The sequence below is a fragment of the Caretta caretta genome, chromosome 2, assembly GCF_965140235.1.
Source record: "Caretta caretta isolate rCarCar2 chromosome 2, rCarCar1.hap1, whole genome shotgun sequence".
NCBI lineage: Eukaryota > Metazoa > Chordata > Testudines > Cheloniidae > Caretta > Caretta caretta.
This window is the reverse complement of record NC_134207.1, coordinates 20,790,598-20,862,686: the sequence shown is the minus strand read 5'-3', so window position 1 is coordinate 20,862,686 and position 72,089 is coordinate 20,790,598. Positions and strand designations below refer to the sequence as shown.

Genomic DNA, 72,089 nt, shown 5'->3' with positions numbered 1-72,089 from the left:
AGATCCAAGGGTTTGGGTCTGTGGTCACCTATGCAAATTGGTGAGGATTTTTACCAAACCTTTCCCAGGAAGTGGGGTGCAAGGGTTGGGAGGATTTTGGGGGGAAAGACGTGTCCAAACTACATTTCCCAGTAAACCCAGTTAGAGTTTGGTGGTGGCAGTGGATATTCCAAGGACAAAGGATAAAATTAATTTGTACCTTGGGAAAGTTTTAACCTAAGCTGGTAAAAGTAAGCTTAGGAGGTTTTCATGCAGGTCCCCACATCTGTACCCTAGCGTTCAGAGTGGGGGAGGAACCTTGACAGATTATAATCTAAATAGACAAAGGTTGGAGAAGGAAAGTATTGTTATCCCTAACGTAAAGACGGGGAACTGAAGTACAGACAGGTTAAATGACTTGCCTAAGATGTCAGAGGAAAACACTGGCACAGTCAGGATTTGAATCTAGATCTCCTGAGTCCCAGTCCAGTGCCATAATCACAAGATCAACCTTCCTCTCTAGAACTAGCAAAAATAAGGTGACCCCCATGCTCTGGCCCTGAAAAAGAGCCCAATCCTGAAGGATGCTGAGGTCTCTTGGAAGGCTCCCAGCACCGTACAGGATCAGTCCTGAGGGCAGGCAGAAGAGGCAGAATGAGACATCAAAGACCAAATTGCTTTACTTTTCTCTAACAGGAAGATAATACAATTACTTTTGATCCTGAAACTTAGTGACTGTTGTGAAACTTTAAAAGGAGAATCCAAGATGATGGCTGCTCTATCACTTCATTTTTTTTAAGGGAGTATGCTCATTAATTCACAACCCTCTCTGATCATTCCTCCAGACTTTCCATAAGAGACGTAGCGTAATGATCTTATTTTTTCCTTCTCTTCTCCAAGTGTTTTCTTATCTAATATAGATGCTACAGTATTTTAAGAGCTTAATGAGAAGAATGACCCCTTTCAGAATAAAGAAAAGGAGTACTTGTGGCACCTTAGAGACTAACAATCTCTAAGGTGCCACAAGTACTCCTTTTCTTTTTGTGGCTACAGACTAACACGGCTGCTACTCTGAACTCTTTCAGAATGACTGCATGTTAGGGGCTTATTCCTTCACCCACTCACTTCCCTGGTCCTTCTCGCATGAACAGAGAGCAACAATACCCGAAGTCCAAAGGTGCAAACAATTCAGTGTTTATTGGGGTGAACTTCCAGCAAGCATGATTCCAGTTTCCTTCCTTAGTGTCCCCCTTCCCAGCTCTGACACCACAGAGCCTTACCTGTGTCCCTGTTCCCATTCCTGCCCTTAGCTAAACATGATCCCAATTTCCCCACCTCCATTCTCTATTCCCATTCCCCCTTACTTCCTGATTGACTGCAGACTATATAGTAAAACTTGAGTTCTGCTTAGCTATACCTTTACCAATCATTTTACTGAAATTTAACTAACCAGTCCTAACATATTGTAACATGATTATTTAACCAATTATATCCCACCACCTTAATTCATTTACACCCAGCAAAATTAATTATACAGCAGACAGAAACAATCACAGAACCAGACAGAGATTATACAGATAAACAATAGGGAAATGGGGACTACAATGATAGAACAACAAAGAAATAAGGATTTTACATCCCAGCTATTGATAAGTGAGTTCTTGCCAGACAGGATGCTATCAGACTAAGTTTCCTTTTACATCTTCTAGGCACTTCCCTTTCTTTGGAGGTGATAGGCATTATCAGGACAGGATTGTATTCCTAACAGCCCAATAACACCTTATTTCAATAAAAAGAAAAGGAGTACTTGTGGCACCCCAGAGACCAACAAATTCACCGGAGCACAAGCCCTCGTAAGCAGTAGCTCACGAAAGCTTATGCTCAAACAAACCCGTCAGTCTCCAAGGTGCCACAAGTACTCCCCTTCTTTTTGCAGATACAGACTAAAACGGCTGCTACTCTGGGGGAAACCTTATTTCAATGTGACTAGTTTGGAATGTGAGGAGGTGACCATTCACTTCCCAGCTTATGGCTGCCTCTGCTGTTTAGCCAAAGGCCTTAGCCTAAGAACAGGGCCTCAGACTGTCACAGTAAGAGCAGGCCCTTACACCGGCAGACAGAGATTTTGATTCTTTCTTTTATACCTTATAACTAGCTAAGTGATAAGAATACACCTAAGTTCTTTGAGTATAGGTGTGTGTGTGGGGGGGGGGCGGAGGGTGAGAAAACCTGGATTTGTGCTGGAAATGGCCCAACTTGATTATCATACACATTGTAAAGAGAGTGATCACTTTAGATAAGCTATTACCAGCAGGAGAGTGGGGTGGGAGGAGGTATTGTTTCATGGTCTCTGTGTATATAATGTCTTCTGCAGTTTCCACAGTATGCATCGGATGAAGTGAGCTGTAGCTCACGAAAGCTTATGCTCAAATAAATTGGTTAGTCTCTAAGGTGCCACAAGTACTCCTTTTCTTTTTACAATGTAGAAGGTGTGTTTGGGGGAGGGGAGGAAGAGTAGAACAAATAGGGACACACAGGCAAGTTAAGATTCCTTCTCTATATAATGAGAAATAGCGTAACATTCCTTTGTGTGTTATATAGAACATATACAGACAAAAATATTTTGTCTAATCCATTAATATACCCTGACATAACTCCATTGGCTTTTTTGGTGTGATTCCTGCTTGACCCCAGTGGAAACGAGAACAGAATCAAGCTCAATATAGATTCCAAGGCCAGAAGGGACCATTGTGATCATTTAGTCTCACCTCCTATATAACACAACCCACAGAATGTCCCCAAAATAATTCCTAGAGCAGATCTTTTGGAAACATATCAAATCTTGATTTTAAAATGGTCAGTGATGGAGAATCCACCACAACCCTGGGTAAACTGTTCCAATGGTCAGTTACCCTCCCCATTAAACATTTACACCTTATTTCCAGTCTCGGGTTGTCCAGCTTCAACTGAAGAGCCCATTATTAAATATTTGTTCCCCATGTTGGTATTTATCGGCCGTAATCAACTCATCCCTTAACCTTCTATTTGTTAAACTAACTAGATTGAGTTCTTTGAGTCTGTCACTATAAGCATGTTTTCTAATCCTTTAATCATTCTCGTGGCTCTTCTCTGAACCCTCTCTGATTTATCAACATCCTCCTTGAATTGTGGAGGACATTAAAGTGTGGCATAGGATTCCAACAGTGTTCACATCAGTGTCCAATGCAGAGGTAAAATAACCTCTCTACTCGTACTCAAGATTCCCCTGTTTATGCATCCCAGGATTGCATTAACTCTTTTGGTCACAGCGTCGTGCTGGAAGCTCATTTTCCACTAAGTATTCACCATGATCCCCAAATCTCTTTTGGAGATTCTGCATCCCAGGATAGAGTCCCCCAGTGGACTAGCCTCACTTGTTAGTCACTGTTAAGCTCCTGTACGCTCCCTGCTTAATTTTACTTCTGGTGCATGATAGAAAGGGTTCCTTTCTTTTAACCTCATTATGATGTATGTAGTGCAAAATTGAGGCAATGCAGTACTTATTGTGCCCCTGGTTTTCAGCTGCCTTTCTCTCAATTAATAAATATGATTAGTTTTAAACCTTGCTCTCTCTTTTTTTCAGTCCCTCTATGCTGTACACATTTGGTGCCTGATGTGGGCCCCTCCAAAAATGACTCACTAAGTGCAAATGATGGCTGAGGTGGTGTTGATACAGAAGAAGAGAAAATAAAGATCCTCTCCCCACTCCACCATGCAGGAAGCAGCTATAATCTAGCTGCAAAGTACTTAAGTGGGAGAGCTGGAGCCCGTAAGGTTCCATGCTGTAGAATCCTGGGCTGTCCCCATCTCCTGCTCCCTGTACAGAGAGGAGCCCTGACAGGGTTAGGCTGGGTGTGCTGGTACAGCTTGCTAAAAGGGTAAGGAAGGGCCAATGTATAGCATGCTCCCCTCAGTGCCCATTATCCATGCTGTCAAGGTTCCTTCCCCACTCTGAACTCTAGGGTACAGATGTGGAGACCTGCATGAAAGACCCCCTAAGCTTATTCTTACCAGCTTAGGTTAAAAACTTCCTCAAAGTACAAACTTTGCCTTGTCCTTGAACCCTATGCTGCCACCACCAAGCATGTTAAACAAAGAACAGGGAAAGAGCCCACTTGGAGATGTCTTCCCCCCAAAAATATCCCCCCAAGCCCTACACCCACTTTCCTGGGGAAGACTTGATAAAAATCCTCACCAATTTGTACAGGTGAACACAGACCCAAACCCTTGGATCTTAAGAACAATGAAAAAGCAATCACATTCTTAAAAGAAGACTTTTAATTAAAGAAAAGGTAAAAGAATCACCTCTGTAAAATCAGGATGGTAAATACCTTACAGGGTAATCAGATTCAAAACACAGAGAATCCCTCTAGGCAAAACTTTAAGTTACAAAAAGAGGAATATACATTCCATTCAGCACAGCCTATTTTACCAGCCATTGAACAAAAGGAAATCTAACGCATTTCTAGCTAGATTACTTACTAACTTTTTACAGAAGTTCTGAGCTGCATTCCTGATCTGTTCCCGGCAAAAGCATCACACAGACGGACAGACTTTTTGTTTTGCCCCCCCTCCCCCATCCAGCTTTGAAAGTATCTTATCTCCTCATGGGTCATTTTGGTCAGGTGTCAGCAAGGTTACCTTAGCTTCTTAACCCTTTACAGGTGAAAGGGTTTTTCCTCTGGCCACAGGGATTTAAAGGTGGTTACCCTTGCCTTTATATTTATGACACATGCATAATATCTTCCAGCACAGAACTTGCTCCTTGTGTTCTCTTGTTCTAGAACTATAATTCAGCCCAAACAGTATGGGCCAAATTTCAATAGGAAATCCAGAATTCTAGTCCCTGTGTGGAGTGGTCGGGGGCCATGTTAGGATGCTTCTATCAAGAATTCTTTCTGCGTGTTACTTGCTAGATATGTGATAATATAGTTCCTTTGGCCAGAGCAGTGTCCAAGCTGTCCAAATGAATGCTCTAACCTTGACCTGCTACATGATTCTTGCTTACTCTCTCGTGTCTCTGATGCTCACACCTTGGTGTAATATCTAATATAGAAAAAGTTGTTATCTGGGAGGAGATGGCTTGAAAACCCAATTTGAGACAAGAGAATTCATGTAATCATAGGATATCAGGGTTGGAAGGGAGGTCATCTAGTCCAACCCCCTGCTCAAAGCAGGACCAATCCCCAATTTTTGCCCCAGATCCCTAAATGGCCCCCTCAGGGATTGAGCTCACAACCCTGGGTTTAGCAGGCCAATGCTCAAACCACTGATCTCTCTCTCAAAGTAGAGTGAAGGGTAATTTCTCACAGTTACTTCTATAACTAAAGCATAATGTGATGCCCCAGGAAACCTGCAGGGCTAGATTCTATCATCCCAAGATATTTTTTCACAGAGGGCTCCCTTATTGCAAACCCAAATACAAAGTAATAAATAGTTGTTTAGAGCAAAGTCAGGATCAGAACTTAACTCTCTGGAGAGATGTGTAATTTTTGTGCTAACTAAGAAAGACTCTCCTCTCAATTCTGCTAGTTGTGGTATTGATGCGTTTGTACACTGAACACCTGACCTATGCTGATAGGTAATTTAGCCTTACTTCAGCATGGTACTTTGGTGTGTCTAGCATACAAATAGTCCTTAGATTTCAATAACTGTACACTATTGATTTCAATGGAACTACTCAAGTACTTAAGGGTAGCCATATGCTAAAGTACCTTGCTTAATTGGGGTATATATTACCAGGATGGGGACATTGTAAAGGTATCTTTTGGTTTTTAGAGAATTATTTTTTGCTCATTCCATAAACTCTAGAACTAATATTTTTGGCTTTGAGGATAGGCAACCCCTGAAGTTAGATTCTATTATGGCTGTAATAATTATTTGCCGTCCAAGACCTCCAAAGTGCTTCATGAAGGCGGGTATGGCTGGGTCACTGGCAGTCAGGATTGACCCCTGGGATCTAAAAGCAATAGCCTCTACTTCCTGAAGTAAGTACCCACCCCTGAAAGCTTGAATCCAGTCATAAATCTTTATGCTTTCCGGCACTAGAGAGAGACACAGAGCCACACCATTAGTTTGGGTTACTCATGGATAACTGAGGCACTGGGAGATGAGAGTCAGACTCTTCCCTGTTTTAACCAGGTTTCCACTCTCTGCCCACCCTGTATGGGTTCAAATAAGTGGCAGAGGTTTGCACTCATAATAATATGAAGACACAGATAATGTCACTTGCCCATCTGATTACACCAACAACCATAGGCACTGAGTTTTTCTTTTCCCCGGGGTTGCTCCACCCCCCCCTCTGCTCCCTCCCCAAGGCCTCCACCTGCTCCCTCCTCCCCCAAACGACTGCCCCAGCCTCCAATCAGCTGGTTGGTGGTACCCTGGTCAGCTAATGGGGGCGCCGCCAAACAGCTGTGGCTGGTGCGTGCTGAGCACCCTCTATTTTTTTCTGCATGTGCTCCAGCCCCAGAGCACCCAGAGTCAGCACCTATACCCACAACTCAGATACTTCAGGCACACGCACAAAAAAGAGGCCAATGCTTTGAAAATATGTCCCTAACTGATTTGCCAAGGTCACACAACAAGGCAATGGCGGAGTCACCCAGGTCTCCAGATGCTCAGCCTTCTAAGCATTAGCATATACCGCCTACAAGTAGGTTGGCACTAAGTAAGGATCCAGTCTTGCAAAAGTATCTATTTGGACAGAGTCCCGTGAATGCGGACATCAAAATCAAACACAGGATTGGGGCCAATTTTTTTGCCAGGCATTTCTGAACTGTACTTGTATTCACTCTCTGAAATATGGAGTGGCCTGGTAGCATACAGGCACGTTGTCTTTCATTGTTAGGCTTAAATATGCTTGATTACATTAATTACATTGAAAATATACTTCTTGATTATTAAATAGATTACATTGCTTAATACATTGGATGCACCTTGCCCCAGATCAGCATATACTTTGAGTGTGCCAAGCACAGGGACAATTAACCTGAATATATATATGCATAGGCAAAATGACATAGTGGGTCAGATTCTCTGCCTGTGTAAATCTTTGTAGCTCCATTGACATCAGAGCCAATTTGGATCAGAGCTGAGGATCTGGCCAAGTAACTTGTGTAGCTCGGAGCAGCATACGTAGGTTTGTCCCTGATAGAGCCCATACTGTTTAAGTGCCTCTGTGGCAGGTCCAATGAGAGCTTCTATTGACGACAAAAATAAGTTATTTAAGGAAGTTAATGAAGGATTATGCACCACTTCCAGGCCAATATCCTCCTGGAGAAGCAGGGGTGTGAACTGTGTGCAGAGGGACAGAGAACCTGGTAGAGGTGGCTAACGTTCCTGTCCTTTTGGGGACAGTTTAACTTTTTAGTTTTAAGAGATTGGGATACAAAAGGGGATCAAGTAGGAAACTCAGTGGGTGTGATCTAGTGGTCAGAGGCAGTGACTAGGGCTCCCGGGTTCTAGACCATGGTTTTCCATTGATGAGCTGTGTGAGCTTGAGCAAGTCACCGTTGGAACAGCTGTGGCTGTGTAAGAACATGGGTGCAGATGCCAAAGCTCATCCTCTATCTTGGAAGGGAGGGTCCTGGACTTCAGGGGCCTGCAAGGAACAGCAGGCTCTGGTTTATGATGTGTTAGAGTAATCTTTAAATCAAAATAATTTAGTTAAGCACAATCTCTCTGTGCCTTAACAATAATGCAGCCACAGGGGGCCAAACTCTCAGAATGGTGATGTGTCCATCTTTGGACACCTGTCTATGACACTGACATGGTCCCCATTACCATAGAATCTGAGCGCCTCACAATCTTTAATGTATTTATCCTCACAACAGCCATATGAAATAGGGAAATACTATTAATCACTATTTACAGTAGGGTTGCCAACTGTCTAATCACAGAAACCCAAACACCCTTTCTCTGAGGCCGCCCCCCCCCTTCACTCTATCCCCCTCTCCCATCACTCGATCTCCCCCCACACACTCATTTTCACCAGGCTGGAGGGGTTGGGGTGCTGGAAGGGGTGCAGGCTCTGGGCTGGGTCCAAGGGTTTAGGAGTATGGGAGGGGGCTCCAGGCTGAGCCTGGGGTAGGGGGTTGCGGTGCAGGAGGGGGTGCAGACTCTGGGAGGCAGTTGGGTGTGGGAGGAGGATTAGGGCTGGGGCAGGGGGTTGGGGTGGAGGAGGGTGTTCAGGGTATGGGCTCTGGGAGGGAGTTTGGGTGCAGGAGGGGGGCAGGGCTGGGGTGGGGGTGAAAGGTGCAGGCTCCTGCCAAACAGCGCTTAGCTCAGGTGGTTCCCGGTCAGTGGCGCAGTGGGGCTAAGGCAGACTTCCTGCCTGCCCTGGTTCCGTGCCGCTCCCAGAAGCAGCTGGCACATCCCTATGACCCCTGGGGGTGGAGACAGGAGGTACCTCACGCTTCCCGTGCCTGCAAGCACCATCTCTGCAGCTCCCGTTGGCCACAGTTCCTGGCCAATTGGATCTGCAGAGTTAGGGCAGGGGCAGTGTGCAGAGACCCCCCTCCTCTCCCCTCGAGGCTGCCGGGACGTGCCGGCCGCTTCTGGGAGCAGCGCGGGGCCGGGGCAGGTAGGGAGCCTGCCTTAGCCCCACTGTGGCACTGGACTTTTAACAGCCTGAAATCTCCCAGATTTGATAGACTTCTTATCTCAGACCATGCCTAACTGTACAGTTAAATCCTAAATCTGCAATTCACTTGTTGAGAAGTTCCACTCTAAAACCTCTGGAAGCAGTAATGATTTCCATTTTATAGTACCCTGTTATACAATTACAGTGACCTTGCCTTTTCTGCCCTGTTCCCTATGTGCTAAAGGGTGATTAGCAAGCAACTGAAAACATAGTCAAAGAGGCTGGCATAAAAACTTTATTTAATGCTGTTGTGAAACAGCAGGGTACAGAACTGCATCTGCAAATGAACCTGTTCTTTGCAGTAGCTAAAGTTCTGGCACAAAGACAGATACAGCAAGAACAAGAGTGAGTTGCACAGTTATGCTAGTATAATACAGAAAGATTAATGCAATTACTATTGTTTGAAATTGGGATTTGGAGCTCCGCTTTCACATGTGGACTTCTTAAAACGATGCCCAAAGCCCAGTTGGATACTCCAGTTGGAATTTTAGAAGCATAAAATGGGCATTTATGTCTAACTATTGATTTAAGTGTGGGGTAAGAACATTTCATTAAGAGCTGCTTGAAGACTAGACTCCTTAAGTAATTACTATTAGGACTAACTAATGTTTTATATTGTGTGTGTGTACATGCAATGAATAAATGGCACCATGTTTTTGTTTACATAAGTGCAGAATTTTCACTTTTGTTAGCCATATGCAAGAGTCATCCCCCAATGTGGTGTCAATACAGAAAGAACAGAAGTATAATTAATGCTAGTCAACATGGTTTTATGAAAAATAGGTCTTGTCAAACAAACCTGATTTCATTCTTTGAGATTAGAAAAGTTTTGGTTGATGAAAACTGTGTAGTTGGAGTATTTTTTGGCTTTTGGAAGGCATTTGACTTAGTATTGCATGACACTATGATTTAAAAACTAACATGATACAGAATCAATAAAGCGGATGTTAATGGATTAAGAACTAGCTAACTGACAGATCCCAAAGTCGTCAATGGGGAATCATCACTGGATGAGGTCGTTTCTGTGGGGTTCTGCAGGGAATGGTACTAGGCCTGATGCTATTCAAGTTTCATTATTTGGAAGTAAATATAAAACCATGGCTGATAAAATTTGCAGATGACATGCAGACTGGTAGAAAGGTAAATAATGATGAGGACCAGCAGCTATACAAAGTGATCAGGATCACTTGTCAAGCTGGGCCCGTTCAAATCAAATGTGTTTTAATATAGTCAAATCCAAAGTTATACATCTAGTGTCAAAGAGAGCAAGCCTCACCTATAGAGCAGAGAACTCTATCCTGAAAAGCCGTGACTTAGTAGTTTGTTCCAGTGGTAAAACAACCTCACTTTAAAAAGTTTGTGCCTCATTTCTAATATGAATTTGTACGTGTTCAGCTTCTAGCCATTGTTATGACTGTCTCTGCTAGATTAAAGAGCCCTTTAATGCCTGGTATTTTCTCCCTGTGAAGGTACTTATACACTAATCACATCACCTCAACAGATTGAACTCTACGTGTCTCAAAGAGTGGCTCTTTTCTGTACCCTCTCTGGTTTTTCAATGTCCTTTTAAAAATGCAGACACCAGAACTGCAGGGCCACATAGAGGTTTTTAGGGACCCGGGGCAAAATCTGAAACTGAGGCCTCTCACCCTTCCAAAAAAACCCCCAAAAACCAAAAAACAAAAAACCCTGGAGACAAAGTTTAAGAGGAAGGGAAGGGACTGGGGGTCAGAAAAGGCCCAGGCCTGTGGGGTCTTAGCTATTCCCATTGGGACAGGGGGGCTCTGTTCTGCATGAGCCATGGGGACATGCCATCAGTATAACAATATCTATAGGTTTGCCATTAGCACCATTTTATATTCAGTATCCCACACAGCCTAGAGCACTGTGGAATTCTGCATTCATGTGAATTAGTGCCTAAATTATGACACTGTCATTTGTTACTGCTTATGTTACATGTCCGTAGGGTTTAAATGTTTCACTCACCTTTTCCTGTATTAATAATGACACTTAGAATCAAAAGTATTCCACTAAACTGTAGTCACCGTCACCATCAAATGGCTTAAGAAACACTAGAATATACTATCATTAGCCTTTCGAGCTGGAGATGGGGTTAACTAAGGTTACTAGGCAGGGTATAATGCTCAGTGGGCCCTTAGGCAGATTAGAACACAAAGGTGATGCCAGTGACAGGTCTGAGGATTCTGACAATGAATTCAGAGTTCCTGTCAGGGAGTGTGAGGATCATGTCTTAAAATGAGAAGAATAGGAATCAGTGAGTTTGGAAAATCCATGAATGCCAAGGATTTAGGGCCTATGTGCACATTTCAAATGGAGTTGTTTGCATGTTTGTTTTTTCCCTCATCCTAGAGAATCTAAGATTTAATTTTAATGAAACTGTTAGCTCTTCTGCCAACCATGAGAGCCTCCAAAAGACAAAATGTTGTCCTGAAGAACCTTCAGAGACACTAAAATAATTCTAAGAAGTGTGAAGTCCCCCACCCTGCCCCCTTCATGCTAATGGGAAGTTGGAAAGTTCAGTTATGTCTACTTATGTCCATCTCTGTAATCACTTCACTCCTGATTGTCCTATTAGAACACGTTCAGTTAACACCTGGCTATATATCATGTCCTGGTGTTCCACTGAGAAGAAAGTAGTTTGCAGAGCAATAAGGCTGCAACTTTGGAACGTGCAAGCAGTTGAATACTAAAAAAAATCCAGCAGATAGAAAAGATGTATTATATGTACTTATGTGGCTCCCTAAGGCTGAGGACCTAAATCTTTAATGCACTTGTCCTCACAACACCCCTGTGAAGTAGGGAAGAGTCATTATTCCCATTTTACAGATGGGGGAACCCAGACACCAAGAGACTAAGGGTTTGTCTATATGGCACCACAGACCGTCCCTCCAGGGGGTGTGAATTATGGAGTGCTCTAGCATGTAGGATTCTAACTGCCCTGTTTGGACTGCTAGTGGAAACTAAAAAGTACCTAGTGCATGGTAACATAGCCCTGTTTGAAACAGGACTACATCGACACAAACTAGATACCTTTTCATTTTTTCCAGCAGAGTCTACACAGAGCAGTTAGAGTAGTACATGCGGGAGCATGCTGTAATTCACCTCCTACCCCCGCCCCCCAGTGCCATGTAGACAAGTCCTAAGTGCCTGTAACAGAACAGGGAACTGAACTTGAGTCTCTCAAGTCCCAGGCTAGAACCTTAACCAGTAGATCATCGGGCCTCTATTCTGTCTTGAAATAATGCTATTTAGTATTGGATATCTTCAAAATGCTTTGCAACTATAACCTGGACTGCATAGTATCCTTGCAAAATAGAGATGTGTAATTTGTTGTTCACATTTTATAGGCGAGTAAACTGAGAATGGAGGAATTGAAATTTACCTAAAGCTACATGTCAAGATTAGAACTCAGGATTTCCAGGTCCCTTGATATCACTACTAGACACACTGGCTCTGATTATACTGCCTGTAGTTTATCACCCTGCCAGTGCAGTATAAGTCCTAAAGGCTATCATCTAATGGGCGTTAACTTGGATTGAAAGTTGTTTGAGTTTTTGGGGTGTGTGAGAATAGCCTAATTCACAGGCCCACGAGCGCTGGGTGAGAAGAGGGTTGGCCAGAAATTGTTAAGATTAACCTTCTACAGATTTCCTGAAACTAAGGCCAAACTTGTAAAATGTAGATGCCTAAAGATAGGCACCTTTAGACACCTAATTTAAAGGAGGCCTCGCTTTCAGAGTTGCTGAGCACAACACCAGCATAGACAATAAAAATCTGTTTGCCATGAGAAAAGGCGGAATTTGCATTTTTACAGAGAATCTTGAGTTTTTATATTTTGAAAAAAATAAAACCATATATTAACAATTAACTAAATTTTACTGGAAGTACCAGTGTCACTTAATCAATGTGTGCAAACTCCCCCTGTTATTGTTGATTTTTGAATGCTCTTTGAATTTACGTAGCTAGACATACTTCAGTAAACTGCTTCCGGCGTATAGAGGGTACTCAACAGCATATAGAATCATAGAATATCAGGGTTGGAAATATAAGGGGTTGTGTTTTAATGCATCTCAAATTTCACTTCAGCCTCCAGATGTGAGTAATTAAAGTTATAAAAATATACCAAAAACTTTTAAAAAATCACCCCTAACGACTGTGTCACTGAGTTTGGCAAGAACAAATTTCATGTTGATGGTAATGTGATGTTCCGTACTGTATGCAGAAGGCTGTAGATTATGTTAGAAGGAAGACAATTATAGAACACATGGGAAGTGCTAAACACAAGAGAAATGAAAACAAGAGGCTGTAACAGCAGGGCCATCAACAACAGTAAAGAAACAACACACTGTGACTGGATCATTCCAGCGTTTTACAACCAGCATTTCTGAATTTCAAGGCAATTTTATTTAACTGTCTAACTTATTTAGGTGTCTAACTTAGGTGCCCATCTATGGATGGGTACCTACATTAGAAAATTTATGTCCTAACTTTAAGTATTGAAACTGATTATCAGGAGAGAAAATTATTATCCATTAAGTGAATTTTAGTGCAGGGCTCACAGACTAAAAAACAAACCAAACAACAATAATACAGGTTTCCAAGAACTATTAGCAGCCCAGCACAGAAATCACTTAGCTTATGTAAATGATAAAGATTCAAACCGTCTTCTGCAGGAAGTTTTAGGCAAATGGCATATGCATAAAACTCATGAAATAAGGGTAAAATGTGACTTGCAGTTTGATTTACTTTATTCCTGGACTTGGCAGGTAGTAAAAGGAGCTATTCCTGTGAGAACAAGTATATTGAACTGGATTATTCTAGAGGTAACAAGGCCATTTGCCTAAGACTTCCTGCAGAAGACTGTTTGAGTCTTTATCATTTACGAAAGCTAAGTGATTTCTGTGCTGGGCTGCTAGCACTTCTTGTCTTAAGGGAAAAGCAATTCAGAAGAAGGAATTCAAAATGTAGATATAAAGATGAGAGTTGAAGTAAATAGTTGTGCTTAAGTGGGACAGAAATGGTACATAGACCCTTCTGCTGGCCCTCTGTACTGGGATGAATACCATCCATTGTGAACTTGACTGTGCTGGAGACACCTGCCTGTCTGTGTCCCCAAAGACGGGATTCTTCTTGGAAGCAGAGTGAAGTATGAGTGACAACTGTGCATACTGATCTGAACTTGCCAGTCTGATTTCAGTGGTGACAAAATGAGAGACTGTCCAGGCCAATGACCATCTTCGATACAAACTTTGTCAGAGTTTCATTATAATACACAAAAGAGACATGCCTGCAGAGCATATAGCATAAAATGCTGGTGTTTGAAATGACTTGCTGGTGCTTTGATATATCTATAGCCAGTCTTACATAGATCATGATCTGTTCCTCCCCTCTGGAGCAAGAGGTATGTGGATTCTTAATTTTTGTTATAAAGTTTCCTTCCCCCGCCCCCCCCCCCCCAAGTCATGTGACTGTTCAGTCCTTTGGACACACCATTGCATGAGATACATCTTTCACTATCATGGAAGTGTTTGAATGCTCAACCAAGAGCAATCTAATTAGCTGAATGTCCATAGGTTTATATTAGGCTTTTAAGAATCATCTCCAATGGGATTTACCTATCTAGCACTTACCTCCATTTGCCCAGTAATCTTTCCTAATATGGTCCATTGATATGCACTAGAGCTGCGGAAATAGCTCCCTTTATCGCCCATCCTGCCCCCACAAAAGGCAATGATTATTCATTCAGTATGTAAATGATTTCACTTCCCCATTGGGTTTACTCACTGCGGACATTCCGTAGAAGGAGTTTACAGGCAAGAATATTAGTAATAACACCAAATGTTAAGTGATTATTGCAGAATATTCAAGGTAAACAAAAATCAAACTAATAATTGTGGGTTTTCACATTGGAGACCTGACTGAATCTAAGAGTTCTGCTTACCCAGTTGAGCATCAGAAACAAAACTTTGATTTTTGTCCTATCAAAACCTATTGGGCCACATCTGCAGCTGGTGTAAGTCAGCATAGCTCCATCAAAGTCATAGAGGCATTCCCACTATCCTTTTGAATCCTGAGAATTTGGCCGGTTGCATTCTGTATAGTAAGGATTTGAAACAAACTGATATACTCTCTGAAGATGAAGATGCACAAAGCACGTATGATTGGCACAACTTTTATAAATTGGCAGACCAGGCCTAAGTTCTTCCTTTTAAATTTAAGTCCCTTCTTCTAGCTGGACTGCCTATAATGCCTAACCAGCCCCATCTGTCCAGAGCAATCTGGCTATAAGGTGCCAGATACCCACCTTTTACACCCCCACTTTCAGTTAAGAACATCTCTGACATGAGAAGGCAAGTGCTAGTTGTTTAGCTGTCAGAAGCTATGTACTACCCCAGCCACAAGAGGCATTCTCTAAGGAGTGAAAGCTTATCCTCAAATACACATTGACCATGACAACTCTTTTTAGGACGGAAAACGAGGTATAGTATGAAAATCTGTGCAACAATTTAAATTCCTTGTTTCAGTGCTGAGCCATGATGGGGATGTGGATGATGATGTTAAGAGCTGCAGGAAGAGCGTTTGGTGTAAATGTAGGGCATTGGCGGGAATTCTCTGTGTTAAGAATATGCCAGGTAAACTAAGAGCAAAATGTTTAGGATTTTGATTAGGCTAGCCATGACGTAGGGGTTGGAATGCTGTCCAGCGAGGAAGAGAGAAGAACAACTTCACACTGCCAAAATAAGAGCGCTCATGTGGACGCTGATAGTAAGAAGAGAACTGATAGTTTATGCACTCACATGGTAAGAGCCATGGTGCACACAGACTGAAAAGCTGAGGAAGTATTGATTGAGATGGCTGGATCATGTGAGCCAACGAGATGTGGGATATGTTGGCGAGAGAGTAAAAGAGCTAGTATTCATGGGACAAAGACCACAAGGAAGACTTAGGAAAATGTGGCTTGACATACCGAAGAAGGAGATGAAGAAGGAGAGGAAGGACAGGCAGGGCAGAAAAGGTGGGGGAGTAGCACTGTATGTAAGGGAGCAGTATGACTGCTCAGAGCTCCGGTACGAAACTGCAGAAAAACCTGAGTGTCTCTGGATTAAGTTTAGAAGTGTGTGCAACAAGAGTGATGTAGTGGTGGGAGTCTGCTATAGACCACCGGACCAGGGGGATGAGGTAGATGAGGCTTTCTTCCGGCAGCTCACGGAAGCTACTGGATCGCATGCCCTGATTCTCATGGGTGACTTTAATTTTCCTGATATCTGCTGGGAGAGCAATACAGCGGTGCATAGACAATCCAGGAAGTTTTTGGAAAGCGTAGGGGACAATTTCCTGGCGCAAGTGCTAGAGGAGCCAACTAGGGGGGGCGCTTTTCTTGACCTGCTGCTCACAAACCGGGTAGAATTAGTGGGGGAAGCAAAAGTGGATGGGAATCTGGGAGGCAGTGACCATGAGTTGGTTGAGTTCAGGATCCTGACACAGGGAAGAAAGGTAAGCAGCACGATACGGACCCTGGACTTCAGGAAAGCAGACTTCGACTCCCTCAGGGAACGGATGGCCAGGATCCCCTGGGGGACTAACTTGAAGGGGAAAGGAGTCCAGGAGAGCTGGCTGTATTTCAAGGAATCCCTGTTGAGGTTACAGGGACAAACCATCCCGATGAGTCGAAAGAATAGTAAATATGGCAGGCGACCAGCTTGGCTTAATAGTGAAATCTTAGCGGATCTTAAACATAAAAAAGAAGCTTACAAGAAGTGGAAGGTTGGACATATGACCAGGGAAGAGTATAAAAATATTGCTCGGGCATGTAGGAATGTTATCAGGAGGGCCAAATCGCACCTGGAGCTGCAGCTAGCCAGAGATGTCAAGAGTAACAAGAAGGGTTTCTTCAGGTATGTTGGCAACAAGAAGAAAGCCAAGGAATGTGTGGGCCCCTTACTGAATGAGGGAGGCAAACTAGTGACAGAGGATGTGGAAAAAGCTAATGTACTCAATGCTTTTTTTGCCTCTGTTTTCACTAACAAGGTTAGCTCCCAGACTGCTACGCTGGGCATCACAAAATGGGGAAGAGATGGACAGCCCTCTGTGGAGATAGAGGTGGTTAGGGACTATTTAGAAAAGCTGGACGTGCACAAGTCCATGGGGCCGGACGAGTTGCATCCGAGAGTGCTGAAGGAACTGGCGGCTGTGATTGCAGAGCCATTGGCCATTATCTTTGAAAACTCGTGGCGAACCGGGGAAGTCCCGGATGACTGGAAAAAGGCTAATGTAGTGCCAATCTTTAAAAAAGGGAAGAAGGAGGATCCTGGGAACTACAGGCCAGTCAGCCTCACTTCAGTCCCTGGAAAAATCATGGAGCAGGTCCTCAAAGAATCAATCCTGAAGCACTTGCATGAGAGGAAAGTGATCAGGAACAGCCAGCATGGATTCACCAAGGGAAGGTCATGCCTGACTAATCTAATCGCCTTCTATGATGAGATTACTGGTTCTGTGGATGAAGGGAAAGCAGTGGATGTATTGTTTCTTGACTTTAGCAAAGCTTTTGACACGGTCTCCCACAGTATTCTTGTCAGCAAGTTAAGGAAGTATGGGCTGGATGAATGCACTACAAGGTGGGTAGAAAGCTGGCTAGATTGTCGGGCTCAACGGGTAGTTATCAATGGCTCCATGTCTAGTTGGCAGCCGGTATCAAGTGGAGTGCCCCAAGGGTCGGTCCTGGGGCCGGTTTTGTTCAATATCTTCATAAATGATCTGGAGTATGGTGTGGATTGCACTCTCAGTAAATTTGCGGATGATACTAAACTGGGAGGAGTGGTAGATACGCTGGAGGGGAGGGATAGGATACAGAAGGACCTAGACAAATTGGAGGATTGGGCCAAAAGAAATCTGATGAGGTTCAATAAGGATAAGTGCAGGGTCCTGCACTTAGGACGGAAGAACCCAATGCACAGCTACAGACTAGGGACCGAATGGCTAGGCAGCAGTTCTGTGGAAAAGGACCTAGGGGTGACAGTGGACGAGAAGCTGGATATGAGTCAGCAGTGTGCCCTTGTTGCCAAGAAGGCCAATGGCATTTTGGGATGTATAAGTAGGGGCATAGCGAGCAGATCGAGGGACGTGATCGTTCCCCTCTATTCGACATTGGTGAGGCCTCATCTGGAGTACTGTGTCCAGTTTTGGGCCCCACACTTCAGGAAGGATGTGGATAAATTGGAGAGAGTCCAGCGAAGGGCAACAAAAATGATTAGGGGTCTGGAACACATGAGTTATGAGGAGAGGCTGAGGGAGCTGGGATTGTTTAGCCTGCAGAAGAGAAGAATGAGGGGGGATTTGATAGCTGCTTTCAACTACCTGAAAGGGGGTTCCAAAGAGGATGGCTCTAGACTGTTCTCAATGGTAGCAGATGACAGAACGAGGAGTAATGGTCTCAAGCTGCAGTGGGGGAGGTTTAGACTGGATATTAGGAAAAACTTTTTCACTAAGAGGGTGGTGAAACACTGGAATGCGTTACCTAGGGAGGTGGTAGAATCTCCTTCCTTAGAGGTTTTTAAGGTCAGGCTTGACAAAGCCCTGGCTGGGATGATTTAACTGGGAATTGGTCCTGCTTCGAGCAGGGGGTTGGACTAGATGACCTTCTGGGGTCCCTTCCAACCCTTATATTCTATGATTCTATGATAAGAAGGCTGGTGTCCATTGGGAAGATAACACTTGATCGATTGACAGGACAAAGTGAAGAAGATGAAGAATGATTCACATGTGCTTAGAAATGAGCTACTGACCAAGGATTATTCACAGAAATTATCTGACAAATAGGTTCAAACATGAAATGAATCTGCTAAAATAGAAAACTGTCTACACACTGTTAGTGGAGACACAGAAGGAATGTATCACAAATAGGGCCGTACCAAATTTACAGCCATGGAAAACATGTCACGGACCTGAAATCTGGTCTCTCCTGTGACATCTGGCTATTGTAGGGGGGTTGTTGTATTGCCACTCTTACTTCTGTTAGGTTTCAGAGTAGCAGCCGTGTTAGTCTGTATTCGCAAAAAGAAAAGGAGTACTTGTGGCACCTTAGAGACTAACCAATTTATTTGAGCATACGCTTCTGTGAGCTACAGCTCACTTCATCGGATGCATACTGTGGAAAGTGTAGAAGATCTTTTTATACACACAAAACATGAAAAAATACCTCCCCCCATCCCACTCTCCTGCTGGTAATAGCTTATCTAAAGTGACCACTCTCCTTACAATGTGTATGATAATCAAGGTGGGCCATTTCCAGCACAAATCTAGGGTTTAACAAGAATGTCTGGGCGGGGGAGGTAGGAAAAAACAAGGGGAAATAGGTTACCTTGCATAATGACTTAGCCACTCCCAGTCTCTATTCAAGCCTAAGTTAATTGTATCCAATTTGCAAATGAATTCCAATTCAACAGTCTTTCGCTGGAGTCTGGATTTGAAGTTTTTTTGTTGTAATATCACAACTTTCATGTCTGTAATCGCGTGACCAGAGAGATTGAAGTGTTCTCCGACTGGTTTATGAATGTTATAATTCTTGACATCTGATTTGTGTCCATTTATTCTTTTACGTAGAGACTGTCCGGTCTGGCCAATGTACATGGCAGAGGGGCATTGCTGGCACATGATGGCATATATCACATTGGTGGATGTGCAGGTGAACGAGCCTCTGATAGTGTGGCTGATGTTATTAGGCCCTGTGATGGTGTCCCCTGAATAGATATGTGGGCACAGTTGGCAACGGGCTTTGTTGCAAGGATAGGTTCCTGGGTTAGTGGTTCTGTTGTGTGGTATGTGGTTGCTGGTGAGTATTTGCTTCAGGTTGGGGGGCTGTCTGTAGGCAAGGACTGGCCTGTCTCCCAAGATTTGTGAGAGTGTTGGGTCATCCTTCAGGATAGGTTGTAGATTCTTAATAATGCGTTGGAGGGGTTTTAGTTGGGGGCTGAAGGTGACAGCTAGTGGTGTTCTGTGTGGGTTTGTGTGTGTGTGTGGGACGGGGGAGGAGAAAACCTGGATTTGTGCTGGAAATGGCCCAACTTGATGATAACTTTAGATAAGCTATTACCAGCAGGACAGTGGGGTGGGAGGGGGTATTGTTTCATGGTCTCTGTGTGTATATAATGTCTTCTGCAGTTTCCACGGTATGCATCCGATGAAGTGAGCTGTAGCTCACGAAAGCTCATGCTCAAATAAATTGGTTAGTCTCTAAGGTGCCACAGGTACTCCTTTTCTTCTTACTTCTTCGCTGCCTTCACAGCTGGATGGCCAGAGAGGGGCGGCTGCTGCCCGGGAGCCCAGCTCTGAAGGCTGTGCCATCATCAACAGCAGTGCAGAAGTAAATGTGGCAATACCATACCATGCCACCCAAGTTTCTGTGCTGCTCCTGGTGGTGGCACTACCTTCAGAGCTGGGCTCCCAGTTAGCAGCTGCCCCTCTCCAGCCATCCAGCTCTGAAGGCAGCGCAGAAGTAAGAGTGGCAATACTGCACCCTTCTCCCCAAAATAGTCTTGCAACCCCCTTTTGAGTCGGGATCTCCAGTTTGAGAAATGTTTATATTTTAAATACATATTCATGCTTTGTGACAGCACCTGAAATTTAAGATTTAAATATCTGAAAGTGTGAAATTCAAGATTTTGGTCAGGCCCTAATCATGAACTATTTGCCTAATTCTGAGAGGAGCTATTTTTAATCAGAAGTGTCTGCCAGAGTTCTCTCCTCTTTGGTGGTAATATTCTCTTCTAAGCATTTGGCGGCAGACTTTTAAAGGGATTTAGGCACCTAAAGATTCAGGTAGGTGCCTCGTGTGATTTTTTTTTCATAGGTGCTTAAGTCCCACTGATATCTAGCCCTTTGTTCTTGCTATTCCACTCAACATAACCTATATAGGGGTTAAAGCATTATTTCTGGATATCTTTCCATATTGTTTCTCCCGGTATCCAGTCAATATGCTTCTTTAATTTGCTGTAGTGACTTTAATTGGATCAGAGTAAGCACATACACATGCAAAAAACGGTAAGAAGCAAAATAAATTAGGTAAATGGGTCTTTATTTACAAGATACATCCAACAACTCTTCATTGCTGAGACCAGACTCAGCTGAAATCTGAGCTCGACTGGCCTGCAAGTCTATTGAACTCTGCCACCCCCAAGATTCCAGATTTTACCACATTTCTTAGAGCTCTACCCACCACACATGTGGAGTTAATGGTACATTCTGTTTCTGCTGACTATTCCAGTGCAGTACAAAAGAAAAACTAGACACACAGCTTCAAAAAAACGAACCACAGAGTACAGGGATAATTTCACAAAAGGCTATCTGAGCTCTCTAGAAATAAATGCTGTATCGCACCCCTTTATTTTTTCTGCTTTTGTATCCTAGTTTGATGTTCACACCCTTCATAAACTGAGCTGTCTGTTCCTACAGATGTTTCAGCTGCTTCTATGTTCCTTTGCTTGATGTTTTATTATGAGATACCAGATAAAGTCCTCTTAAAAACCAGACTTTCACCCCATGCATGACTTTATATATATTCTTCAAAAAAGACACCTTCCTCTTGACCTTGTCATCTAGACATTTGTCTCTGTCTTCTCAGGATTCCTTGAAACACTGCGCTTCTCACTTTTTCATTGAACCACATACTTGAGAGGCCTGCCTGGTTTCTTGACACCTTCACAGCCACCACAGATTATAATTGTGAGTATTTCTTGCATATAGTGAAGCAGCTCCCAAAATGTTTCCTTACATTCTGTCTCCTGCAGAGCAAAGCTACTGATCTTGTTATCAGTCTGAAGGCAGAGCCTCAGCTGGTGTAAATCAAGGTCGATCTATGGGCTCAGTACAATAATCACTGGCTGAAATTCTATGGCCTGTATTGTTCAGGAGTTCAGACCAGATGGTCTCATGGTCCCATCTGCCCTTAAAATCTATTCATTTCAATGGAGCAACCCCAATTTTCATCAGCTGAGGATCTGGCTCAATATTACTCGATGTTTTCCTCCCATGATGTGTATTTCTGAAATCCATTTACTAGCCCAATCTTTTCCCCTCGATGGGAAAATTGATGGAAAGTGTAAAGCTTTTCCCCTCGATGAATACTAAAAGGTCAAAGATTTATCCTGTATTTGCTCTTACATACACGTATGATGTGTCTAACTCTTTTGGGTAACTATTTTCTTCTATGCTTTTTATGATAGTCTACCAGTTTTATCTCAGTTTCATCTTCCCTTCAAATTATCATATTATTTCATTCTCTGTTACAAAACTGTGGAATCTTAAGAGTGGTACATAATAGGACACTTAGATTTTTTTTTTTACCTGTTCAGATATTTGGAGAATGTTAAGAGTACTAAATCAAGCACTGACTAGACCAATATAGTTGTTCACAATAAAAGATTTGAAAATTATTTCATTCTAATTTTATTCCTTACTAGACAAAAATTGTTAACATGGATGTTAAAGTTGAGGGCAAAATTTTACAAAGTAATTCAGGGTAAAAAACAGGTAGCTTAAGCTCAGGAAATTCAGTAAAGGTTAAATGTAAAAGATATCCAAATCGATTAAGATATGGAAGGGCACAGTTAAGGCACCCAACCAGCCTTACTTCTGCTTTTTAGAAGCATCCTGCAGTAACAATACACTTATAATAAATGTCTTTACAGTGTGTGGTCTCAGGTTAGATTAAGCTGACTTTCAAAAACACATTTGATTACCCCCCATCACTCACAGTGGTATTACAGGGCAGAGTTAAGGTTATTTAAATATCTTAACTGTCCAAAGACTTGATTTAGCATTGCGCTTCACCCTATGCAATCATGTACATCATTTACACCGGGGCAAAGTGTAAAATATCAGGCAACTACACTAGACATAGGGCAATAGGGAATTGGACCCAAAGAGCAGAGAAGGATCAACTGTGGAGTGAGGATAATGGTTGAGATCAAAGAACAGAGGATGAAGAGGAGTAAATATTTGAAATTACGATCCATCTCCCCTGTTTATCCCCCTCTTTCAAACAAAATCTTTCTTCAAAAGTACTGAGGGGGAGGGAACGCTCCTAAATCACTCCAATCCCCATACAAGAAAATATGAAACTCAAGTCCCAGGTGTACAAAATGTATACCGAATAATCTTCTTACAGCTGATTGGAGAGCTCTGATTTAGATAGATCCCAGATATATAATTGTGACATTATCCAAGGTTCAATCTGGACTGTTGAACAGCTCTGTCCCCTCAATTCTCCATCCTGGGGTGCCTTTTACACTCCTTTGCAACACTTCTGGTCTGCTCACACACAGCTTCTAGCATGTAAATTACTCCCAGCTATATTGTATGAGTGCTACAGCCAGCCACTCCTGAATTACACTGCAGAGCAACACCAGCGAATTTCCAGTTCCAGACTTCCCCCAGACTTGTTCTGCCTAGCCCCCTCCTGGACAACACAAGCTCCTATATAGTCTGTCATTTATTAATAGAAAATCCTGCTATCTCAAATGGAGTTTCCCAAACATTTCAATCCAAACACATTGGTCTAGATCAGAGGGGGGCAAACTATGGCCTGCGGGCCACATCGGGTCCGCAGGACCCTTCCCTCTGGTCCCCGAGATCCTGCCACGGAGTGGGGTCAGGGCAGGCTTGCAGAGAGCCAGCCCAACTCCCCCACAGCGTGGTGGGTGGGGCGGAGGCTAACCCCTGGCCCCTCCCCTTCTGCTCCCCTACCTCCCTGCCTCCCTCGCAGTCACAGTTCCCCCAGCACCTAGGCAGCATAGCTGCAGCTCTGGCCAGGCGACATGGCTATAGCTCCACCAGACCTGGTGCTCCAGGGCGGCATGGTCAAGGGGAGTTCAGGGCAGAGGGGAGGTGAGGAGCAGGGAGGGCTGCAGTGGGGGTGGTCAAGGGGCCTGGGCCCTGCTTCCGGGGACAGGCACAGAGCAAGCCAGGACCCTGCTCCATCTCCAGCATGCTTGGCCCCTGTCCCTAGCAGCCAAGCCCAGAAAGGGAGCGAGCCCTGCCCGACTGCCAGGGAGAGCAACCAAATGAGCAGGGGAAATGCACAGGGAAAGGACTGAGCCCCCCTTTCCCCACTCCACAGGTAACATGGGGCAAGGAGAGCAGGGAGAGTTGGATAGGGGGCCGGGGGTGGTGGTCAGGGGGTGGGGAGCAGGGGGGATTGGGTAGGGGACGGGTGTCCCAGGGGGATGGTCAGGGGGCAGAGAGCAGGGGTCTTTGGATAGGATGCACGAGTCCCAGGGGGCAGTCAGGGGTGGGGAGCAGGGGGGGGTTGGATGGGGGTGGGAGTTCTGGGGTGCTGGAATGGGGGTGGGGGCCAGGCCATGCCTCGCTGTTTTGGGAGGCATAGCCTCCCCCAGCCTTCCCTACCCGGCCCTCCAAACTATTTCTTTACCCTGCTAAAAGGTCTAGATAAAACAATAAAACAAGTTCATTAACTACAGAAAGATAGATTTGTAACTGATTACAAGTAATGAGGCATAGAAATCAGAATTGGTTACAAAGAAATAAAAGGTAAAACACGACTAACACCTAATTTAACAAGCAAAGTGAATTCAAAGCAAAGGTGTCTCTCACCACATGTTCTAGCAGTCTTACTGGCTGAATTCCTTTCTGCCAGGATCCCTCCCCAGTCCAGTGATGCTTCCTTTGTCCTTCAAGTGTTATCAATGCCATAAGTAGAGATGAAAGGAGAGAGTTTGGGGGCATCTTTCCCCCATTCTTTATACCTTTCCTCTTCTTTGAGAATCATCTCTAGCTGGGGTTCAGGAGACAGGAAAACCTGTGAGGATGGGAACCTCCAGCTGTTTCTTTGCCAAGATGTAAATTTCTCGCTCACACCCTTTTTCCTGCCAAAGAATGTCCACTTAATCAGGTGAGGGTCCACTTGATTTCGTTGACACCTACCTGAGGTGTCAGTTTGCCTTTTGTCACAAAGGAACTGGTTTGTGGCTGTTTTCAAAACTTGGAGCATGTCTCAGTAAAGTCATACTGTAGAATTTTATAACTTTACATACAATATTGCTGTGCATATTTTACCAAGACAAGAATGATCAGCAAACCATGAGTTTTCAGATGATACCTTTTATAAGGCATAGTTTGTACAAAATTTATCATGGCCTTGAAAAAGAGGTACACATAGGGATACAGACTGTCACAACAATATATGTACCATATTTAATAACTTCATTAAACCTAACATCTCAATCCTCAGGGAAGACGACCTTCCTTTTAAAACACACAGAGAAGGAAGGCTTGGCCATATTAATAAGCATCTCCACAGATTTATAATATCACTAAAACAATCAGTAAATGTTATCACAACTAGAAATATCTCTTCCAGAGGTGCTAAGAATAGGACAAGGACATCCATTAAATCTAAATTTTTAATCATGCTTAGCATGTTTCACCTTTACCCAAGCAACTATTCTATCTTCTCTCCTGGTTTACTGTGAAATTTAAGGGATAGCTTGCTAGCTGTTTGGCCACCTGTTGAACTGTAATAATGCACAGCATTTATCTGGGCTATCCAGTAGGAATATTACACTTCAGCTCACAGACGGGTTAGAATTTTGCTAAACAAATCATTTGTGCTGCTGTGGTTGCTTTCACGTAGTAAGTCAACAGCAATTTGCTCTCTTACTAGCTAGATGAAATTTTTGTCACCAGCTGCAATCTTCCCTGTTTGGGCTCATAAACAATAGGTTATGGGAGTGTAATATATAAATATTTTACTAGCCAGAGAGCTTATATATTTTTTTGTGAGCTGTGGAATTAAACTGGTACAGAAGAAGTTGTCTATTATGAATAAATTCTGTGAGTATTTAGAATAATTTTTACAGTTTGATGCTCTCATTAGAATGCTCAGGAAAATATGGGAGGTTTGAAAAAAACAGGAATATAAATGTGCGCATCATAATTCTTGACACTGCAGATTAACCCCCCACCCCAAGTCATGTGAATATGCAGAGTGTCATACATTACTCCAAAAAGAAAAGGAGTACTTGTGGCACCTTAGAGACTAACCAATTTATTTGAGCATAAGCTTTCGTAAGCTCACGAAAGCTTATGCTCAAATAAATTGGTTAGTCTCTAAGGTGCCACAAGTACTCCTTTTCTTTTTGGAAATACAGACTAACACGGCTGTTACTCTGAAACCACACATTACTCCCAGGCCTTATTTTAATTCTTTAATTCTAGTATCACATCCTTGTGGGCAAACCTTGAACAGCTGTAGAATAGCTAAATTCTCACTGAAACACTGTTGGTTGGTAAGTCACAACAACAAGCTGGGGGGAGGGATAGCTCAGTGGTTTGAGCATTGGCCTGCTAAACGCAGGGTTGTGAGTTCAATCCTTGAGGGGGCCATTTAGGGATCTAGGGCAAAAATTGGGGATTGGTCCTGCTTTGAGCAGGGGGTTGAACTAGATGACTCCTGAGGACCCTTCCAACCATGATATTCTATGATTCTAAGCAATATCAGAAAGAGGAGAAACTAAAATATAATTATTCATTGTCTCCTCCTTCCTTCAACTCCAAATGCTTTTTTAAAAATATATTCCCTCTGGCCTGAAAACCTGTCTTCTGTGTCCTGTGGTTTAAATTCTGTAGGTGTCTGGAAATTAAACGAGTATTTAAAACAACCAAAAGCCTCCAATTTTGTTGACAGCACAGGCAACCATCTCTTGCTATTTACCTAAGAGACTCTTAGTAATTTTTAATAAACTTTATGCTGTTCCTGGTCTTTAGGATTACAGTGCCACAGGTAAAGAAAAATGCCATTTTGGCTTCAAAGGAATGTAAAGAATGAGCAAACAAAGAAGTGAAATGGTCTTTTATGAAATAACTATAAGGTTTAATTAAGATAACATTGGAGAGTCATTTGCAAAACCATTTTTTCTGCTTTTAGGGAAACTATGCATGAATTTTTGTGTGTGACAATGCACTGAATATCAAACATAATCAGAAAATTTGGGTTTCATCATCAATAACTCTCCATTTTCCAAACTCACACTTCACTGCAACATTGTTGGGAAACTTTTGACTCTAGATAGGCAGCACTGCAAAGCAGAAATTATCTCTTTTGTTTTAATTACTATCCAACTATGGTCATCCGTCATAGATAATAACTGTGAGATAGGGAGTCCTCATGATGTGAGTGAATGCATTGGATATTAATATTATAATGTCTTGAATTTATATAATGTTTTGCATCCAAAGAGATCCCCAAATGTTTGCAGGGGTCTTAATTTTAAATCTGAGTAAAAAATTCTGTATCTGAGACTGCAAATAATTTCTTGGGGCCCAAATATGAGTTTTCTATTATTATTTATTCATTTTTGTGTTGCCAGAAGCACAAAGGAGTCCTAGTCATGGACCAGCACCTCATTGTGCTGGGTGCTGTACAAACACAGAACAAGATGCTGAATTCAGCACCCTAACAGTATGTGTCTTGTTGAAGCATTTAAGCCCCATCGAGTATGGTGTCATCGGCTGAAATTGCTAGAGGCTCCATTCAGTAGTCCCTATGCACACAACGTCCATTGACTTCATGGGAGTTATGTGCATGTGTAGATGCTGCTCATAGGAACACAGATTACAAAGGAGAGAAGTGTCATTATCCCCACTTTATGCCAACCAAAATACTTTGAGATCTGCTGATGCAAAGCAGTACATAAGAGCTGGTATTATTTATGCAAATCTCAGAGCCTTCTCTTTGTTTCTAAAGCAACTTCCTTATATTTAAATGTTCACATTTAATCACAAAACTGAACAGCGCCAAGCAACATAACGTCACGGACACTGGTCTAAGAGTCAGGCAATCTAGGCTCAGTTCCCTGCTCTGCCACTGACTTACTGCGTAACCTTGAGCAAGTCACTCTACCTCTCTGTGCCTGTTTCCCCTCCCACCCATTGTTCGTCACAGCTGTTTAGACTGTTAGCTTTTTTAGGGCATGTACTGTCTACTACATGTACAGTGGGGCCCCAGTCTTGGTTGGATCCTCCAGGAGCACTTTTTTACTGCTACCAATAATAAAGAAAGGAAAAAATATAGCAGTCCAGAAAATTCAGAAGCCAGTATCCTTCAAAATATTCCATAGCTTTAATAGCATCCTAGGCCTAGAGCATGCTAGCCTCATGCCATAACCCAAACCAACCTTTTCTATAAGTCTGACGCATCCTGAATTCGGAGAGGTCCATCATCGACAAGCGAAATCAATTACAAGCTAAAACACAGAGTAGTTCTTGGCACGTTCCCTACTCCTCCCCCTCTCCCTCCCTTCGAATGGAACTGAACTTGGGCTGATCATAGATAGAAGATGGGGGCACGTGGTGGATGGGAGGCCATAGTGAATCTTTGGCCCATCAGATAGTGCTGGAAAGAGCCTCAGATTTGCTTCAAGCATCCCAGGTGTCAACAATATCTCACTGGAAACCATAACATTCATTGGATCGTGTTCACTGTGGTCGATGCCTGCAAGGGATCTCCAGACCAGAGACGCTCATGATTCGTATGCTCTAGTGATTTTCAAATGCTACTTTATTTATGACCCTACAGAGTGTGCCTTTCTCTGTCTCCTGGTCCTTCTGGTTTGGAGTTGTTGGGTTTTGTAGTTTTGGTTTTTTCTCTGCTCCAACCACCCTTACATTTATTCTGTAATAAGGCACTTCTGCTTCTGTTTGTTATGCAGTTCATGTCAGCTGTGTTGTGCTGTACATTTCTCTCTCTCTCTTTTTTTTTTTTTTTTTGGCTACTGCCCAGCCTCAAACACAAAGGGGAGACAAACAGTGCCTAATACATAGTGAGCCAATTACCATTCTGTCTGGGGCACTCAACAGGCAGTTCTGCTGCATTATTCTGAGTGTTGTATAATGCTGAAAAATGCCGTCTAATCATTCTCTGGGGTAGAAGAAATGGCTAGTACAATGCGAAAGAGCTTTCCAACTAACACCAGAATACTTTGAAATCATGTTCTTCATTACCGATTGTCCCAGTTCTTGCCACAGAGCGTTAAACTATAATTCATTACTGTAATTCATCAAGGCCCTTCAGCTGGTTCTCAGGGTATTAACTTGGAAACTCTCCAGATCAGGAATGTAAGAACTTTACATCTGGGTAAGTTCCTGTTTCATAGTCAACAGCTGTCAACGTCAAATCATTAGGACCATATTTCTCTGCTGAACTTCTTCCCTGCTCAATGATTATTCCAATTCCCTCAAAATTGATTTAAAATATGGTTTATAGGCAATGCTCCCACCTTCCGCTGTGACTCCCATAGAGCTTGCAAGCTCACATGATCAAGCCTGATAAGGACTTGGATGAGTATGCTCTGACCTTAGCCTGCTATACTACTGAATGTGCATTCCAGGACAGCATTAAGAGTAAGTGGGCCTAACAGAATTTAATGCTCATGTCATTCTATCTGTCTGCACACACACGCACAGGAAATAAATGGGCTATCACTTGCTGAAAATGGTGGAGAGGCTTCATTGTTTATCAGGAAAACATTGCTCTATGAGCAAGTTTATCAGGGGGGGATGGGGGTGCGGGGGGAGAAATAGTGTTCAATGCACTACTTGCCCATACCAGAGATAGTGACAATTGGTTTTGATTTATGCTTCAGTAAATTGAGCTCCCGTGCTTAAATATTCTAAACTTATAGTAATGACATTTAAAACACAATAGGCAGTGGGCAAAATGAGTCTGGCCACACTTTGAATTAAGGGTGCATTATTTATAAAAATTTAATAAATGATTAATAGGTGTTATAAGCATGTTACTGATATGAATATATGTTTATAGATGATTATAGTCATGTCAGTAGAAGGGGTTATAGATGGTCTTAAACCATGATTATAGGTGTCCTGATGGATTCTGCAGCAGTCTATAATGATTGATTTACCATTTATTGAAACATCTCTTAATCATTAAGTATTTTTAAATATACCCTTAATATTAAGTGCGACCATAAATTAGAAAATTCCACATGACATTTAGGGTATGTCCATCCTGCACACCTCTTGCAGTGGTGTACAGGGCATGTGTGAGTACATGATGCAGTGAAAAGCAGGCTGCGTCCACACTGCGGCATGCAGTTACACGTGTCAGTGAAAGGCTCTGGCAGGTGGCAGGCAGTGGGGAAACACTTGGCAGTGGGGAGCTGCTGGAACCTTTTTCCTCTGCCTTCTCCCTGCTGGAGGCTTTCCCCGCTGCAGGGTAAGACTCTGGCAGCTCCCTGAGGTGGGGAAAGACTTTAGCAGTGAGGATGCAGTGGGACACTACACTACTAACAATAGCAGTATAGATGGGGGAGTAGAGTGCCCTGTAGGGTACATATCCACAGGGTTCAGATGTATCTTTGCTTGCCTAAGCAGTGCCTGATTGTGTACACTGCTGTTTATATCTGTGCTGGGGTTTGGGGGGTAGCCATATATGTAGACGTACCCCAAAATGACATCAGATATTTTGCAGCGCTGTATTCATAGCTTTCTCTTTTGTGTGTGTGTGCGCGCATATTACCCCAGAGATATATGAGCTGTTACTAGGGTCTCCAGTGTACTTATGTCAACAGAAAAAAAAATCCATGCTAAATCACAGATCTAAAACAAATACAGGTGTACCGCAGAGATACAATGGATTACAGCTGGGTAGCAACATAAAAGAGGATTAGAAGGTTTAATGCAAAGCTCCAGAAGTTTGGCACATCTGGCTGTAAAGAAGAATGGAGAACAAATGGTTGCACGTGATGTTTTAATTCCATACTGCGACTGAAATTATAATAATGAACAAAACACAGATAAGTGCATAAATCCTACCCAGATGCTGAGACACTACTCCAAATCCAGGATTTTTCATTAAAATCAAAATGTGAGAGTACATGTAGTACAGGCTACTTTATCAGATGGAATGTTATTTCCTGTTAGGTACTTACATCATCTTCGCAACATCAGTCCAAATCTATTGACAGCATCTAGTCTGTTTCAGAGTCAACATTAAGACAATTGGAAGAAAAAGCGTTGGTGGCTTCTGAAGAAAATGTGATTTGCGAAGCTCACAAGGTTTCCGTTTATGGATTATGTAGTAAATGGGCCGCCACCGACACTTTGAATCCTCAGATAAAAACAAAGTGCTCCTTTAATGTGACATGTCATTTTGCATTGTGTTATGTCAGGTCCATTGCTCTTACAGTTGTGTTTCTAGGGCTAATACAGGTGCATTGTTTCAGATGCAGGAGATTAGCATTAGCAAGATAGCTGTTTCAGGATACTTAAAATACTTGATCTGTTTGCTGCTTAATCCATATTTATAGTTTAGGTATCCAATATGCATCCTATTACTGAAGTTATGTGGTAAAGAAACATATCAAGGGAATGCTTTAGATCTAGAGTCATCTGTCTCTTCCACACACACACACGAGAAAGCAGTCCAGGCTCTTGACAGATAAACTACATTACAGTGATATTACCCATCAACAGTGACAAGTTTGTTTCAGTCTCCTGATGCAGAAAGAAGCTCAATTCTACAACAGTAGTGTCTACCCTCATGCCTCACCTCTTGGAATGGAGGGTGGGGATGGTAGGTTCTTAGCCGAAGGAATTTAAATAGCGTTTGAGCGCCTATTTCAGTTGGACCCCCAAATCTCAGAGCTCCTGATGAAAGTCCCAGTCTTCAAGACTGCTTCTCTGCTTCATAGTTGGACAAAGGCTGAACCCTGTTTAGTAACTCTTGACTGTGTAGTGGTTTTTGTTTTGTTTCCTCTGGGCTTGAAGGAAATACTTTTCATGAAAACACTTTAAAAAGATCATGAGAAAAATCATAGCTAAATCCAAAGTCAAATGCAGTAAGCGAGGTGGCTAGGAGCAAAGCAAAGATCAGTAAAGGTAAAGAACAGTGGGAGTTTATGCTGAAGTGGAAGATTCTTAGTTCCATAGTAGATCTTCAAGAGGAGAGAAAACTATTGTTACTTAGTCGTTTTTTCTCCATTCTGCCTTTCCAGTTCCCATATTAGGCCCTTCTTGCCAGGTTCTGCCACCTAATATGCATACACAATTTCCATTGGAGTGACAGTGCCTTTCCATGTCCTGGAGTAGAATTAGGTTCTTGAGTTGGATGCACAGAACTAATTTTCCCATCCCTATCCTGTCAACTTTTAGCAACTTTTGCATTGCCAAAGTTTTGTCTAATTTCACCATCATACACACTTCATACTTCCCATATTTATATCCATTTAATCCGAGACAAACAAGCCTAATTAATACTACTTGTTCTCCTCTCTGTAATAATTTGTTCACTTGCAATGTACTGGTCAGCCACTATATGTCTCTGTGTGCTGTACAACATTCCCAACAGAGTGTGGGCACTGATAAATATGGCAAATGAAGCTGGGACTCAAGCTGTGTGGAAGCTGGGTTTTTCTGGTGTCTGTAGTTGGCTGTTTTCCATGATAAATTGCCCCTGTTTAATAAGATATGTGATCCCATATGGCATTCTCCCCAAATTCATGTCTGAGGACATGGTTGATAGCACATGATTTCTACAATATAATCTGAAATGCAGAGGAAGTTTCTTAATCAATAAATCAGAAATTAGTGATGGAAAAGAGATTTTAGATCATCTAGTCCATCTTTTTGTCAGAAGAATGCTTCCCTATATAACATATTCACCAGTGCTTTGCCATACACTCTTTTAAATGACCCAGGTGTTGGGACTTCCATCCTTTCCTTTGGGGGCAATTATTTGCAATTTGTTCTGGATGCTCAACCCAAATTTCCCTCTGCTTAATGTACAGTACTTGAATTGGACCAGTTTCAGAACTGCCTTGTATCCTATTCTGCAAAAATGTGTGTCCACTATTCCATTGGCAGCTGACTTCAAATGCAATTTGAAATTGCTATTTTTGGTTCAGTAAATCTGTGGGGCTGTTTCTTCTGCAGTGAGATGTGCTAAATAATTAAATCTTAAAATGCTTCCCAGATGTTTTTCAATAACAAAACATATCTGTTACATCTTGCAGAAAATTTCCCTAACAGATGTCCCTTTTTTGCTTGTTTGTTTAAGTGTCATAAGGCCATCTTAATCCTATTCTGGCTAAAATTAATAAAGCTAATCCTCCATTATAAACTTGTCTTCTAAATGCATAGTCAGGCAGTGTTTTCAGTATAGTTCAACTCACTAGTGGTCCTTTCTTGGTTTAGTAAGGATCAGTAGTGTGCTAAATCCTCAGGACTGACATGAGATCACAGTGGAGGGTATTGGACTGGAATAGAGAGTCTTGTCACCGTTAGACATTTCTGTATACTTCCTGGGGGACACTGAAGCTCTGTAATTAGGCTGTTGAACTGGAGCTAAAGAGTTCTGGTGGGAAGCTCCCTTGGTGCACCTGCAACTGGCTAATAGTGATGGTAAGTAATAACTGGCTAATACTGAGGCCTGTGGTTAAGGGGCTGGCCTGAGACTTGGGAGAGGTGGGTTCAATTCCAGGTTCTGCCACAGGTTTTGTGTGTGACTGTGAGCACGTCATTTAGTCCCCAGTCCTGCAATTTAATTTGTACAAGTAGATCCCTGTACTCAACTCAAGTCCCATTAGAGTCAATGCGGTTCCATATGGGAACATGTTTCTGCCTCCCCAGTCTTTGTAGGATCAGGGCCTTGGTCTTACTAAGTCTCAGTTCCCCATCTGTAGAAACTGAGATATATTGTTTCTTGACTACTTAAATTGTGAGCTATTTAGGACAGAGTCTCATATAATGTGTATGTACAGCACCTAGCACAATGGGACCCAGATCTCAACTGCTAGCATAATAACTGAATTGAGAAAAGTTATATTCAACTGGGATCTTTGTATCCTCTGTGGACTTGCATAGAATAATAAACAGTCTACTTTAAAAAGAACATATAGGATGGTACCAACTATTTTTAATCTGCCCCTGAGTTCGTGGGTGGCCAGCCACTGATGTTTTCAAATGTATGTTAGAGTCTACTTAAGAACCAAAGTAAATAGGATGAGCATCGAGAAATGTTGTTGGCCTATTGCTTTTCACTTCTTGTAGGCAGACTGTAGGCCATGCACCTCTTCCAAACTCTGTGGGTGTTTGTGGATATTTCCATAGGCATGGACGTTAGCACTTGAGACAGAGGGACCCCCAGTCAACCAGGAGGCAGAGGGGTGAGTTCCAGTATTCTGTGCCAATTCAGCATAAGCTTCAATGCTGCAGCAGCTTTTGATAGATGGGGGGGGGTGTTTTTGTGCCTGTAGAGCTGTGGGATTTGCTGCAGAATTCCCAATAACTACAAAGGCAACAACTGAATCTTACTATGATAAATACTAATAGAAAACATTCTTTCCCTTGCTCCACTGATATAGAACTCTTTAAATCTATTTAGACTGTAAATTCTCTTGCTGTGTGTTTGTACAGCATCTAGCACAATGCAGGCCCCAAACTTAGTTAGGGCTTTTGGGTATATGTGTAATAATCCCTGGTGTAACTCCACCGATCTCATGAGATGAAAATGGCTCTATCCTAAAATACATCCCATATCTCACACCAGTGAGCGCATATATATATATATATATATATATAGTTCCCATGCCAAATATTTGACTTTTTTATTATAATGATAACAAACATGTCATGATACGCAACTGGCATTTTAACATTGCAGGACATATATTTCTCATGGCCCCATTGATATCAGGATGACATGTATTAGCAAACTAGGTCTTGTGATGTTAATTTTTAGAGAGGAGATTCCCTCCCCCCCCTCCCCAATACCATGAAGTTAGAATCAGCCTAAGGGGCAATGTTAGCAAATTAAAATTCCTAGAAGCAGCATGGAAGCTGCTTAAGATGCCACATTAGAGTCCAAGAAGGTCTGCAGTACCCTCAAATGGAAAAAGTTAAAAACAGTGTGGTTGAATGGAAAAGTTAGAAGAGTTTATTAAAATGGAAATCCACCCCTAGTGTCAGTGGAACAGAATGCATACTCAAGTGAGACATCGAATGGGTGAAGGGGGAATCTAATGGACAAATAGCCAAAAACAAATGAGAAATTATTTAAGTACATTAGAAGTAAGAAGAAACTATGAGAGTCAGTGTATGTACACCACCAGGCTGTGAATGGAGAAATCACAGAGAATATGGAGAATGCAGAGTTGTTTAGCACTCTTTAGCACTTCAAGAGACAGGGGAAGATACCTCTACAAAGGGTACTCTTCACAGGTGAGTCACTCTCAGAAGTATTTTCTGAATGGCAGTGATGGAATATTGCGGAAATGAAGCTGCAACAAAGCATCTGGAACAGACAGGATTAATCCAAGAGTTCTAGAGGAACTAAAGACTAATGTAGGGTAGCTAGGCTGCTACCAATAACATGCATTATAAGATCAGCTGGAGGGAGGGAATGTCCCACGGGACTGGTAAGGAAGGTTCCATACCCCATTATCTTCACACAATAGTTGCAGTGCAGGAAACCTGATCTTCAGAGGAATAATGGCTTAGGATAGGGAGAAGGGACAGAACCAGGCTGGTACCGATTTATATTTCAAGAATCATGCGTTTCTATTTTAAAGTTTCATTTAAGAAAATAGATTTAATTAACACCTACAAGTTCAAGAATTGCAATATCTGCCGTTACACCTTAATAAGCACTGAGCTGGGCTAGGGGCTCTCACTTGAATAATCTAGATCTAGAATAGGTACTTGGGTATGAAGTCCTGATTGACAATTCTATCTTCCCCCCAGCTCCTCTCCCTTTGACTTCAGATAATCAGCCCTCTTCACTTTGCCATATTCTTCTTACAGCCCTCCTCCTAAAACCCCTGGCTTATTTCCCCTAATCCCTATTAAAACAATAACCCCTTTTTGCCCTTTCTTGCTGTAGAAAGAGAAAAGGATATCAACACTCTCTGCCCAAGCAAAGAAAACAGGGAAAAAAGGACAAGAAAATTTTAATCAAGATAAAAGGGATACCGCAGTTTCTGCTGCAGTAAAACCTCATACGATTTAGAACAGTATCTCTCCATTAGTAAGCAAGTTCTGATAGCTTCCCCGTCTCTGGCTCAAGAAGAAGATTGGACCCAGAACATTAAGGGGATTTCTTCTTTAAGTTGATACTTGCCTAAGATTAAAGAATGCTCCACTTTCTATTATTATTTACAGAGCACACCAAGTGTGCTATTTTTATAGAACAAATAAATTGACAAGATCTGTCCTTGGAAGAGCTTGCAGTATAAGGCATGGATTCTACAAATACTCAATCACATGGTTGATTTTAGTGTTGTATTCAAGGCCCCGCCCTCACCAATCGATTAAGGGGTAGAACAGGATAACATTTGTACACTGAAGTAGAAAATGAAGGATTGCTAATAGTAAGACTAAAAACTTTGATAGCTGTACTTTAATAATCTAATTATGGATGTTGAATTAATATAGATAAGGTAACACTTAGGTGAAGGCCTTGCCTGGCGTGAGAATAATTTTGTCCGTTCTTCTCTGATGATTGATGATTTGATGATTTGTTTAAATTGATGATTTGTTTAAAATGGTATAATTGCTGACAAAATAAGTAACGTGTCATGTTGGAAGATGTAAATAAGATAAATTTAAACACCCTTTTTCTGGGAAAGCCCAGGACCCGGGTGACACAGAACAACATGAGACAGAAACTCCAAAACCAACAGCAAGAATGCAAAAGTTGGGTGTTTGAGGCTTGTGCATGCATAATGTACAGGTTACATAAAAATAGCAGTGGGTAATGTGGTAAATGCTGACTGGAGAAAAGCTGAGTAATAGAGAATGTGAAAATGTATCAGAATCCAAGTGAACTTGCGCCCAAATTGGAAAAACATCAGACCAGAAACTGAAGGACCAGCCCAGAAAATCAGAGGAAGTGTCGGCTGTGATTGCAGAGCCATTGGCCATTATCTTTGAAAACTCGTGGCGAACGGGGGAAGTCCCGGATGACTGGAAAAAGGCTAATGTAGTGCCAATCTTTAAAAAAGGGAAGGAGGAGGATCCAGGGAACTACAGGCCAGTCAGCCTCACCTCAGTCCCTGGAAAAATCATGGAGCAGGTCCTCAAAGAATCAATCCTGAAGCACTTGCATGAGAGGAAAGTGATCAGGAACAGCCAGCATGGATTCACCAAGGGAAGGTCATGCCTGACTAATCTAATTGCCTTCTATGATGAGATTACTGGTTCTGTGGATGAAGGGAAAGCAGTGGATGTATTGTTTCTTGACTTTAGCAAAGCTTTTGACACGGTCTCCCACAGTATTTTTGTCAGCAAGTTAAGGAAGTATGGGCTGGATGAATGCACTATAAAGGTGGGTAGAAAGCTGGTTAGATTGTCGGGCTCAACGGGTAGTGATCAATGGCTCCATTTCTAGTTGGCAGCCGGTATCAAGTGGAGTGCCCCAAGGGTCGGTCCTGGGGCCGGTTTTGTTCAATATCTTCATAAATGATCTGGAGTATGGTGTGGATTGCACTCTCAGAAAATTTGCGGATGATACTAAACTGGGAGGAGTGGTAGATATGCTGGAGGGGAGGGATAGGATACAGAAGGACCTAGACAAATTGGTGGATTGGGCCAAAAGAAATCTGATGAGGTTCAATAAGGATAAGTGCAGGGTCCTGCACTTAGGATGGAAGAATCCAATGCACCGCTACAGACTAGGGACCGAATGGCTAGGCAGCAGTTCTGTGGAAAAGGACCTAGGGGTGACAGTGGACGAGAAGTTGGATATGAGTCAGCAGTGTGCCCTTGTTGCCAAGAAGGCCAATGGCATTTTGGGATGTATAAGTAGGGGCATAGCGAGCAGATCGAGGGACGTGATCGTTCCCCTCTATTCGACATTGGTGAGGCCTCATCTGGAGTACTGTGTCCAGTTTTGGGCCCCACACTACAAGAAGGATGTGGAGAAATTGGAGAGAGTCCAGCGAAGGGCAACAAAAATGATTAGGGGTCTAGAACACATGAGTTATGAGGAGAGGCTGAGGGAGCTGGGATTGTTTAGCCTGCAGAAGAGAAGAATGAGGGGGGATTTGATAGCTGCTTTCAACTACCTGAAAGGGGGTTCCAAAGAGGACGGCTCTAGACTGTTCTCAATGGTAGCAGATGACAGAACGAGGAGTAATGGTCTCAAGTTGCAGTGGGGGAGGTTTAGATTGGATATTAGGAAAAACTTTTTCACTAAGAGGGTGGTGAAACACTGGAATGCGTTACCTAGGGAGGTGGTAGAATCCCCTTCCTTGGAGGTTTTTAAGGTCAGGCTTGACAAAGCCCTGGCTGGGATGATTTAACTGGGAATTGGTCCTGCTTCGAGCAGGGGGTTGGACTAGATGACCTTCTGGGGTCCCTTCCAACCCTGATATTCTGTGATTCTATGACCTTCATGGAAGGTGGAAGGACTTTCCAGTGCCCCAAAATGCAGTAACTTGGGACCATTTACCTATTCCATTTCGTTCGTTATTTGTCTGAAATATACGTTCAGACAGTATGTGACAATAATTCTGTGTGATGTATAAGTAAAGGCAAAAATTGATTTAAGCCTAAATTGGGTGGATTTGTGACTTGGTTTCCCATCTTACACTCCCAACAGGCTGGACATCATGGCAAACCTGTCTGCAGCTAGGTACAGTACACTTTGGCTGCCACAGAATTAGAGTGGCCCTGATAAAGTCTGTGTGTTGTACAAGTGTCAAAGTGAATTTCTCTATATTGAAACAAACACCTAGGAAGTGAAAAGGGGCTAGAGTCTTCTTAGTAGCAGACTGTACCTTGAGAAAACAACATCTCGAGGAGCCAGTCATTCAAATAAGAGAAGATTATTATCCCTGACCACCAAAGTTGAGCTGCGATGACAGAGGACCTTCGTAAAGATCCTTGGGGCAGCTGATAGACCAAAGAGCAAGACCCAGTAAGTGTTCAGTGCCCACTACGAATCTGAGGAAGCACCGGTGCATGGGTATATGGTTACATGAAAGTAGGTATCCTGGGGGTCAAGAGTAATGAACCAGCTCCCAGGATCTAGTGATGGAATGATCACTGCTAGGATGCCCATCTTAAAACCCTCAGTGTGAATAAAAGTGTTTAGAATCCAAAGGTCCAGAATCGGTCTCCACCTTCCTTTTTTGTTGGGGACCAGGAAGCATCTGGATTGTAGAATCCCTTTCTGATGAAGTCCAAGGGCTAATAATCAGAGGAATTTCCATATCAGCACAGACCCAGTGCCCATATAGTCCAGTGTTCTGTCTCTGACCATGGCCAACATCAAATGAAACCCTGTTGTAGGCAACTGTTGAATAAATTGACCCCCGGGAAAGTTTCTTCCTGACCCCCTTTCACTAGAATTTGGTTTATGCCCTAAAGATTGGGGGTTTATATCCCTTCCAGACTTTCCATTTTTTTAATCCTTGCAGATGAAACTCTGCATGTTCTTGTTATCCACACTAATATCCAATGCTGTCAAAAATCTTGCCAAACTCTTTTCCTTGATGTTACCTTGGAGTGACAGTCCCACAAGTTAATTGTGCATTGTGGATAGAGTCCACCCCGTGCAGAGGGCCAGCATAAAGCCTGTGCACCACTGAAGTCCCATGTAAGCCCTCAAAATAAGGCTAGAGGATTAAGCAGAGTGTGGACTCAGGCTGGCTCACTTAATCAGGGTTAAATTTCACCTTGTGAGAGAAACTTCCTTTAATCCATTTGAGATTTGCTGCCTTTCAGTTTAATCAAATGTCCCCTTGTTCTTATGTAGTAAGACCCATTTATTTTCTTTATATTGTCTTTAAGCAAAGCTTATTAGTTCCATGACGTGTCCTCCGATTCATTTCTAAACTAAGCAGGCCTAATCTTTCCCTTCAGAAAGAAATCTCCCTCCATTCTTCTGATCATTTATGTTGTCCATTTCAGAAGCACTTCTCTTTCTGATATATCGTTAGTTGAGATGGAAGGAGCAGAACTGGATGATAGCACCTTCTTCAGAAGCAACTGGTGCCAGCTACTATTGGGACTAGACAGGCTGCTGGTCTAGATGGACTTCCAATCTGCGTCAGTATGACAGTGCCTATAGCACTATAAGATTTTCGGTATTACCTCCATCCTGTGTTTATACATGCAAATATTTTTCAGAAGCCAGAGGGAGAATTAATGAATTTACCCAAGGGCAACATTTTATAATTTATGTCTGGCACAAGCTATACTTTTTCCAAGAATTAACCCAACCAACCCTTATCCTCATGATGGTAAATTAATTCTTGTGTAAATGGTAAAATTCTTGAGGACAAAGCAGAATTTCCAAACATTTTTCTTTTCTAAAAACAGATCCAAACATGCTTTATCACTGAGTTGGGAGCAGGTGGTGCAAATTCTTTGCACAGCTGTAGTGTGCAGAGACACTCCTAAATACAGATTTTTAGTTGTGAAATGAATTATCCTTCCTTTTCTCGGTTCACGAATCAATCCTGATTTCTGCACATGTGTTTATGAAGATTCATCAAATCGTTTGGCTGCAAATTTTGTCTTCAAAGGGGTGTTCATGGGATGGGGAGTTGGCCTATTTGGGAGTGGTCACTAAGTCACATAGGGTTGTTTCTGTTCCCTGATTGAGAGAACAAATAAAAAGTAGAAAATAGTGAATGCACCTGTAAAATATTTGTATGTGAGGTGAAAGTATTCACGCAAAAAAAAAAAAAAAAAAAAAACACACCCCACCCCTCATTGGTGGAAATGGTTGTGCCTAGTTTTATTCACTGTGATGAATTCATTAGCCACTTAGGATTTGAAAGAATGTTCACAAACAGTTTCTGCCATGTTTAGCCAGCTCTGCTCCTCAATCTTTTTGAAAAAAGGGGCACAAATGATATCTTTACAGGCCTGATCCAAAGCCAATGGGAGTCTTTTTCACTGGCTTCAGGGAGCTTTTGATCATCCCCCAACTGCATACATACTAAGAAAAGGTTGAACCTACGTGCTTCAGAACATACATTCCATATCTAAGAAAGCAGTCATATGCCTCAAGGAATGCTGGCTGAACTTTGGGCAAAACACCGATATGAACAACTTTGGAGGTGGATGGTCTCTCTGGAATAAGTAGCCCTTCACAAAGGTTAAATTTAAGCACCAGTTGTCCAGTAGCCAAGTTTAAAACTATTTAATGAATGCTGAGCAAGCTTTTTACCTGTGCTGTGCCTCAAGAAAACTGGAATCAGATTGAAGTAATTTCTGTAATGGAAGAAAGATGGTGCTATTATAAAATATGACAGATAATGATGCCCTATTTGGGGAAAATAGAGATCCTGTAACTAAATTACATGACTTTGCACAAGAAATTGCTGGTATACATTATGAATTAATAAACATGCAATTGTATTGGTTACCTTTCATTGAATTAATTTAAAGCAGGGGGGAAGGAAATTATTGAGAATTACTTTTTCTCCATCAGACTCTTGGGAAAAACAGAACAATGAGAGGTGGAATATGTTGTTCCGTATTTCTAGTTTTTACTTCCTTTATATATGTATATTTATGTATGTATGTTTGTTAATAATTGAAATTATTTTGAATGGATAACGCCAAAATGTCAGTATTAGACAAAGTTGGCAAATAATTTATCAACCACAGAATAAATAGCTGTCTTTAGTACAAAAGGATCTTCCCACCTTCTGCAATAATGGCTCCGCCCCTAGCTTGTACTAGGATTGTCTGAGTGTGTTGGTTTATTATCCAAGAATAATCTACTGTTCTGCTCTCTAAATTGTTTGTTTGTTTATCTCAATTTATTTTAGTGCCATTGATTGATTCCAAACTAAAGCTGGTCAGGAATTCTCCAACAAAACATGTTGAACTGGGAAGTTGTCTCAGGATGGAATTTCTGGCCAGACAGAGCCCTGAATAGCAGACAGCCTGGTTCAGCCAGACACTTTCCTGGGATATGGGAGCTCTGACTTCCACTTTTTGCTCTGGATGGGACCTGAACCCAGGTTTCCCACACGTACAAGGTGAGTGCTCCTAACAACTGGGCTACACAGTTGGTGTTGATTTCTAGCCCGATGAACATTAAATGAGTTATACAAAGTGGACCAGCTCCAGCAGGAGAAATGAACTCACTGGTTGAGGCAGAGCAGAGCAGTGACTTCAACCTGAGTCTCCCCAGCCTAGACTCCCAGGCTACTGATGGGGGATGTTCTCTCTGATTAGAATTCTTGTTTTCTGGCCAGCCCTATTCAAAGCCATCTAGCTCATCTTTCTCTATAACCACATGTTCTTGTTATTCTCATCCTCCTTCCCTATTTTCTCTACTGCATTGTAATGAGACTGTAAGCCACTCAGCACAGGGATACTCTCTTACTGAGGTATGTCTACGTTTAAAAAAAAAAACCAAAAAAAAAAAAAACCACCACACACACACACACACACCACCCAGAGCAGTGAGGCTCAGAGCCTGGGTCAACTGACTTGGGCTCCTGGGGCTCACGCCACAGGGCTAAAAAGAGTATAGTGATTCTGTTTCAGGCTGGAGCCGGGGCTCTGAAACCCTGTGTTGGGTGGGGGTCTCAGAACCCAGGTTCCAGCCCGAGGCAGAACATATGTGCGGCTATTGTTAATTCTGTAGTGTGAGCCCAAGGCACCTGAGATAGGCTCTGAGTCTCCCTGCAGCATTTGCTGGTAGTGGTTGTTGATGGTGGTGTTTTGCAGTGTAGACTATGCACTATGGGCTAGATTCACATGGCTGAATTAAATTCACATTGAATTCAGTGGGACTATTCGCATGCTTTACTTTAATAAGCTAGTATGTGCATCTTTGTAGGACTGGGCCTTAAAATCCAGCGTAGCTGGGAAAGGCGGTAAAGCAAGCCAGGGAGGGCAGGGTGAAAGGAATGATGGATGTTTTAGCATCAAGTGTCTGCATATGTGATTTGTAAGCATGGACGGCACGTGAACCACGGGCTCAGGCCCACCAGGCCACACCCCCCCCTTCCGCAGGGCTGTTTGGGGAGGCTAGCCTCCCCTGGCCTGTGATGCCTGGCAACATGAGTCGATTGGTATCTGTAGTTTTGATGCAGCTGGGAATTATCAGCTATATCAAATTAATCTTTAGCTTTTCATTCTGGGCTTCATTTGTTGTCCAAATGTCCACAGTCTCACAGAAGGAAAACAATCTTCCAGCTAGGGCTTTCTATTCAGTCATAACTCCTAGGGCTTAACAGCTGCAGCCTTCCTTCCTCAGGAAGCACTGTAGGAGACTCTCCCTTCCTGCAGTCCCCTCTCAGCTGAGTCATTGCTGTTTTTTTATAATCATTCCTTTTCCAGCTGGGTCTAGTAATTGACCAGGGCTGTAGACCTCTGGCCCTTGAAGGGCCAAGCTACCTTGTTAGAATAGCCCTCGTCATTACAAGTTGTCACCTACCTGAATGTAAATCTAAGATATTTCCTTTGGGTTTTTTCCCCTCCCAGAGTTTTATAGTGTTTGTAGAAGGTGACTGACTGGATAGTCCTGGAGACTGAAGACCTCAGTATGCCCACAGAACATTAAATGGACAACAGGAGTGGAACTAATAAGAATGGTGGCTGCAGTGGTGATGTTTGTGTTTCAGCTTAGATACCACTGTGAAAAGTGCCTTATAAATACCTTAAATGGGTAGATATGGATTTCTCTCCCCTAGTAATTGGGTTGAGACCATATTTCACACAGGTCACTAAACCTTGCTCAGATGATGTCTGTTATCAGTCAATAGGTTGGAATGAAACCATTACCCTGGATACGAAAGGCTCCATTTTCCTTGAGGCAAGGATATGGTTTAGCTTAGAATCCACTTCTTAGTGGTCTATAACACTGATTTGAAGAAACAGAGGGGAGGGGAGGCCAGCGATGTTCTGTAAGCATGCTAAAAGTCAGTGTTCCCCATAAACAATTCAGTCTCTTCTGGCTGGAATCACAAGAGAATAAAATAAGTAGTGTAATGCACATTGGCTCTAGTCATCTCTGTGGGACCAATTCCTGGAGTCTTACTCAGTATTTGTCCTCTTTAAAATGGTCTTTTTCCAGTGTGGTGGAGGTAGCAGAGGAAGGCATGTGGGCCTTTGGCCCTTTGTTATTCGTTGCTCGGTTGGTAGCTAGCAGAATGGTGCTATCACATGCTTTGAGTATCCTTGAGGTAGGCGGCACATTACTGACCTTTGACTGAGCAGCAGCACCAGATATGGCTGCATGGCCCTCGAAATCCCGTTCAGTTCACAAACCAGAAGAGTCTGCGGTGGATGGAACCACTAGAATTTGTTGTATCCAACTTCCTCTTATTGGGATTCCCCGCCCCCCGCCATGATGTTGGATGCTTTTCAAAGGGAGCTATAGTCTAGCAGCTGATGGGAATAGGCAGAGGAAAGGGAGAGAAGAAAACACGTAGGCAATGTCAGAGCAAGGTTGAGTTGTTGGCAACACATTTGAAGTTGCTAAGGCAGCTACTTGATAATGGTATTCAAATGAAAATGCACAATGGAAAGGCTATTAAAAAAGAAATCTCTCTTTCTTTCCTGGTAAGGAGATATCTATGCTGACAGGGTGGGACTGCTGTAGCTACAGTTATTGTAAATGATGTATGGAAAGTAAAGTGGAATATCAAGCCCCAGGTAGCTGGATGTTTCTATACTTGTAGCTGTACAGCTGCTGTGTGCAGTAAGGTAGAATGCTGAGTCCAATTGCCAAGGCAGGCAGGAGAGACACATTCAGACAACACTTATTTGTGCGTCCTCTCTGCTACATTAACTCCTTCACTGCCTTAAAAATGTTTAACCTAGAGCTAGGAAAGTGGCATGCATATGTATGTTGGTCCTGTATTTATCCTATAATAGATCAATGGCTCTACAGATGCATATAGTATAACACGAGGATCATCTATGCCAAATATGTGGGGGAGGGGGAAGAGAACCAAACCCTGGACTCTGATAAGCCACCTGTCTGTCAACTGAGCTATAGGCTAACTCCTCCTGTAGTTCTTTGCTAGTAGCTAGCCAGACTTCAGCGTCTTAAGCCAAGCACTACCTGGCCATTATATATACTCCTCTCCCAGCCCTCCCACCCCATAATGCTTTATTTTATAAAAAGAAAAATACGTCAACTGAAATGTGCAGATTGCTGTTCAATTAAAAATGTTATAATTAAAAACTCAAACAAAATACACCCAAGAAAATATTGAACAGACTCAGGATGTGACATTAGAAAAAAAAAAATCACATGGGAGAACAAAGGGTGCATCTATACAGGGGCCAACAATAACCAAAACACATCTGAAAAGCAGTGTTGTCTGATGTTGTTTCCACAAAGTGGGGAGAGGTGGCCTTAGCTGGATGACCAGTTACAGCAGCTTCCAAATGGGAAGCCACAGAGCTTGATTACACAGCTGACCAGACTTGGTAGTGGAGACCTTAAGAGTCTGATCGTATCAAAGGTCCTGATTCACGAGAGCACTTAAGCCTAAATTCTGTACTGAATAGAGATGCTTTCCTGAAAAGCGATCAGAGTGTAGATACCTTTCAGGCTCAGAGGAATTTCTGAATATAACCAGATCTCCCCATCAAGGATTTTAAAAACTAACATGGGGCAGCTTAAAATAAATTCTGTCTTATTTTCTATCCCTTTCCTAAAGATTCCTAACATTGTTAGATTTTTTGACTGCAGCTGCACCATGAGCAGATATTTTCAGAGAACTGTCCACAATGACTCCAAGATCTTTGAGTGGTAACAACCAATTTAGACCCCATCATTGTGTGTGTGTGTGTGTGTGTGTGTGTTACTTTGCATTTAGCAAATAATGTAATCCCTGTGTAAATTACATGGTTGAAAGAAATTATTGTACTGTGTCCTGAGACATGGATTTGCATGGAATAGGCATGGTGAAAACACCCAGGTTCTTACCCCATCTTCCTTTTGAGCTTGCCATCTGTGATGCAAAGGAAGAAAACTCTGTCATAATGAAGCCAAAACCTTTTCACTAGCATGCTTTCTGTTTTCCCCAGGCTGAGACCAAGGCATCTCTGATGCATCCCAATGGCAATATCATCCAAGCATCCCTCCAGAGCTGAGAATGAACTAGAATAGGCCACAGGGCAAGAAGTGGACAATTGTATTATCACCATCCTGAAGATACTCTACTGCACATTTAGGAATATTGCCACGGGGCCTCATGCATGAGTTGAGCATGGTAGATGAGACAACTATGGAGGGCTGTTGTATATCTTGGTGATAACACATTCATCAACACGAAGGCCACACTCAGAATGCACCAACAATTTCTCCTAAACAGTGAAGTGATAGCTCTGGATCAACTTGAGTCATCTCAGACTAGATCACCTGGTTCCATGTAAGCAAAAAGGCCAAATGACCCTGATCTGAAACATAACTGAATCACTCCCAGCCAGACCAATCACACCTAACCTGGTCTTGAGTCCAAAGGAAGAGTTGTTTGGTGTTCAGTGGTCACTCAGGCCCAGAGCCTCAAAGGTTTCTAAATACCTTTGAGGCTCTGGGCCTCGGTGCTTAAGGTTCTTTATTCTGTGACTTGATCCCACTGCCTGTATATAATGGGAGCATTGCAACTCCCTGCCCAGACTCTAAAGGCACAGTCCTCAATATCACATCTTGCCTTCCAAGCAAAAACTTAACAGCAACACTTAAAAAAACAAACCTGCTCCAGAGAGCTTACAGCCTAAATTTAGACTAAAGGTTGTCAGTGTGTTTTAAGAGAGTGTTAGGAAGTCATGGTGAGATGTTCTGAGATATAAAAGGTGACCACTGAATCACTGGAAAACCTTAAGTTTAGTTCTTCTTGTGCCAAATAAAGAAATAGTCATTTCTTTTAAGCATTTTACAATCCCTGCATCTAGGTGTAAAGGTGAGTAAATCTGTATTATTACTAAATGAAGAAAAAAAATGGTGAGATTACAGATTCTCAGATAGAGTTTAAAGCTTTAAGCTAGTTACCTAACTTCCCTTGATTTCAGAGAGAGTTAGGTGCTTAAATACCTTTGAAGATGTGGGCCTTAATGAGCATTTGGATAAGATATAGTAGACATAACAATGAGTACTGATATGTTACATAAAGTCAGGAATCAACTAGCTGAAGAATTAAATACTTTTAGGAAGAGTTGTGTCGCTGAAGAAAGTAGCAAGCATCTAGAAAAAAAAAAGAGTAAATATAGTTCCATCACTGAAAAGGGGAGATTCTGGGAAAAAGTCTAAAAGGCAGACCTGGTAAATCTGACAGCTATATGATGACATTTTTTGTGATTATATTTATGGATAGCTTAAGGATACATTTGGAAAAGTAAAATGTAATAAGTGTGAGTCAGCATAGATTTGTGAAGGGGTAATCATGACAAACAATTCTGATTACATTTTTAAATGGAATAATGATTGGCCTACACAGAGGGGAACCCTGTAGCCATATCTGGATTTTCAGAAAGATTTCAACAAAGTTTCATGTGATAGATTACTTCATAAGCCTTCTAAATATGGCTTAGATAATAAGTGCTAGGATGGTAAGGAATGTATTAGAAAATTGAAGAATTAAAGAGTTTTTTTAATGGCAGTTTGGGCCTTCTGAAATCAGTGGGAATCTTTCCATTGGCTTCAATGGTCTTTGGAGAGCATGGTTCAGCATTCACATTGTGCTCTCAGTCAGTACCCGGCCCAAGCCAGGGAAGCTAATGATCCAACCAGCGGACCAAATTCGGTGATGAATCCTGGTCACATGCCACCCTGAGGCATGTTGCGCATATGCTCAAAACCAGACTGGGCTTTGGAGCAGGTCCTTAATGAAAAGTGGAGGCTCACAAGGATCTGTACTGGAACCAGTGGGCTTTAATACTCCGATCATTTAGTGCTACAACGTGAGAGATCATTACAGTTTCAGACAGTACCTAGACTTATGGAAAGATGCATGCTGCAGCTTCTTTACAGGATAGCCTTGGGGGATTAGGTGATTGGGCTCTAACATGGAATATGTAGTTTAATGAGCCAGATCCTCAAATTGTATAAATTTGTGTAGTTCTGTGTGGGGGTGTTCACCCCACACTTGCCCTGAAGGGGTTAATGTAGATTGAGAAAGGGGCTAATTAACCTGACAAGCCACAGCTTAGGGAAATCAGGTGGCTAAGTAATCTTCTGACAGAGGGGCAGCCCAGCTGAGGAGGAATGAGCTGGACTGGATATATAAAGACAGGAAATTGAAAACAGAGCAGCTGCTGGGAAATAGGCTGCAGTCACTGCCTGGGAGAAGGGAAGAGTAGGTGGAGGCTTCAGAGACACATAGCCTGCAGTTGCGCCCTGGGAGTAGGAAATAGTGAAGCTGGGAAACCCAGAGAGGCAGAGATGGTAAGGTCAGGGCTCAGGGAAAGGCAGTAAGGTCTGGGAGGGAACTGACCTTGACCCTGGGTTAGAGGGTCCCTGAGCCAGAACCAGGAGTACAGGGCAGGCCTGGGTTCCTTTGTCAGCCACTGAGGGAGTGGCACTATGCGGCAGTGAATGGGAAGACTGCCCAGGTTTGCTGAAGGAAGTTTTTGGTACCCTAGAAAGGGGAAACACATAGGGTGACCTGGCCAGTAGGCAGGAGCGGGGAAAGCTCTCTGAAAACATGGTGCACAGTTCAGGCCCCCTCTTCTCTCCAAGGCCCTGGCCTCATGCTGCCCCTTACCCTGAGGCCTCATTCCTGCACCCCTGCTTCCTCCCAAGACCTCTGCCCCCTCCCCTCTGTCACTCACCCTTGTGGCCAGTAAAAAAAGTGATGGGGCCATGGCCCTCTGGCCCCACCGTGTTCTGGTGCCCTTGCCGGAGGGCCAAGTCACAAAGAGGAGGCTGCAGCTCGTGGAGTGAGAGAGGGGCTGCAGAGAGAGAGAGGTGGAAAGACGGCATGCAACTGCAGGAAGGGGTACTGACCTTGCAATGCTATTCCCTGGAATGGACAGGAGGAGGCACCATCCTAGTGGTGACTCAAGCAACCCGTCACAAGCTCCTGGGGCATCAGTGGAGTGACACTGATTTATGTCAGCTGAGGATCTGACCGCCTATGATTAAAAGGGTAGTTGGAAGAACGAATCCCTGAAGTAATCATAGTTTAAACAGTGAATTAGCTAATATGGAAGAACAGAAAATATGAGCTGATTGATACATGTGCTGCACGATAAGGCCTACAGAGCAAAAAGTTTTCTAAAGTCCCAGTGCCCTCTTCTGCATAAAGCTGATACCCATGAAATGTGCACCTGCCGTTGCATTGCGGCTGCCAAAATGGAGGCTGAACCCTCAGTATTTAAATTTGTCGTAGCTGAAAGGGATGAGAATAGCAGCTAGCTTTGACACAGCACTTTTAATCAGCAGATAGTGAAGCACTTTAAAAGGAGGTCAGTATCACAGTCTCCATTTACTGGTGGGGAAACCAAAGCACAGCGGTGAAGTGACTTGCCCAAGGTCAACCAGCAGCCTAGCGGCACTGCTAAAGACAGAACCCAGCTCTCCTGAGCCCCAGTTCAGTGCTCTAACCTCTGGCATGCTCCACTGGAGAAGAATAATGAGCTACCACTTGGAATTTGAGCACATTTGGCCCTGTGACAGACCGACAATGTCCTGAACATATCCTATGGAATTATGATAGACTTTACTGAATTAAGTTAAACCTTATTGAATTAGGGTTAATACCTTTGGGCTCCATTGTATACACAATTGCATTTTTAATGTATTGTTGTGGCATTGTATGCATCTTCTCAAGTAGGGTGGAGGGATGCTAATGTATTTCCTGCATCATCAACCTTTGAAGCCATCACCCCTGGAGAGAGATATGCATATATTAGTTCAAACTGGATTCTCCAGAGACCAACACAAAGAGAACAGACTTTTGGACAAAAAACCTGGGTTTAAATGGATTCTGGGCCTGATCCAGCAAATTGACAGGATTCCTGGTCTATGGAGGGCCCTAATACTTAGGTTAGGGTTGGAGAGACTGGGCCTTTGAGAATCCATTGGGTGGACTCTGGTGAACTTATTAGCGCATATGTAGATTCTTTTATTGGTTTTGTTTTCTCTGTGATGCTTTTCACCTTAAGAATAAAGGAGGCTAGCTTAGAAAGGGCTGTGTGGTAACTTATACCTGTAGCAATCAGTCCGTGACCAGTATCTGAAGAGAAAGCAAGCAGGTCTGTTTAGGCAGATGGTCTTTGCTGGGATACACACAGCAAAGACAGGGAACTGTTCAGCCTGGGCATACTCTGGTTAAAAGGGAGTGAGACACCAGTTTCCTCTCGAGAGGCAACAGCTGAGAACAGGTGCCCTTGCAGAAGCACTGAAGGGAAATACAGGGGGCAGACCCTATGCTGCATGATCAATAGAACGGACAAAAGGGGAGTGACTTAGGCCTGAGTGACGACAGTTGAGGATGAGTGAACTATTTAAAATGGCCAAGAGTTAAAATAGGGATTGGCAACCTTTGGCATGTGGCTCATCAGGGAAATCCGCTGGCAGGCCAGCCAGTTTGTTTACCTGCAGCATCTGCAGGTTTGGCCGATCACAGCTCCCAGTGACTGCGGTTCGCCATTCCAGGCCAAGGGGGGCTGTGGGAAGTGGCTGTCAGCACATCCCTCGGCCTATGCCGCTTCCTGCAGCCCCCCTTGGCCTGGAATGGCGAACCGCGGCCAGTGGGAGCCGCGATCGGCCGAGCCTGCGGACACGGCAGGTAAATAACCAGGCCGGCCTGTGGATTTCCCTGATGGGCTGCATGCCAAAGGCTGCCAATCCCCGAGTTAAAATATTTTTTTACTGTGGTTGTAGCAGTGCTCTGAACGTGTTAGGCACTGCACAGACAGGAAAAAATGCTTCTGCTGTGCTGAACTTACATTTGGGAAGGGGTACAAATTACAAGGAAAATGATCAGGGCATCGGCTGTCACAGTCCTGGTGTTTAGCCAGGCACTTTTGTCATGTGTAACCCACAGTAACACAATATAGCTTTTTGTCCCTCTCTCGTGGCAATGCCACATATAACCACTTGTGAGTCTGCTGCTGCCTTTGAGCTAACAGACTGAGTCCTTTTATCTCAGCCAGCAGGTGCTCATAGTTTAGATTCAGAGGGTCAATCCCGTCCCAGATGTAGGGGGACTTCACTTGTTGACCAAGATGGCCCTATCCAGTTCTATATTCATATGCCCTCAGTACAGGCATTGCTAAATATAAGTCCTAATAAATTAATCAGATACATGACTACCGTCTTACCCTGCCCTATTTTATTTAACCTATGTATAATTTAATAGAGAATTATTGGGGAAGCTGGTAAAACCCAATCGGAATTGGGTAGGAGGGAGCAGGGGCCATGCTGGTGGAGGGGGAGGGACATATGTGGGTTCTTCATTCTAAAACCTACAGAAATACTACTTTAAATTAGCAAAAAAAAAAGGTAGGTGGAGAGATGGGAAAAAACTCAGAAATAGTTTGCTCAACCTTCCCTCCAATGTGCCCACATGTTTACAAACTGGTTTGAGCTATTTCTTAGGTAGGCACAATCTTTTTGTTCTGTATTTGTACAGCGTCTAGCACCATGGGGTTCTGGTCCGTGACAGGGGCTCCTACATACTATTGCAATACAAACACTGAATAATAATAAATCAAATTTGCCTTTTGAAGCATTCAGTTGATTAAAATGGCTTGCTCTACGTGCAGTGACTGTCCATGGGTAATGTCATTGCCTTAAAGCAATGGCACTCCGAATGAGCCACAAATAGTGCAGCCACCAGCAAGAGCATGGTGCTGCTGAGAATGTGAACACTAAATAATGAGCTGGCAATGGAAACAGAATAGCCCGTGGCCAATGGCAAGTCTCCCATAATACGTTCCTCTGCAATGGGTAAGGCTGCACATGCTTACATTTCTCCTTTAAAATAAACCCCTCTGTCCCCCAAAATCTTACCTCCAATAAACTGAAAATCTTGTATTTCCTTATTACAACCCCTTAAAGGAAACTAATATTAAATGTCAATAGCAATCAAGAATACAGATTTTTTTAAAATGGTTGTTAGAGACATTGAGTCAAATGTCTATAGAATTATCTACAAGACTGCTGCTTGAATCCCTGTAGACATGAACTTTAGAAGAAACCCTTGCCAAATTGCAGCAATGATGAAAGTTAAAGGATATTCAGTTTTCACAGGCTAGCAATAAATATAGCGTTACACTGTACATTGACCTTGCAAAAACATCTGATAGAACAGCTTGTAGTCAACTGTAGGGATTTACTTGCTTGAAAACAGACTGCAACAAACTAGATTTGTTTATGTACATGAGGCAATATTACAGCATATACTCCCTGATCTAGTTTTTAAACAGATTGAAAGGAAATATGGTCAGCATTCAAATGTTTATTTCCATGCATATTAAAAGCCCAGAATAAAACCCTGCATTTTTATTGGCCACTTCTGTAGATAGTGTTATTCTCCATCTTAATATATAAAATTATATATTGGGTCTTCAGACATCATGAATATAATTGCATTAATCTGGAGTAGTGGGTGAATGTGAACACAAAACCAATGTTTTCTAATCACCACTTTAACAATCTATTTTTCTCAGCTTGACAAATATAAATACTTACACTTGATAATTTAAAATTCATTGATAAGCCAGCTGATAAGACGTATCAAATATTGGATTTCACTACTTAAACAGGCATTTCCAGAAGAACAAAGAGGATTATGAGTTACGTATTTGTTCCAGTGCCTCGGTTATCAAAGTTCCTACTCACCAAAACTTTTGGTTCTGTTGTGTCCTCCATAGCTTTACATATCCAGTACCACACCACTATTTATCAAATGTCTGTTCTTTAGATAGCCTCTTTCAGACAGAAAGTACAAGGAGTACTTGTGGCACCTTAGAGACTAACAAATTGGAGCATAAGCTTTCATGGGCTAAAGCCCACTTCATTGGATGCATGCAGTAGAAAATACAGTAGGAAGGTTATATATGTGTGTATATATACACACACACACACAATGGCAACCCCCATTTTTTCATGTGTTCTGTGTAAGTGTGAAAGGAAAAAGACGATTTGTGTGTAGTTATTTTAGTTTGGTTAAGAGACAAGCGTGAAGACTTTTCTTCCACACCATACCAACTCTTAACAAGACCAGTCGATTAAGGTGGGCTATTAGCAGGAGAAAAAAAACTTTTGAAGTGATAATCAGGATGGCCCATTTCAAACAGTTGACAAGAAGGTGTGAGTAACAGTAGGGGGAAAATAGTTTTTACTTAGTGTAATGACTCATTCACTCCCAGTCTTTATTCAAGCCTAATTTAATGGTGTCCAGTTTGCAGATTAATTCCAGTTCTGCTGTTTCTCATTGGAGTCTGTTTTTGAAGGTTTTTTATTGAATAATTGCAACTTTTAGGTCTGTAATTGAGTGTCCAGGGAGGTTGATGTGTTCTACTGGTTTTTGAGTGTTATAATTCTGGATGTCTGATTTGTGTACATTTTATTCTTTTGCATACAACAATACCCACCTGCTGAAGTGAAGAAACAGATTGAGAGAGCCAGAAAAGTATCCAGAAGTCACCTACTACAGGACAGACCCAACAAAGAAAACAGAATGCCAGTAGCCGTCACCTTCAGCCCCCAACTTAAACCTCTCCAGCGCATCATCAAGGATCTGAAACCTATCCTGAAGGACAATCCCCACTCACAGATCTTGGGAGACAGGCCAGTCCTCACTTACAGACAGCCCCCCAACCTGAAGCAAAAACTCACCAGCAACCACACACCACCCCAGGGACCTATCCTTGCAACAAAGCCCATTGCCAACTCTTTCCACATATCTATTCAAGGGACACCATCATAGGACCTAATCACATCAGCCACACTACCAGAGGCTTGTTCACCAGCACATCTACCAATGTGATATATGCCATCATGTGCCAGCAATGCTCCTCTGCCATGTACATTGGCCAAACTGGACAGTCTCTACATAAAAGAATAAATGGACACAAATCAGACATCAAGAGGCTGTGCAAATGTGAATTCTAGGCATCTCACCTAATCAATTCCCTATCATTGCAGGGGCCTTGGTGGCACCTTGGTCTCTCCTGTTCTCTGCCTGTGGCACAATAATTTAGGCTCCTGAGGACTGAAAAGTTTAGTTACAACAAAAGTTATTGGGCTCAAAATAGGGGTATCCAGGTGAAATTTAATGCTTGTGATATACAGGAGGCCAGACCTAGATGATCTAATGGTCTCTTGTGGCCTTAAACTTTGTGAAACTATGAAAAGTAAAGAGGCACAGTTCTGAGAGGCATAATGTAAGCACAAGAAAAACCTAATTGTTGTGAGGACAGAAGGGTCAGGGCTAAAATGAGAATGCCAGAGGTCATACACAGATGCTATGGAAGGGAACTATGAATAGGGTTTTCAGTAACTATGTGGAGACTATTTGGGAAGAAGAGGTTAGGTTGAGAGGCCAGGAACAGCTAGCAGTAATTGTGTAGTTCTGATCTTTTAACATACCTCAGATGGCAAATAAACCCTGAGCAGCAATTGCCAACTGAACTACTCCATCAGAGGACTTTGCAAAGCACAACTACGTCAGCACTCTTACTCTGCTTTGAAATTAACTCAGACCCCCTGGGTTTGCAACAGACGTTGGTAAAGGGGAGAAAAGGCATTATTTTATTTACTTATTTTTAACACTAGTTCTGGAAAATAATCCAGACTTACATTAAGTTTCAGACTCAGAAACCAAAGCTAGCTTTGTTCAATTTGAAGGATGCTGACTGATTTATTAATGTTAGTAATTAAGAAACACTCTTCCAAATTAACATGAAGTCTCCCTTATCTTTCTAAAATCTGAGTTGCTTTTTTTAAAAAAAAAAACAAAAAACCAAGACCCAGTTTGCTAATCAAATATTTCAAGTCTTAGGAATTGTATGTACCCACAAGGAGTATTTTCCATTTGATTTAATGAAATTAGGGCATTTGCAAATGGCTTCCTTGTATAAGTTCTAAAACCTAACATGAGGATCATCCGCTGCTCAGAATGACGAGTCTCTGGCAGGGTTGTCTGTTCTTGTCTTAGGGATGGTAGTAATTCAAATTCCTCATATCTTCTGGTAATTAGTGTAGCTCCTCCCCTAAGTCCCGGCTCAAGCCTCCTCCCTGATGCTTGCTAATCAGAGTAGCCTCTCCCCACTCCTCACATGGGTTGGGTCCTGGGTTTTTTGTTGTACCACCTGATGCCTCTACCCAAGGTGACTCCATTCTGTGCCTGGGACACAAGGGGTGCTGTCCCTTGGGAAAATGACTAGTTCTACCACTCTTAACAAGGAGTATAACCTAGTACACAGGAAACAAAATACAACCCCCAACAAACGAAAAACACCCAAAAAATAAAAGTGTAACAAAGGGGGACAGGAAACAGTCTCTAGAGAAAGAAATTCTGAAGCACTTAGAGGAGAGGAAAGTGATCAGGAACAGTCAGCATGGATTCACAAAGGGCAAGTCATGCCTGACTAATCTAATTGCCTTCTATGATGAGATAACTGGTTCTGTGGATGAAGGGAAAGCAGTGGACGTGTTGTTCCTTGACTTTAGCAAAGCTTTTGACATGGTCTCCCACAGTATTCTTGTCAGCAAGTTAAAGAAATATGGACTGGATGGATGCACTACAAGGTGGGTAGAAAGTTGGCTAGATTGTCAGGCTCAACGGGTAGTGATCAATGGCTCCATGTCTAGTTGGCAGCTGGTATCAAATCGAGTGCCCCCAAGGGTCGGTCCTGGGGCTGGTTTTGTTCAATATCTTCATTAATAATCTGGAAGATGCGTTAGAGAGCTTATTCCTTCACTCTCCCACTTCCCTGGTCCTTCTCGCATGAACAGAGAGCAACAATACCCGAAGTCCGAAGGTGCAAACAATTCGATGTTTATTGGGGTGAACTTCCAGCAAGCTTAAATACAAGTTTTTCCTTATTTTTGAATCCCAACTTACTATATAAATTAGGGGCAAACAGGAAGTAATATTCTTAGCTATACCTTAACCAATCATTGTACCGAAATTTAACTAACCAATCCTAACATATTGTAACATGATTAGCTAACCAATTATATCCCACCACAATAATTAGATTACACCCAGCAAAATTATACAGCAGACAGAAACAATCACAGAACCAGACAGAGATTCTACAGACAAACAATAGCAAAGTGGGAACTATAATGACAAGACAATACAGAAGTGAGGATTTCACATCCCAGCTATTGATAAGTGAGTTCTTGCCAGACAGGATGCTATCAAACTAAGTTTCCTTTTACATTTTCTAGGCACTTCCCTTTCTCTGGAGGTGATAGGAATACAATCCTGTCCTGATAGTGCCTGACAGCCCAATAGCACCTTATTTCAATGTGACTAGTTTGGAATGTGAGGATGTGACTGTTCGCTTCCTAGCTTATGGCTGCCTCTGCTGCTTAGCCAAAGGCCTTAGCCTAAGAACAGGGCCTCAAACTGTCACAGTAATAGAAGGACCTTACACTGGCAAACAGTGATTTTGATTCTCTTTTATACCTCTAGAACTAGCCAAGTGATAAGAATACCCCTAAATTCTTAAAGTACAGGCCTTTACAGACAGGCCTGAATATCTATATCCTAACAGGATGGTGTGGATAGCATCCTCAGCAAGTTTGCAGATGACACTAAACTGGGAGGAGAGGTGGATATGCTGGAGGGTAGGGATAGGATACAGAGGGACCTAGACAAATTGGAGGATTGGGCCAAAAGAAATCTGATGAGGTTCAACAAGGACAAGTGCAGAGTCCTGCACTTAGCATGGAAGAATCCCATGCACAGCTACAGACTAGGGACCAAGTGGCTAGGCAGCAGTTCTGCAGAAAAGGACCTGGGGTTATGGTGAACGAGAAGCTGGATATGAGTCAACAGTGTGCCCTTGTTGCCAAGAAGGCCAATGGCATTTTGGGCTGTATAAGTAGGGGCATTGCCAGCAGATCAAGGGACATGATCATTCCCCTCTATTTGACATTGGTGAGGCCTCATCTGGAGTACTGTGTCTAGTTTTGGGCCCCACACTACAAGAAGGATGTGGATAAATTGGAGAGAGTCCAGCGAAGGGCAACAAAAATGATTAGGGGTCTGAAACACATGACTTATGAGGAGAGGCTAAGGGAACTGGGATTGTTTAGTCTACCAAAGAGAAGAATGAGGGGGGATTTGATAGCTGCTTTTAACTACCTGAAAGGTGGATCCAAAGAGGATGGATCTAGACTATTCTCAGTGATAGCAGATGACGGAACAAGGAGTAATGGTCTCAAGTTGCAGTGGGGGAGATTTAGGTTGGATATTAGGAAAAACTTTTTCACTAGGAGGGTGGTGAAACACTGGAATGCGTTGCCTAGGGAGGTGGTGGAATCCCCTTCCTTAGAAGTTTTTAAGGTCAGGCTTGACAAAGCCCTGGCTGGGATGATTTAGTTGGGATTGGTCCTGCTCTGGGCATGGGGATGGACTAGATGACCTCCTGAGGTCCCTTCCAACTCTATGATTCTAAAGGGCTAAGGTTAACTAATAAATGCCAGAACAGTAATAATACAACTTCCCCACCTTCCACCATTCACAATTGTGCCACATGTCCCAGCTCCCTCCCTGGCACCTTCCCAGGCAGACAGAATGCCTAGGGTGAGTCTGGAGAGGAGTTTAACAGCACTACAAATGTTGGCCAGCTTAAAGAAAATGAAAGGCGCCCTCATAGTGTTTTCACCATTGGGTGGGGCAGGGTCCTTTCCAGGTACAGAGTTTTGTGGATGTCTTGCCTGGCTCTAGGTAGCCACTGCCAGGTTTGTTCCCTGCCTCTCTGAGCACTGGGCTGGAGCTGTCTGACCACACACCAGATCCCCCAGCAGTTCACACTCTCCCTTTGTGGCGACTGGGAGCTAAGAAGAGACTCCCTGAGCCATTTTCCTTCTCTTTCAGCTCCAAACTCAAACAGCCCTCCAACAAAACTAACCCTTGTCCCTTTGTCTCTGAGTCAGCCTGTCCCCTCCTGCCAAAGGGGCTCATCATTGGCTCAGGAAATTGTCTGTATAAATCACCCCATCAGAAGCCTCCCTATTTGGCTTTTGAAAGTGTTTTCAGTCTATTCTATCCCTTCCCTGGACACTCAGCAAGTTCAGAAAGTCCATAAGGTAGGTCCCCTAGAGCCTCAGTCCGGTGTTCCAGGAGCTGTCAAACTCCAAAGAAGGCGTGACCCCAAGAACCCCTCAGTGCCAACTGGCAAAGTGTTCACTGTTCTGTAACGGTTACTCCTGACAAAACTCAGTGCTTTGACATTGCTTTCATAGTATTTTATCCAAAGAGGGTCATGTGAGATTTCTAATAAAAGCTTATGACATATTGATTCTCAATCATTGTGACATGTATGGATGGATGGTATTTAAGGAGTTGTGTATATATACACTGGGGGGAAATATGTTTTAAAGTCTGACTCACAGAAGGTTGTCTAGAGGCTACCTTCTGACCACACAAAAGATGTCTATTCAGTGGTCCGCCTTACTTCACATGTGAAATGGGCTTCTACTGTGTGACTTTACAATGCCTATTTGCATTCAACGCCAACATGAAGATAATTTGGAGCCAGCACACCAGGGAGTAAACCATGGGCTCATCCTGATTCTGGAGACAAAACAGTGAACTTTGGGGATATATGGAGAAGGCAAAAAGACACCTCTTTATTCTTAACCATGGAAGTAATAAAGTGCTGTGCTTTTGCATTGATGAAAGAGGGGTCCCAGCCATGTTGGTTGGAGATGCGGGGAGATTGCTTTAGGTGGGAGAAACCAGGAAGCATGTTATTTTTTGTTTATTTAAGATATATAATCGTTTCTGTTTCCATTATTATCCTAACTCAGTATCTCTCCAATCTTAATCTTTGATAATGTATGCTTGTTTTCACTATAGATACATCTCAGTGCTGTGAGATATAGTGGAGCTGATCCAGAGTTGACTCAAACAAGCTGGTGCGTGCATTTTTCCTTTGGGGACAGTTTGTCTGGTAATTTCTGAGAGTGTCCAGTGGGTAAGGGCTGGACACTGCAGAGGAACACTTCAAGGTGACCTATTGTTAACCTGCAAGGCAAAGGAAGGGCTGGCAGAGCCCTGAGGAGATTGTATGGGTAACTAACAGACTGGTGATGTCAGGGAGTTGACACCCAGTTAAGCACAAGAAAATTTTAGTTCTCCTGGAGACAGGCAGATAACAAGGTGACTTGCAGTACCGGGCACCCCAAGAAAGCATCACAAGTAGTACACTAGACGCTAATGTCTTTGGTAAAGTTGGTAACTCATCTAAAACTATCTGCTTGAACCAGCACTGATTTTTCCAACTGTAGACAACCGTTACACATCACCATCATCCATTCAGCAAAGGCAGGAATTGAAGAAGTATATCCTCTCTCATTCAGACTACAGCAGCAGTTAGATCATGTTATTTGTTTATGATGAAACCCCATAATCTAATGGGCCCTTTCCAGAGGTTCAAGAAGGGATGATCCTTGCTAGACAATCACACAGTTTAAGATGGACAGACTACGATGGTGTGTATACCCCATGAAAGCAAGAAATGGATTATTGTGAGCCTAAGAAGCCAATTAACATACCAGGCTCCACCTGAAGGGGTAGCTAGGCTTAACCGATGATGAAGCCCAGCTGGGAAGGGGCTGGGAGAGGACTATAAACAAAGGAAGTTGAGTAAAGAAGTGGGCTGTCATGCAAGACTGCATGACAGTAATGGCAAAATCAGACTAGTATGGGAATCTCAATCTTCAGTTGGAATGTTTACAGTTTGATGGCACATGGGCAAGAACTAAAAGAAAACATCGTGGAAATGAGAAATAAGCCAGATAACCTATGTAGCCAGGAAACATGGTTTGTTGAAAAGCTTGCTGTTAAAATTCCACTATATTGCCTTTAGGCAAGACCAAAAACTAGATAGAGGTAGAGGTGTTTGTACTTTCATAAGGGAAAGATTAAACTACACAGAACTAGAGAACAAAGTGCTGTTGAGATCCCCATGCAGAAGAGAACTTCTCTAAGGATTTTTTAGATCTATAACTTGTGTGGGAAATCAGAAAGCTCAGAATTACAAGAAACAGTGAAGAATGCTAAAGAACATATATTATATTGTGACAAAGCTCTGTCCTTGTCTCTGTGGGTCCCATGTTTCCTGGCAGATTTCACTAGCCTCAGAGGCTCACTGTGACCCGCCACGTAGCCCTTCTCTCTATAGAGGCAAGGGTCACAGCCTACTGAGCCATTTTCATCATAAACCAGCAAGGGAGATGAGGAGAAGCTATCCTCCCTCACACAGTCTCTGTTGTCTTCCAGTTTCAGTGATTAATCAGCAGGGCAAAGCCCACACCTACACTCTACTCCAGCCCAGGGACCCTAATAGTATCAGCTATGGTAGCTGACTTTTTAGAAACAGGACGCATACAATTCCCTGGGTTACTTCCCCACAGCAGCACCCACTTCACCCTTACCTCAGGGCCGCCTTCCTTATGCCTGATGTGGTTTGTACTGCTCACTCTCTCCACTAGCACAGCTCCTGACATGCACACCCACCTGACTAACTGGGAGGCTTTTAACTAGTTTCAGCAAGCTCCTGATTGGCTTCAGGTGTCCCAATCAACCTAGCTGTCCTCTCTGCCTTCTGGAAAGATCTTAATTGGCCCCAGGTGTCTTAATTGACCTGGAGCAGCTGCCATTTTGCTTATCTGGTAACACGGATTTGTTTAGCCTGTGGCTAATATATCTGTCTCCAATTACTTTACTATAGTCATCTGGCCTTGCCCTGTCACAATAGGTAGTGACCTAAACAATCATAATAAGTTATGGGGAAGTAGGACAACGACTGATATTAATGGTGCATGCCTAGTAATGCTCACAGATTAAAACAACCCAGGGATTTTAAATGATGGCACCCCAAATAGATTTAATGCAGAAGATGGAAGGTTTTCTTGCTCAGATTGAGGAATTATAATAGAAGATATTATAGCAAATGTAACTGGGAAATATACAAGGAAGAAGGAATGGGGTGTGATCATTTCCCTATACTTATTGCTTTTCAAGGACAAAAGACAGTTGAAGGTAATGGAAAATTACCCACCTGGAATTTTAAGAAAGCTAACTGGGAGCTATTTACAAGTAAATGTACTGAATTTGTGAATGTTTCCTGTGTGAGTGATAACACAGGGGATAATAGCAGCATCTACTGTAACCATTCCTAAGATATGGAAGTACCCCAAAACCATAACTCACTTCTGTGGTGGAATGAGGAGTGCAAAATGGCAGTTAAAGAAAGGGGAAAAATCATATAAGGATGCAAAAAATATAATGAATAGTGAAGACAGGAAAGGGCTAATTTCTAGAGAGGGGACTAGAAATCACAACTGCATTAAAAAGGAAAGAAGAAAATCAACAGTGCAATCCTCAGAATATCTTTGATGCCTGTATACAAATACAAGGAGTATGGGGAACAAGCTGGATGAACTGGAAGTCATGGTATATGAAGAAAATTATAACTAACTTGGCATTACAGAGATTTGGTGGGATAACTCCCATGATCAGAATACCAGCATTGAGGGATATAGCTTGTTTCGAAAGCCTAGGTAAGGGGGGAAAGGAGAAGGTGTATACACTTGCTTCAGGATCCAAGAGGAAGTGAGCAACAGACCTACGGAGAGCTCTGAGTGAGGAAAAAAAGGGGAAAAGAACAGTAGCAATGCCATGGTCAATGTCTATGCTAGACCACCACATCAGAAAGAGGAAGTGGATGAGTCATTCTACAAACAGGTAACAAGATCATCTCGCACACGAGCTTGTATTAATGGGGGATTTTAACTTCTCTGATATCTGTTGGAGGACTATTACAGCAAAACTTAATATGTGCTGCAAATTTTTAGCATGCGTAGGAGACAACTTTCTGATTCAGAACGTTGAGGAAACAACTGGGAGGGTCATCGATTTTGGATCTGGTTTGGACCACAGGGATGAATTAGTTGTGTGAAGGCGGTTGGAAACTTGGGAGGAAGTGATCATGATCTGATAGAATTCAAGATCCTATGAAAAGGAGGATGTGAGAAAAACAAACCAAAGACTCTGGACTTAGAAAGGCAGATTTTAATCAATTCAGAGAAATAATAGGTAAGGTCCCATGGAAAGACCAATTAGGAAGAAAAGGAGTCAAAGGGGGTTGACAGTTCCTAAAAGATGTAACACTAGAGGCTCAACATCAAGCTATTCCAATGCAGAGAAAAGGTAAGAAGAGCCACAGGAGGCCAATGTGGCTGCAAAAGGAGCTTTTTAGCTATCTAAAAACCATAAGGGATACATACAGGAAATGGAAGGAGGGGTGTGTCACCAAGGAAGTATACATGGGAATAGCATGAGCATAAAGGGACAAAATCAGGAAAGCCAAGGCAAAGAATGAGTTATATCTGGCAAGGAATGTGAAAGATAAGAAGAAGGGGTTGTTTAAGCATGTCAGACAAAAAAGAAAGATCGAGGACAGTGTGGGTCCGCTGCTCAAATGGAGAAGATGAGCTGGTAATGGAAGATAATAGGAAGGCAGAGCTACTCAATGCCTACTTTTCTTCAGTCTTCTCACAAAAAATAACCAGATGACTAGCAAAATTACCATAGATAATAAAGGGGAAGGGATAAGTAAAGAACATGTATTTGAATGAATTCAGATCAGAGGGACTGATGCTATTCACCCAAGGGTAATGAAGGAATTAGCTGAAGAAATCTTGGAGCCACTGGCAATAATATTTGCAAACTCATGGATATCAGGAGAGGTCCCAGAAGACTGGAGAAGGGTTAATGTAGAGCCCATCTTCAAAAAGAGTAAAGCGGAGGAGCCAGAGGGATGAGCCACTGAAGACCCACCCGATGGGGCACCAGCTGACATGGGGCACTATGAGCAAAGAGAGAGAGAGTGAGTGCAGGTTCACACCCAACTGACAGGAGGTGCTCATGAGAGTTAAATGTCCCTCATCACAGGTATATAGAGCCTTAATCAGACCAGTTATTGACCATGGATGCCCAACTTTTAGCTCAGCATCAGAACTTAGAAAATTTGATTTAAAACAACCCATATGTGCTACAGATAGCTGCTAGTGAAATGCCAGTTACACTACAAACAGAGCTACTGGACCTAACTTTCTTGGCCAAAGTTGCTGGGAATTGCAACGATGAAACTATCAAACAAGTATATAAGGATTGCTCGGAATTCAATAGGCCACATGCCGTTTGAGTTAAAATGTGTCTGCAGGAGTTGAAAGCAAGGAAAAGCTAAACAAAGTCAAAACTTTAGTGATGGGGAAATTAGTTATGGATGGAAAGTCACATGTCTAAACGTGGCTTTAAATTTATTTTCTAAACTTAAGGATAAAAAGGAAATCAATAGGTATAAAAATGTATAGCAGTATATAGAGGAAAGTGGAGTTATTTTTTGCTACTCTGCCCCAGGAGCATCCCAGAGAACGAATTATGGCTTGCTTCCATCACTCCCAGGGGCAGGGGGAAGATTTTTCTTTTTCTTTTTTCTTTTTTGCTGCTCTATTCCAGCTGCAGATTATGGCCCTTTTCCTTAGGCTGGTCTAACTTTATTGGCAGCCAAGTGGTGGAGGGAGTGGAACCGAGGCTCTGACCATTCCTCACGTCTCTCCTCTCACCCTTCCCTAGAGCAGAAGTAGCAGCTCTCTGAGCATTTGAGCCAAGGTCTTGACAGCCTCCGTTGAGGTGTTCTTATTCCATGGCCAGGCATGTAGTCTGGTTGAAATCTAGCCCTTAATGAATTTCCCAAGTATATTTTTTCAATGTAATTTTTTTTGTCTAGTGTAAAGCATCATTCTCCTACATTTACACAACCATTGCTGAAAACAATTATATACTAAGGAGGAAAAAGAATGGTCCACTGGAGTATAATTATGCATAATGGGGTAAAATTAAGACAGCAACAACTTTAGGCAGAATAATGTATGAAAAATCTTTAAGTCTAGGATCTGCTGTATTATCTGGTGAAACAGTCTTTCAGGGGTGCAGGAGAGAGACAGCCTGGAGCATTGGGCCTGATGTAAGATTTGAGGCCTGAACCAAAGTCTGTGAACCAGAGTAGTCCTAGCCTTGGCAAAACAATTACACACTAGATATTTATTTAAATACATTTCAGAAGTCTAGTACAGATATACTCCAATCTACTACAAAGTTAGGTGGTTTGACCAAACAATTAATAGGAATGTTGTGTCCGAGATATCAGGAACAAGGGGAGGTAACAAACAGATGTCATGAAACACATAAAGTGGCATACAAGTTGTTTATCCCAGTTGTTTGTCTCAGTCTATAAATATTGGGGTACCTCACCTTAACTCTTTGTATTAGGTCTAGGAGACATCAGAGACTCCCACTGTTGACTGAACCATTTCTTGCCACTGAGCACTTAGTGTTAGCGTACCATGGAGCCTGAGTGCCAGGACTGATAAACCTGGCTGAGTGCCTTTGTCACTGAACCGTGCCTGTGGTCTTTCTTAGGAGTAAAAATGAGGACTGCTGAATTAGCAGGCTGCATTATCTGCTGTTAGTACCAATAACACTGGAGCGCCAAGGACAGATGTACTGAGCAGCCTGAACAGCATTACCAAGGCAATGACATTCCTTCCTTTTACACTTAATAACAAAGGGAAGTGGTGGAAGCCTATTTGCTTGGCACTCTTAAAGTTAGACTGAACAAAACATTAGGATGTGTTCTGTTAGGAACAATCTTACATTGTCAGGGAGATGACCTGGGTGACACCATAAATATTTTGTTGCAAATGCTGGAGGGACTCTCCTTCAGAGTTTCAGAAAGTACCAAATATAGCATCCCCTCCCCCACCCCTTACACACAAACTTCTGTTCCTGGTGCTCCATTATTCCTTCAGGGATGGGAAGGACCTCCAGAGAACATGACCTCTTTTAACACAATGGGCTGGATTCTTGTAACTTCAGAAATGGGTCATACCAGGCAAGATGAAGGTGAATATTTAATACAGTGCCATAAATCTAGAAGGTGCCTTACAGAGAGGGTTGAATATGCCTCCACATCCTTAAACAGAATCTGAAATTGCCTAATGAAATGATCATAGCAGTCAATCACAAAAAGATCCACCTGTGGATTAACAATGTTAAAAATAAGGAAAATAAAATATCTCTGATAGGGACGTCTCTCCTAGTACACGAGAGGCAGGATGCTTGAGCAACCAGGGTGCTAGGCTAGGCATTTGGAGATGCAGTTTCAATACCACAGACTTTGGACAAGTCACTAAGTCTTTCTCTGCGTCAGTTCCCCAATTGCAAAATGAGATATAGCACTTCCCTACCTCACAAGAGTGTTGTGAGGATAATTCAATACAGTAAAGACCATGAGGTGTTCAGATACTACAGTTATGGGGTGCCATTTAAATATCTTTGATAAGATCCATTCCCACTCTTCAATGACAGAGCTTTCTGCGTGCTTTGGCTGTAAGTGAATTACTCTGTAAGAACATTAAAGAGAGGAAAGGTCCTTTCTGGCTTCAATGCCACCAACAGAAGGGCAGAAAAAGAGGGTATGGGGGGGGGGGGGAGTTGAATTTCAGTGTTGCATAAATACAAGAGAATATTTGTCTTGTGCTAGTGATACTATTTTCCCTCCTTAAGACCTACTTGCTATCATAACACCTATAAGAGATTAGCCAGCTATCACCCTGATCTTGCAAACATGCACATGCTTAACTCTAAGTTTGGGTAGAACCCTTGAAGTCAATCAGGCCCAGATCCTCAAGGATGCCCAACTACCAGTGATGTCTTTAGATGAGTAAAATTAAATAAGTGCATAACTGTATGCATGATCAGGGCATAATAGTGATATAGAGCAGCAGCTGGGAATAGTGAAAACTTCAAGACATAACCCCTGTGTATGTCTGGTTATTAATTTTGGATTGTAAACTCTTAAAGTCTCTGTGGTTTCCACATGTCTGCATAGAACCCAGCACATTTGCATTTCTGCTTTATAAGTAATAAAAAAACCCAGAATATTTTAATATGCATCTTGACACTAAGGATGGCCAACTGGTTCAGAGAAAATACAATTTTAAAAGTCTCATACCTCTGTTCAGATTTTGGGCAGCAGCTGAAAATGTATTAAGGTTGGAAAGTTAACTTTTTTGGCTATATTCCACCTTTCCCTCCCTCCCCGCCCTTTGCAAGCATGGAAGTAGAAATAATGAAAAACAGATGGATGGGGATTGGGTTCTTTTTACCATATACAAGTTTGTTTCCAATATCAGGTGGCTATTTTGTAATATCATTTATAAAAAATAGGCAAATTCACTAGCTACCTGCTCCCAAGCCTACTGAATTCAATTGAAAGATAGGGGCAGGAGAATATTTTATTAATGTTCATTCTACAGGCTTTAAAATGTATTCCATGTCTTTTGGAAAGTGACTTGTCCCCTTTAAGATGCAATAAATAATGCTGCGTTTAAAAACACAAATCAAACATAAAATTCTTCCCTACAGAAAGCATGAAGATGACACAAACTCTCTGATATGAAAGATGCAGCTCCCAGGATATCACTAACTGAATGAATGCCAAAGTTTTGTAGTCATTGATGATAAAGGCCTTTATAAAATTCAGACCATAACAGAAAACTATAACAAATGCATGGCCCCATAGCACTTCATGGTCATCATTATACTAGACACCATAATCCTGCAGAATTCCATGATGATGGTGGGATTCTCATGCCCCCAGAGCACAAACCTCTGTTGTTTCATCTATGGAAAATCACTATTTGACCCATGATGCTCAGACTTGGGCAGTTTGAATTCTTTCCATTAGTGTCTGATGCATATTGGAGTAGGTTGAAGAGTATTTGTCAAACTAAATCATTGAAAAACTTTGGCTTTGTTGATTGATTGGTGAATGATTTGAAATTCAGTCCTGCTGTTGACAATTAATTCAGTATTTGTGAGAAATGAGTGAGAAGTTTAAACATGCAATTTTTGGACGATGGCGTATGCATAAACTGTTGGCTTTGTGGGGCATGAAATGGTATTAAACAGGAGTGAATAGCAAATGACAAACAGCGAATAACACACTTCTGGTACAAACCTGTGATTCTTTACGGAGTCTAACACTTTCATAAATCCTCTGGGATGATGTCAATATTCACAAATGGGACTTTATAAATAGCAACCAATCAAATCTTAACAATTTATTCGCAATTTTTTCTCATTGTTTGACCAGTTCTCGTGCACCTACACATGACCCAATTCTTTCCAAGGGGCCCCTCAGACCAGGGGTTAGCCACCATAGTCCTGCCTTTGTCACCTACGAATTAGACTGCTGCAACTGCCTCTAGGGTGGAACGCAACTGAGTTCTGGACGGTGAAGCTGCTGCAGCACACACCAACCCATCTCTGCCAATAAAAGCTGCTGCAACCAAATCAATCTTGTGGTCTGCAAATTCAACTGCCTCCCTATTTGTTTCTGTTCCATATTCAAAGTCCTGGTCCTAGTGGTTTAGGAGCTAGATACTCTTTGTGCATCTCTGCTTTATCTAGGCACTTGCGCTCCTCAGACACTATGCAGTTAGGGGAAACTCAGGCTGAGACTAAGGCAGGATCCTGATTCCAAGCTTAACTGTGTTCAGATAAAATTGGAAGATCCACATTTCCAGTAATGCCTTTCACCAGTAGTGATATATTCAATATTAAGGCGGCCCGCTGTTTGTGCTGTATAAGTCAAGATAGTCTAGTCTGCTAGCAGAACAGACCCGTCCAGTAGTATACACCAATCCAAGACACGGCCACTACTTTGCATCTTGGAACAGGTCTTTGATAAGAACATCAGTGCTCTAATCCTGTAAGAGCAGAGCACTAATGTTCTAACAACCTAGGGGTGCAAAAGGAGTTTTCAGAACAGGACTTCCCAGACAGTGGCTGTTCTTCAGTTTAAAAATGTTCATTGGCTGTGCTAGGGCCCAATTCTGCAGCCCATATGCAGGACTTCAGTGGGAAGTTGAGCTGAGGAAGGACTGGACAGTTTGGCTCTTATATTTTTCTTGCTTCTTATCCTCTTGCAATTGTATATAAAAATAATTGTCCTACTACTTCTATAATGGATACTGAAGATTCTGAAGGCTACGTCCTTTCTGGAAATTCCAGTGTATGTTCTGTCTTAATTTTCAAGACTTTGGTTTCGTCTTCAGTAAATTAAATTACAATGGCACTAGTACCAATCAACCAACACAGCAATATTCTCACATGGAGAAAAAACCTAAGTCAGAAACTAGACTGTTATATTTTGGTTGAGGAAGTTATAGAATCTAAGCAGGTTATAGAGAATGCACAAGATAAAAGATTAAACAATGATCTTGGAGACAAGAAGTGCCAGTTCCCCTTTTCTTACAATATTTGGTGGGAAAATAGAAGAAGAAAAAATTAAACATACACAATTTGGCTGTGGGTCGCATTGTTATAAACTACAGAAACCTTCTCCAGAAACGCCAATGGTGCAGGAGCAGGCTCTAGCAACTACTCATGCCAGTCTCTGGATTGTAGATGTGGCAATGAGTCCATGAAGTCCCTTTAGAAAGTACATTGGCTTGATAGCAAAATGCCCATCATGATGCTCCTAGATCAATTCCCTGTGGACATGTCCTTAACACACAAAATCCACCATTATTATAGGAGGGGCTTGTAGCACTGTTTATTATGAAGGTTGCCTGACACTTCCCATTATAAGACCCTGCTTGTAACTTCATGAAACTTTAACTGAAAGTTAACTTTAGCTGAAATTTTCCTTTAGTATTTACTATTTATAGTGCAGTAGCACCTAGGAGGGACCAGTAATAGATGAGGGCCCCATTGTGCTCGACTCTGTACAAATACTGAACAAATAGATGGTCCCTGCCCTGAAGTTCTTATAATCTAACCACGACTGCCAGATGCAAAGCCCGATAGAGATGCCATGGATTGAAAGGTTGTGGAGACTGAACAACACACGACATGGTCCCTCTGGGTAAGGGTTGAGGCAGAGTGGCACAGGGAAGCTAACATAGCCACTCCCTTTCCTGCACACATCTATTCTTTGGCTTCATGTTCCAGGCTGTCAGTACTAGCATGCAGATTAAACAAGAGCTGGAAAAAACACCCCATTACATAACAACCTCATTTTAAGAGTATGTGAGTATTGTATGACACAACTGACACAAGATAGTAAATTGAAAACTATACAGTTGACATTCCATTGTCCTTGGAGATTTGCAACACACACATAAACACACTGATCGTGCTCTGCTGTGAGTGCTCCAAAGTCATTGACATATCAGTAGGAGGTTAGCAGGAAGTGTCATTCGTTTGTTTCACTGCTTTTTTTAAAATTCAATTTGTATCACAGCCTTTATGCTGTTTGTGGAAAGACAGAACCTTTTTTTCCTGATGGTTGGAAAACACACACTAAACATTCTTGCTGTGTCAATTGTGTCTGTACCTCTTTAAAATAAATGGCCTTATTCTGCCACCCCAAATCATATTGACTATATTAATAACTATGTATATTTTGGTAGTGCCTAGGAGCCTCAGTCGTAGACCAGAACCCCATTGTGCTGGGCACTGTACAGCACAAAACAAAAATATGGTCCCTTTCCTAAGGAGCTTACAATCTAAGTGTAGCCTTCTGCCAGGTGGAATTGGCAGCAACATGGTCCGGGTCCAATATCTAGGGGTTCCTCTTAACAATATAAATCAGAACCGGCTCAAGCCTCCACCCAGTAATCTGGGGAAATTAACCCATCACCCCAGGCACCTCGAAGGGGCAATACTTCCCCACTCACAAGCACGGAGTCTGTGTATAGCAAAGAACACTTTTAAGAAGAAGGGGAAAGAACCCAGCATTAATTTGGGAAAACACCACAACCATGATTTGGAAGCAAATGACCAAGACCAAACACCCATCCTTTGTCTCAGTTTCTCACCTTTTGGTGTGAAACTCCAACAAACAAGTATTCCTTTAACACGCCACTCCTCCCTCCTTCCACTGCACCCCATTCACCATTGCTGCCCTGGGTCAGCGAAGACCCAGAGGTAAAAGACGCATTCACTTGAGTTCACCTCCCAAGCAAGGGGCCGGGTGGGGGGAATGTCAAGGCATGCCTCAGCTGCTGTGTCACCACTGCAACTGGCTTACTGTTGCTGCCATTCACTCTGCTGCCACCAGATCTGCTGCTGCGACCCTCTGCTACCACTGCAACATCACTGTCTGAAGCCCCACCACGTAACCCAGTTCTCATCATTTCAGTGGGTAGAGGAGAACCTGACTGCTAGCACAGGCTGTGCAGTCTCTTTCAACACAACACTTTCCCACACCACGCCTAAGGCCAAGCACCTTCTTACCAGTGATTTCAGCTCTAGTGATCACTCAGCAAAAGAAAGACCCTCATTTCAGTCTAAGTAGCTATCTTTAAACAGTGAAGGGGAGGGGTCAAATGGCATCTAAGACTCCTTAGACACAGTCCAGTCCACACCACCAGAACCTCCCCCACCCTTTACTGTGATTCGGCATCCCTATCCCCTGCTTAGCTAGTGAATTTCAGTTTAGGGTGACCCCCTTAATCAGGGCAGGTTAAGTACAGTTCTGCTGCTCTATACTCATACAATAAGAATAACGTTTCTTTACCCCTGCACTCAAGAACAGATTTAATTGTTTTTATTAAAGCTAATGTTAAAATGATCTAATACACAGGTTTAGGGAAGAGTGTTTATACATCTGGGTATAATGCTTAAGTTATCTAAAGGTATGAAGTTTGCTTTAAAAGTCATAAAAGACATATAGTGCATAATCTGCAATATCCCAAATTTAGGTTAATAAATTGATACAGTTTAGATATGAGCATCCAAATATTCAGGTCCATCACTCATAAGAGGTTATCTTAAGAGTAGCTTGTGGAAAGCAAATGTAGCAATGAGTGTAGATTGTCCCTCAGTAACTGAGAATCTAGGATATGTTGTCCCTTAGTAAATACAATTCATCAGAGAAATATTTCAGTTACTTTCCCGACTTCACTTCTCAGTGGCACTCCAGCTCATCTCTCCTTGTATTGCCAATTGGTAACCCAACACCAGCCAAAAGTGATCATTTTTGGCAAAGCAGCTCCATCATACTGTGCACCTAGGCAGAGTGGGAATGTCTATGCAAACAAGATCTGCTCCTGAAGTCTTTTCCCACAGCTCATCACTAGATGTCAGGGGAGAGCTCATTCATGCCTGGCTTACATAAATATAAGACAAAAGAAAACAGATGGAGACAGGAAACTATGAGACAATGTTGGCCAGTGTGATGGGCAATGTTCTCAGTATACCAGCAGCCTAGCCATTATCAAGTTTTTCATAGGCATCGCGGCAAAGGTGAATGTTAAGGAGGGTTTTGAAGGAGGATAATGAGTTAGTTTTGTGGATGGTAAAAGGGAGCTCCTCCAAAACAAGCATGTGGGGCAGAATGGAAGGAAGCGTGAAAGAGCTTGTTTGAAAATTTAATATGTGGGCAGCGGAGCCTGGCATGATGGACTGATTGGAGGTGGAAGTTGAGATCCCAGTAGTGAATGAGAGATGATGGGTGAGAGTGGGCACAAGGGAGTTCTGGCAGTGGAATGGGATCACTGGAGCAAGTAGAGGGCTAGAGGAGGAGAGCAGAGGAGATATTTTTTGTCTGTGAAAGGGAAGAAGGAGAGTTGTAGGAGGGGGAAGGGAAGGAAGAAGGTCACTTTATCCAGGCAAGTATTCCCACGGAAACAGATTCTGAAAACCTTACCTAACACTGAAGACTTCAATGGGACTCCTCATGAAGTAAGGGACTATTCACTGTGAATACGTCCATCAGAACATTGTGGCACGCTGTGCTTGAAAGCAGCACCCTGGAACCCCCATATTCATTGTCATATGGTTATGATGTGTTTTGTACAAAGTATGCCTTCCGAAGTATTATTTTAAAAGTTTTGATCTGTTGAACATTAATATCCTGTTGGATTGTACGTGCTATCATTGTATGGGAAGCTATGAAATTTTGCTATGTGAAATATGTTGTCAGCTTGGGAACACCCACAACCAGTCTTTCAGGTGCAACAATGGAAGAGCCAGATGCACTGATGACCCATTAAAGGAATCCAGACTCCCAAGGACTATTCCAGGAACCGTATAAAATGGAGACTTCTCAGAGATAGCAGGTAGACAAAGGAGACTGCCTGACTTACATCATAGCAAAGGATCTTTCTAGGAAGCTG

General features: G+C 42.6%; 1 long non-coding RNA gene across 1 annotated transcript; it reads left to right on the top strand.

Annotated features, from left to right (window-relative positions):
* Positions 1-41,508: 41,508 nt before the first annotated feature.
* Positions 41,509-58,125, top strand: LOC142070945 (uncharacterized). The gene is made up of 2 exons (XR_012666879.1): positions 41,509-41,712; positions 53,252-58,125. It is a non-coding gene; the product is annotated as an uncharacterized LOC142070945 (long non-coding RNA).
* Positions 58,126-72,089: the final 13,964 nt, after the last annotated feature.